This window comes from Cibotium barometz, chromosome 15 (genome assembly GCF_041138505.1).
Source record: "Cibotium barometz isolate CiBa-2024 chromosome 15, ASM4113850v1, whole genome shotgun sequence".
NCBI lineage: Eukaryota > Viridiplantae > Streptophyta > Polypodiopsida > Cyatheales > Cibotiaceae > Cibotium > Cibotium barometz.
The window spans coordinates 10831297-10903385 of record NC_141060.1 but is presented as its reverse complement, the minus strand read 5'-3'; the positions used below and the strand labels follow the sequence as shown (position 1 = coordinate 10903385).

General features: G+C 42.0%; 1 protein-coding gene across 3 annotated transcripts; it reads right to left on the bottom strand.

Moving 5' to 3' along the window:
- Positions 1 to 29643: 29643 nt before the first annotated feature.
- LOC147630967 (BRISC complex subunit Abro1-like protein) lies at positions 29644 to 65297 on the bottom strand. Of its 3 annotated transcripts, none has more exons than XM_086809310.1 (4): positions 65197 to 65297; positions 63692 to 65127; positions 35172 to 35245; positions 29644 to 30238 (listed from the first exon to the last, which is right to left on the bottom strand). In XM_086809310.1, the coding sequence occupies exons 2-3, from the start codon at positions 65075 to 65077 to the stop codon at positions 35198 to 35200; spliced, it is 1434 nt and encodes a 477-aa protein (XP_086665436.1). In that variant the 5' UTR covers positions 65078 to 65127; positions 65197 to 65297; the 3' UTR covers positions 29644 to 30238; positions 35172 to 35197. The 3 variants fall into 3 exon arrangements, with proteins under 3 accessions (XP_086665436.1, XP_086665435.1, XP_086665437.1); XM_086809309.1 differs by having other exon boundaries at positions 29644 to 30204; XM_086809311.1 differs by lacking the exon at positions 35172 to 35245 and having other exon boundaries at positions 30042 to 30204.
- Positions 65298 to 72089: the final 6792 nt, after the last annotated feature.

The following is a 72089-nucleotide window of genomic DNA, read 5'->3' as shown; positions in this document are numbered from 1 at the left end:
TACAACCAGGTATCTATTGATCCCAAGGATCAACACAAAACCGCATTAGCTACAGAATGGGGAGTGTTTCCATATAGAGTCATGCCTTTTGGTTTGACTAACGCTCCTACCACCTTTCAGAGGTTGATGAGCCATGCGTTCAAAGAATACTTGCGATTATTTCTTGAAATATTCATGGATGACTTGTGTGTGCATTCCATAAACAGAGAAGAACACATAGAGCATCTCAAAAAAATCTTTGAGAAATGCAAAGTGTATCGCATATTCCTTAACCCTGATAAATGCAAGTTTATGGTTAGGCAAGGGAAGATTCTAGGCCACATTGTGTCTAGGAATGGTATAACCACGGATGCGGAAAAGATAGCTATTATTGTTGAGCTACCTAGACCTTACAATGCAAAAGGGGTACAAGTTTTCATGGGTCATTGCGGCTACTATCGTAGATTTATCTACATGTACGCTGAAATAGCACGGCCATTATACGCACTCCTTGTTGTATTTGAATGGACAGAGGATTGTGAAGAAGCCTTTGAAAAGCTGAAGAAAGCATTAGTGACGGCACCTATTCTCAGGTCGTCGGATTGGGATAATTTATTCCACGTACATATAGATGGTTTGGCTTTTCCAATTGGCTATATTTTAGCTCAACCAGGCGAGAACAAAATGGACTTTCTAGTCTCATATGCTAGCCGCCGCCAGTTGAATAGTGCTGAAAAGAATTACACCACATGGAAAGAGAAGGCTTAGCTATGATCTATGCTATGAAGAAGTTTCGGCGTTACCTTTTGGCCAACAAATTTACATTCTTCGTAGATCATCAAGCTTTGCTTTACCTTGTGAACAAGCCATGTGCAACCGGAAGGATTATACGCTGGTTTGTTATTCTACTTGAATTTGAATTTGAAGTAGCGGCGGTAAAGAAGGGAAAATGCATCAGCGGGCTGATCATCTTTCCAAGATAACTTCAGGAGAAGCACCCATTGGTATAGATGATGATATTCCTGACGCTACTCTATTCTTGGTTGAGACAGCACCAAGATGGGCAGAACCCATCATTCAAGTTTTAATGACAGGATTTGTTAACTCCATTAGTCCCACCAATGAAAAGATAATGACCTTAGAGCATTGTGCTCCTTATAAGCTTCTTTCTGGATGATTGTATAAATTAGGAAAAGATAGAATACTTCGTCTATGCCCTGACCCTGATCAATATGATGAGAATATCTCATATGTCCACGTGAGCTTAGGAGGCAGACATGTCTCTGGAAAGGATATGGTTAAAAGAGTTTTGTGGGAAGGATATTGGTGGCCAACACTTCATGCTGATACAGAAGAGTACGTACGGAATTGTAAAATTTGTCAACAAAGGAAACCCATTCCTCATGGGACTCTATTTTATATTTCAACAACACCCAATTGGAGTTCGTACATTGTGAAGTATTTGATGCAGGGTCATACAGACGATAAGATGCCTAGGCATAGAAAGAGAGCCATAGAGGTAGAAGCAGCGAGTTTTCAGATTATTGAAGGCCAGCTATACAAAAGGGGCAAAGATGGAAACCTACTACGGACTTGTGTTTGTGAGAGTGACTACCTTAGCGTATTGACTCATGCACATTCAGGAGTTGGGGGTGGACATTTCTGTGGAGAAACAACTGCCAAACTTATACTATGGTCAGGACTATGGTGGCCTATGCTTTTTCATGATGCAACAGAGTATGTCAAACGAGTGCCAAACCTCCTACCAAGTATGAGGACATGCCATTGAGACCAATTATGGGGCTTAGAGCTTTTGCCAAATGGGAAATTAATTTTGTGGGGCCAATTAAACCACCAGCACGCCATGCACATGCTGAGTATATCATTGTAGCCACAGATTATCTTACGAAGAGGGTAGAAGCAAAAGCCACAGTAAAAAACGATGCTAGGACCACTGCAAAGTTTTTATACAAACATGTGTTTACACGCTACGGTTTACCTATTGAGATTGTGAGTGACCAAGGTGTGCATTTTATCAATGAAGTCATTATCTTTCTTTTGGAAGACTTTATGGTCATCCACAAGAGGTCAGCGCCTTATCACCCACAAGCAAATGGTCAAGCTGAGAGCACAAACAAGACTCTTTGCACTGCACTTACAAAGATTGTTGAGGGACATAGAACAGATTGGGAACAGAAACTTCACTCAGTTCTATGGGCTTACCAAATTGCTTACAAAACGTCCATAGGCACGATACCTTTAAATGTAGTTTTTGGATTGGACGCTATCCTTCCGATAGAATTTATTGTACCTACACTTCAAGTTGCAAAACAACTTGAGTGGACGGATCATGAATTCTCTACACGGATCGATGAATTGGAGAGGCTAGATAAAGACAGGCTATTGGCAGTCATTGGCATGTATGCTGAAAAACGATGCCAAAAGCGTTGGCATGATACGCATGTGAAGAAAGGTCGCTTCAGGAGAGGTGATCTTGTGTTGCTTTACACATTGAAGAAACAAAAACACAAGCTAAAAATGCAAGGACTTGGTCCATTTGTAATCAACGAGCTTAGTGCGACGAGTGGTGCAGTAAGGTTGGAAACCTTAGATGGAGAGCCAATGACTAACTTCATCAATGGTAGCCGCTTGAAGCGCTATGAAGAACCTCTAACAGATGATATGCTGATACGCATACATGCTAGTCAGACACGTAAAAAAGCTTAAGCTTTGTTACAACGTCAAGCAAAAGAAGAAGCTAAGGCTAGAGTAGCACTAGCACGAGAGCGCCGCAAGGCAGCTATCATGGCTATCCACTTGAATGATGATGAAGACTTTGTAGATCCCTTTCATATTGATGTAAGGATCCCTACTCAAAGAGCAATCTTTGCAGCATCTGCACTTATAGATTCGGGAGCCGACTGCAATGTTTTGTCTTATGAAGCGTGGACATCATTAGGCCAACCTTTGCTCACCAATGCATCATTGAACTTCCAGAGTTTCTCTGGTGATGAAACCCCAGCCCTAGGCAAGTGCTATATTAATATGTCCATTAAGAATCAATCTATGCACGTGACTTTTTATGTTGCTAACAAGAGCCAAGCAGTGGTGGATGTTGTTCTAGGCAGATCATGGATACTCCCGACAATACACCTTATTGGTAAATTCTACTTACCTTACAGGATCAAGTGCTTTGGCACTCCCATCTTTTCAAAAGGTGGAGACCATCACCACTGTGATAGAGACAACCTCAAAAGATCCAATGATTTGGGTGAATAATGACAATGACAATACACAAGGATGGCATGTGCCAACATCTCTCTTATATGCACAAGGCTACGGAAGGGGGGAAGCACTTAGAATTCAAATCTGGTTACCTAAAGCAGCTTGCAAGCCAAGACCCAATGCTACCAAGGAACATCCAAGGAATACAAAGCTAAAGAGGAGGTTCACCAAAACCAACAGTTCCACCTCCAACAAGACCACTCAACAACGGTGGATCCCAAAGAAGGTTCTGCAAGCCCAAGGCTACTACGAGGGTGCTACTACCTTGTGGCTACCAAAGAAGAATGTAGGGACTACTGCAGCAAAACATAATTATGTTCCTGAATCTACTCGAGAACAAAAGCAGTCAATACCACCTCACTTATAGAAACCAAATCAATACTGGAAACCACGCCTTACCAAGCCTGAAAGAGTCCAGGTGGAAACACAAGCTAACACGGCAATCGGACATCATCAGAAGGTCTCGAACAGGAAGGGATACTCCAAACTGACATGGGAAGAAAAAGGCAAGTGGTACCTTTACTCACTTCTATCTCAGAGGCAACACATCAAAAGGAGGATATTGCAACCGAATCAAGTTCAGAGTCTATTCCTCAAAACACAAGCAATGTCAAAGTTTGTCTTACAAAGCCGACAACTTTCAATCAGGCTCCTACACAAGTAGACTCCCTGACTATCAAGGAAAGAGCGTTCTTCCTACAACTCCAACTATTTGGAATGTCGTCGGTATTCTACTCTTTCCCTAATCAAATTACATTACCAGCCCCATAAGTCTACAGGCATAGGTGTTAGAGTTGGGCACTCTGAAGACCCAAGAAAATTTTGAAAGCCCAATGGGATGGCAAGAACACAGCTGCCATATGGTTGCCAAAGCTCAGAAGTGTTCAAACATCTCCATTCACACCTCCTCCTATTTGTCCCAATGCATTTCCTATGCCTATCGCTAAAATCTCACCTCCGACTAAACTTCAATCTCTTGCACGTACTCTGAAATGGGTACCAAAAAGAGTCCAACAAAAAGGAACCTGTGCCATACGTCAACACCCCACAAACAATTTGCATAATGTTACATCCAAAAACAAACTCATTCTTGAAAGAGCTATCATGCTACAAAAGCTACTTTTTGGCAATTCATCTATCGAATCTATTAGCTCTATTTCCGTCATGCCTGTACATACTAGCATTCTTCGTTCAACTTGTATTAAATAAAAAAATCTGAACACTCCCTTATGTGTTGTGTAGAATAACCAAATGGAGACTTGGCTGGACACATGCAGTCCATATTTGGACCTAGATAGCACTCACCCTGACCATCAAGGGGGCTACAGCATTGCACCTTTTCAGACGCACTCCCGATATTTTTATGCCCCAGTGGGTGAGGATTGCTGTGGAAGACAATTTGTGGAGTTATACTACCAGCAACATCATCCGTTTCCACACTGCCACGACTGTGCTCGTATGGTATTGGGAAATGCTTCCCATATATGTTGGCAGTGTCGCACATACTTCCGTCGCTATGGCACTGGTATGATGCAGCAGATCATGGGGGTCACACCTCAATGACATAATCTCTGGGCAATTATGATGCCGCAACGTGGACCCAACCAACAAAGACTCTCGGAAGAGGAAAGAGCTCAAACATGGCGTGAGGACACCCTTCGTTTGCTAACCCCTCCCATTTTGCAAGTTCTTCTTCCCCATGAATCTACATGTCAGTTTTGGCTCAATGTGAGTGAGTCTTTAGAACGGTTTCAAAACCATAGGTGCCTCTTTAGCCTTCCTACTGTGCCCATACCATATGTTAGTAAAGATGCACTTCTTCCCTTGCCATCTTCTCCATGGGTAGGATTACGTTCTGGGTTATCTTTACATCCTGAAGCTATTGATGTCCACCCACCTGAGAATGCAGACATACATCCACCCCCAGTGCAAGACTAGCACTTGTACTCTCTTAATAAGAACTAGAAGCCAGTGCACTTTTTCCCATTGGGTTTTTCCCCTCGGCCAAATCCGGTGTTTAGGACCAATGTTTCTTATTTTTTGTCTTTTTAATTTTCTTTCTCTTTAGTTTGTTTTGTCAGAATAAAACAGATACAAGCACCAAACTACATCTTCCGCTTCAGTACCGCAACTGACAGTCATACAATGCAAACAATTCTTCACCAACCAGTGCTTTAACAGAAACAGGTGCTCATGCCAATCTCTTATGTTTTCTGTATTTTTCTTGTTACTTGATTGTTTATAAATTTCACTTTACTAAGCATGACAATATGCATCTCCTTTGGTCTAGAGTAGAGATAGCATTTTAGTAGCTTTAGACTTGATAGTGTAAGTTTGACCGTAATTGTTTTTACCCGTTTAGCAATACAAAGTAATTAGTGTTTTGTGCTAAAGGTAGAGTTCCAGACCTAGGACAAAGAGACTAAATTAATCATAGGACCGTCAGTGGATATCTTGCCCTTACTAGGACATTGCTTAGGGACAATCTAATAAACCTTCCATAACAAAAATTGGCATGACAAAAATAAAAGAAAAGTGTATATGTTTGTGGCCTATTGTCTTGTTATTCATGGTAGGCGAGGGAGGTCTATACCTTTCCCAGACCAATGCCTTGTGTGTAGTAAGGAATAGCCATACCGCGGGTGCACAAACATACTCTTGAAGAGAGCCCTGTCCCCAAAAAAAAAGGACAGAAAGGCACCAAGAGAAATGCTTGTCTAATCCAGGATGGTCGCCGTTGTGCTTAAAATATTAAACCAAACACTAAGCAATATCAAGAGTCTGCCACTACATAATTATGTTAGATTTATTAATGTTGAACCGACATCTTTGACTTAGCATAGGCTCAGTATACTACTTGATAGTCCCTCGATTAACTGTTGTCTTTTGCCTTCTAGGAAAAGAACAATACATTTGTCATAAAACATTCTTTACTTTAGTTAGCTGCAGGTAGTAATTTTTAAGGCTTGAACTAACCTATTCAATCTCTATACTGCTTCAATGTTTCCTTCCTCTAGCTAATTGGATGTTTATTACAATGTCTTATTCAGTAAAATTGCTTGTTTCGTTATTGTCTGTCAATTCTTTTGCTTTCAAAAAAAAAAAAAAGAACACACAAACCACCTGTCATTTTGTTTGCAGGTACACACTGGAGATTCTACTCTTCTTGGCATCTACGTGCTCGAGGACATGCGCAAAATAGGAAGGGGGGAATGTTGCGTGACGAGTGGTGATCAATGCAAGGATGCAACACAAAGATGGAAGCAGGAAAACAAGAGACTTGACATTCTTATTTAGGGCTCTTGTAGAGAGTTCCAAGTTGTGGGTGAGTGTGGGGGTGGGCTTGAGAATAATCCCACATGGGAAGTTTTGGGAGTTTTAGGAGTTTTAGTATAAATAGTGGCTCATTTGAGAGCTCACACACATTGGGCTAAACTCATGCTTGAGCTCTCTTGAGACTAGCTCTCCCTCTTGTTCATAGAGGTGCAAGCTCTTCTCTCTCCCCATCTACACTATTGTATGAGCAATGCTCTTCTAATTCAATGCAATGAGATGATGTTTTTCTCTCTTCTCATCTCTATTCTCTAGTGTGCATGCTTCTTTTTTGATGCTTGTGGATTCTCTATTAGGCTTTGTGTGGTAGTGGATTCAAGCTTAAGCTTCTCCATAGCTTGTACCTTATCCATGGGCAAGGCATTGCTTGAGTAGTGAATGAGAATGCATGTTTATTTCAAGTTCCATTAAGCTTCAAGGTTTGTGTGCATGCTAGGGAAGTAAGTGCTTTGAGAATGAAGTGTGCTTTGAGCTTGTGTATGCATTAGCTTAGCCTTCTTCTTGTATTGGATGCATGAATGAGTGGGATGATGAGTGAATGAGCTATGGCAAGATTGAGCTTGTGTGTAAAGTCTATGTCAAGGTAGTGGTGTTCATAGCATTTTCTCCATTCGTGGTGGATAAGCTTCCGTGCACCGGTACGGGTTGAATCCCTAGCTCCGAAAGGGATGCAAATCCCATTAGATTGAGCTACACGTGGATCATGCTACTCTTGCTACAAGTGTAAAGAGTCTTCCGTCTCTCCACTTCGAGTAGGCATTTTCCTCTTCCTACAATCATTCAAACATCAATTCAACTTGTTTTCTTTTTTTTTTAGTAGGATGTTTTTATGAATTAGCATTATGTTAGGTAAAACATTCATTGCAAAACAGTCCTTCCTTAAATGGAAATTCCTAAGATCGACTCTAATACCAATTGTAAGGTTACCCCCTTCTAAAATAGGGGAAACACATAGATAGTCCACTAAGTCTTAATTTGGAGTAAATTTTCTATTTATCCACACCTTGACCATGTAGAGATTCAAGGATACGATTCATAGATAAGACCTAGTCCTATCCCGCAGGGGAAGTGTGATCTTCTAAAAATCAAGTCACCCATAGGGTAATTGATTATAAATTGAGCAACTACTAGACTTGATTTTTAGAGGCAACGCTTTTTTCCTCATCCATGCAAGGCACAGCCACTGGCCTAGTCTTCTAGAGTAGAGTTGCCCAAGAACCTATTTATCTAGCATAGGGCTTTCACTTAATCTGTTGGAAAGCTACCCGACTAATCGGGTCCACCCGTCCGTAAGATGGTGCCGTCAGGGCATTCCATCCTCCCACTTTCCACCCTACTCCACATCAATTTGTTTGCACATTAATCCTACCACACTCTTTGACATAAATAAACATATTCCTTAATTAAGGCCCTTTTCACAAGGTTTGTTAAAATAGCCTTTTTTCACAGTACAATAATGCCAAAGACAAGATTTATAAAAAAGTTTATACATGAATCAATTTCATACAAGCCAAACCGGCTCTCTTATTCTTTTCCTTTATACTGTCGATGATCTAGAATTCGGCCTTCCAGCCCCTACGGGACCATACACCTCATCGTTGGCCTGCTGGCAAGGACTCAAGCTGGCCTGTCACCCTGTCAGGCTCCATCGCTCGATCCTCCTGTCCCTCAAAGGGATGTCTGCACACTAGGGTGGGTTTATTCACCATGCTAGCCTTAAGAGAGGGTGGGGGGGGGGGCAATTTTCCTCTATCCCCCTCTTACTAGGAGGCAAAAGACCACAGCGCACGAACCCTCTCTTACTAGGAGTCCATGCAAATGGGTTGGGTGGGGGGGTGGGGGAGAAGAGTTAAGGACACTGCCTCCTAGTAAGAGGGGGATAGAGGAAAATTGCCTCCTAGTAAGAGGGGGATAGAGGAAAATTGCCTTATTTGAAAAGGGGCAAATGAGGGGGTGTGAGAGGGGTGGCTCTGCAAGGGGCGGCTGTACCACAGCAAGTAGACTGCACAGGGCCAGACGGCGGTACGGACGGTGGCACAACAGAGCATACGCTACGTAGAAATGCGTGTTGCCCATGGAGAACCCCGAAGGTTTATATAACTGTGGGGCACGGGTACGGGTGCAAAACAAAGCAAGGATGAAAGGACGGTGTACCAGCAAAGGCTATAGATCAGTGGCCTGCATGGATCTGTGGGAAAGGTACGGTGTCGGTTATTAACAGGGAAAGGAGTGGTATGCATGTACCTTATTTGGTCTGGGGCAGCATGGGTGTCCACGTAGCGGTACGTGTGGACCACACAGTGGGTGACCGTCCTTTGTTTTTTGTGCGGCCATCGTACGGGCACCCTGGTAAGTGTGTACGGTCCATATTTTGGGGCAAGGTCCCCAAATTTGGAACGCCGACCTTAATTTACGTGTGGGACCGCCCCGGGGGCAAATTTTTTTTATCCGGGAGGTTCTCCTGGTCGTTGGGGTGCAGACCGTTTGTCAATCAGACGCCCGGTCGTCCATTTATTAAGGTTTAAAGGTCGTCGCTTTTTAACTAAAAATGACTCAAATTTGCGTATAAGCTTGATCCGGTGTCCGTTTTGGATGTTGTAAAATCCTATATTAGGGTAAAATTGCATGCAAATTCCAAATTTGGGCTCAAAATTTGAAGATTCTAAGTAGAAATGACTCAAATAATAAAATCATTGATTTTTATACCATAAAAACTCATAAATTTATCTATTACATGGACATTTCTTTATTAGTGAAGATGCGTATGTTACATTATGGGAGAATGTGGCGCATCACACCACGATGGAGAATCCACACCTTGCCGATTTCTTGGAGATTTGAGTGGTCACATTTGTGATAAGTTATTGTTTCCATAAATGGCGAAGGCAAAATACAGTACATACACGGGGTGGGTAGTATGCAATTGAAACAGATGGCAACAAACCCCGACTAGAAGATTTTGGCATACAACCTAATGGGCGCAAGGAGCACCTAACCATACTAGAATACAATTGGGAATACAAAATCTCCACACCAAACAAACGAGTCGACCCACTATAAATGCCTATCAAGCATGGCAACTCATGCCATGCAAGTTTAAAGAAGCAAAGCATAGGGACTCCCATGTATGCTATAACTTTCCAAAGTTCTCCCATTGGATTTTCTAGATATATCAAGTTAGAGGAATCAGATGCTCACATGGATTCGATAATGGCATAGAAATCCAGATCCAGACATAGTGGGGCTATGGTTCGATTTCTAAAATTTATTATGGTTCTAATAGAATGAAAAGAGAGATATAATGGGCATGATGCAAACATCTTTGCTTTGACATGAATAGAGGCCCAAAGGAACGAGAGATGATGCTCTACTATCATCACCTCAGGTGTCTACCAAGATACATGCATGTCACATTCAAGGATATGATAGACACCGGGTTCTGGACTTCCCACTCAGCGTTTAGAAGAACCCTGAAAAAGCTTTAGTCATGCTAAAACTTCTACAAACATGAGTTTGGCAACTAGGTCTTTCAACATAGGTAACAGGTTCTCCGGGCAGACAGAACCTACATCAAGTAGGGGGGTATGTTAATCCCATTTTGGATTAAAAAGTATGCTCCTCCATTTGAGGAAATTTATAAGTTTTATGTATAACGGCACTATAAAGGTTGTACATTATGAGATACTGGCCAACCAAGGCTTTAGTTACTAAGTTTTGGGCACCCAAGTATTAATAAGGGCCAGTTGTATATAAGGCAATCTCTCATAACGGAAAGAAACAATCCCCCTTTGTGCTATGAGAGCTCTTGTCTTATCTTGTGTATGAGAGAGAGAGAGAGAGAGAGGAGAGAGAGAGAGTGTACTCTAGTGCATGTGCCTCTTCTATGCTTGCATGTGGGAGAGTGAGAGGACAATTGCCTTGCGTTGTGGTGTTAGAGACTCCGCGGGCGCAGTGATTGACAGGGTGGAGGTGGAGATTGGAGCTGCTACAAAGCAAGCTTGGAGAGCATGAAGAGACATGAGATCAGAAAATTCATAAGTACCCTCCTACAATGGTTGTTGTGTATTGCTTGTTCCATTGGTGAATGTGTGGAGTTCTCTTGGGAGGTGCAGTAGGCCATAAAAGTGAGCAGTGAATAGTAGAATATCATATACCCAAAGCAAAGAGGACCGCAAGCACTGTGTCCATTGCCAATAAGAGAACCAAGCAAGCAACAAGCAATAAACCTATAGCAACAAGCTTTAGGTTACTTATTATAAGTAGTTGTAGCACTTTGGATTTGATCTATCAGCACGCAAATGTGCCACACGATAGAGAGAGAGAGAGAGAGAGGGATAAAGAGATAGAGAGAGAGGACTCCAACAGCGCATCTTGCACAACCAGCACCATTTGAAGGAGAACTTCCACCGCTTTGATGCTTAAGTGTGACACGTCACCGTAGAACTACAAGAGAGAGGTGGGAGTTGGGCACGGTATATTATCCACGCGGCATGTTCACATGGAGGATAACACAACTGCATGTTTTTTTTGGCATGTTTAGCATGTAGTTCGTATGGTATTACTTATTGCATGCTTACATCGAATCCATGTTTTTATCCAAAGACATCATATGCTCGAAAGCACAAAAAAGAGATTAAAAATTATAAAGAAATGAAAAGATCATCACAAACACCAAGAAGTGAAGAAGATATTTTGCAACCATGTCCTTATACCCATTATTTCTAAAATCCCCACTTGTATTGTCCTAGCAAACAAGGCATTCTAAGATTGTAAGCATAACTCACCTACTAGCATTGTTATCAATACCTATGTAAGACCCAAAGTGGCAGAGGATTGTAAACAATAGCTAGGCCTAACATCTATCATCAATACCTATGTAATACCCAAAGAGGAAGAGGATTGTAAACAATACCTAGGACTTGTTTTTTGCCATCAAGCCATGATGTCGGGTTGAGGGAGGGTGTGAGAAATACACCACCATCCTAGCATGGGAACATGGGCTAGAATAGACTGTAAAGCCATAACATTTAGTAGTAAATGTGTTAGAATAAGTGAAAGAATCTATGGGGATTTACTAAAAGCAAAGCTCAATAAATGGAGCACATTTAGGAGATATTTATGGAAAGATTTTAGAGTAAATCTAGAAGCACATTTGCGAAGTCGATTTAGAGGAAATCTTCATCACCTAAGAAACGAATACATTGTCTTGTATCCAAAGGCTATATAACAAGCCTAGTTTTCTAATGAAAATCATCATTTCATCTTGTCCTTTTATGTGTATTCAAGCTCATTAAGATGTAGTCTATAATTTCTACTCGCTTTCATTGGTGTAGGTTTCTCTTGTTTAAGATTAGCTTTAAACGCTTTCTCTTTGTAAGATTTCCATTTCTACTTTTTTGAATCTCATCTCAGTGTAAGGCTAGCTACTAACCAACAATAGAAACACAACTACTGGTAGATTTGTTGCTTTTTACGATGTTACCAGCCCAATCAGCATCTATGTACCCATGTAGTTGTATCTCCATACCAACCTCATAGAAAAATACAAGTCAACTGTGGATTTTATGTACCTAAGAATTCGTCTAGTTACATCTAAGTGTGGCTTCATAGGGGCTTGCATACACTGACTCACAAGTCCAACAAAGTAGCTCAAGTATGGCCTAGTATGGTCATGTAGATCAAGGTATCCACCGCTATGTACTTGTACATAGTGGGATCCTCCAAAAGCTCACCTGTATCTGTGGAAAGCTTTATGTTCTAGATAGGCTTACAGGTTGCCATACCATACTTGGACACATCATTTCCAAACCATATTGTTTCTATACAACAAAATCCCCTGACATGATCTCACCAACTCTATGCTTAAGAAATATAGCAGCTCACTCAAATCCTTCATTTCAAACTGCTACTTTAAAAGCCTCCTGACAACATGTATATCATCATCACTATCGCTGGTGATAATTAAGTCATCCACATAAATGACTAATAGCATTGTAAGATTCCTCCCCCAACCCCTTTTTGATGTCTAGTATCTTCCCCTGTAATCAATCCCTCTTCAGAAATATAAAGGCCTTGTTCTAACTGTTTTAGCCTAGAGAGAGAAAAATATGCTAGAGAGAGAATATTCAGATTATGAATATTTTTGGATAGAAAATTAACTCATCTTATTAAAATAAGTTCCCCTGAAATAGAAATTCAAAAAAGAATTTTCCAATGTGCAATTGGAATTAATTGGAAATAAGTATAAAGAACCTTAGTCTAAGGGTCTAGAATTTCAGAAATTTTTAGATTATGGTCCAATTAAGGTTCCTATGGGCCAATAGCATCAATCCATGTGTAGGGAGGAGATAAATCCAATTTGTAAAAGAAGATACCCAAAAATGAGTAAATGCTCACATAAGATGAAGAGTTGAAAATGTACAAGGTTTATTAGTAAATAAACACATATGTAAGGAAGGGGAGTTCTTTAAAGGAGGTGCATATTTCACATAAGATGAAGAGTTGAAAATGTACAAGGTTTATTAGTAAAAAAACTATGACACATATGTAAGGAAGAGGAGTTCTTTAAAGGAGGTGCATATTTCACATAAGATGAAGAGTTGAAAATGTACAAGGTTTATTAGTAAATAAACACATATGTAAGGAAGGGGAGTTCTTTAAAGGAGGTGCATATTTCACATAAGATGAAGAGTTGAAAATGTACAAGGTTTATTAGTAAAAAAACTATGACACATATGTAAGGAAGAGGAGTTCTTTAAAGGAGGTGCATATTTCACATAAGATGAAGAGTTGAAAATGTACAAGGTTTATTAGTAAAAAACTATGAGCAATAAAATTTTGACACATATGTAAGGAAGGGGAATTCTTTAAAGGAGGTGCATATTTCACATGCTTGAATGAGTTTTAAACTCAAAAATAATGTGATATTTTTATCTCTCATCTCTCTTGAACCAAACCAAATCAAAATGGAACCAAACCGAATCAAAAAGTAACCAAACTAGGTCCAAATCTAGTCCAAATTCAACCAAACTGACTTGGAAAATTCTAGAATCAGTTTGTTTGGTTAGGAGCTCAAATTTTCCTATAAATAGAAGCCTCCCCTTGTTGAAAAAAAGATAGTGTCTTATACTTTGTCACTCTACTCCACCTAAGCCCAAATATATAGTGTCTTATACTTTGTCACTCTACTCCACCTAAGCCAAAATATATAGTGTCTTATGCTTTGTTACTCTACTCCACCTAAGCCAAATTAGATAGAGTCTTATGCTTTGTTACTCTACTCCACCTAAGCCAAGAACTGTGAATTCTTTAATAATTCACTAGTTTTTGACACTTCTCTCTTTCTTCAATCCCCATTGGTGGCTCCATCAACATACTAAACCAATTGATTGGTTGGGGGCCTCTACCGTGAATAAAGAATCAAGCAAATTATAAGGTAAGTATATTGAATTTTGATCTTTCTATAATTTCTCAATGATTCTCTCTTCTCAACCCCTCTCAAACTTGAGAAGTTTAATTGGTATGGTTTTTTTAAATGCTATTGAAGTTAATTGGTGAATAGTAGTGAAGAGTTACATAATTTAATAAATGCTATAGAAGTTAATTTCCATTTATGTTTAAATTCTAATGGTTTTTATGTAATTTCTCTCCCTCACTCAAGAAATGGTCATACTCATGAACCATTCTCAATCCAAATGAAGCTTTTCATAAAGCCTTTCCTTAATCCAAGATTAAGCTATGCTTGAGGCCAAATTAATGGCTTTTTGCTATACTTTTAGTTTATGCACATTGATGATTCAATCCATTATGGATTGATGACCCAATTAGAGACCATTCTAATTGTTTTCTTAATGATCCAATTAGAGACCATTATGGATTGATGATCCAATTAGAGACCATTATGGATTGATGATCCAATTAGAGACCATTCTAATTATTTCTTTAATAATGAGCTTTATCCCTTAGAAAAAAATTGAGATTTATCAGTCATAGTAGCGGAGCTATGGCAAAATTTTTATAGAAATTACGCATAAAATAAATTCATTCAAAGTATAAAAAGAGGAATTCCTACCATATTCTAGGAACTATCATCCTAGATTAATTAAAAGAATTTTATTATGCATGGAGATGTGGATGTTGTAGATGTAGATGTATGGATGTGAGTGTGAATGTGGAGGTGGATGTATGCATGGGACGTGGATGTATGCATGTAGAAATAGATGTGTAGATGAGGATGTAAATGGAGATGTGGATGGATGCATGTAGATGTAGAGGTATAGATGTAGATGTGAATGGAGATGTGGATGTATACATGTAGATGTAGATGTATAGATGTAGATGTGGATGTGGAGGTGGATGGATGCATGTAGATGTAGATGTATAGATGTAGATGGGAATGGAGATATGGATGTATGCATGTAGATGTAGTTGTGAATGGAGATGTATATGTATACATGTAGATGTAGATGTATAGATGTAGATGTGGATGTGGATGGGGATGTATGCATGTAGATATAGGTGTATTGACGTAGATGTGGATGTAGAGGTGGATGTATGCATGTAAATGTAGATGTATAGATGTGGATGTGAATGTGGAGTGGATGTATGCATGTAGATGTAGATGTATGGAGGTGAATGTGAATGTGGATGTGGATGTATGCATAGGGATGCAGATGTATGCATGTAGATGTGAATGTACGCATATAGTTGTGGATGTATGGATGTGAATATACGATTGTGATGTGAGGGAATCTGAAGTGATGAGATGGAAATGATGTGATGGGATGAGTATACATATAAATGGAATATGGAATAAGTAATGTAGATTGAGGAGGGATAATGTGGAAAAATGAAAGTTAAAATAGAAATTGTATTGTAAACTGTTTGTAAATGTTGTTTGTAAATGCTATCTGTAAATGATTGTTTTATGTCAAGAATGCTGGGGGGAGCATTTTGACCGTCTTGTGATTAAGGTCGTGATGAGAAAGTTGCAACTGCTGACGGGGAGTCAATGAAGGACGTCTCGCGTAGCAAGGTCGGCCGAGGTCTTGACCAGCCTCGGTGCGATTAAAATGGTGAGCTTCCGGTACGGTGGATGAGGGGCCAAGGAAGCGGCCTATGCATGAAGTGCTAGGTTACCTGCGAAGGATCCTAGAGGGTGCTGACCATATGGTGCTCGGGCTCTGGGTCGCCTAGGATACCCACGCGTGCGTCGAGGAAGATATTGGAACAGAGTTGGAGTTGTTTTCTGAAATCGAGCATGGATCTGGTTGATTGACCTTGCTGGTCTTCAATGGATGAGTCCATGGCTCCTTATATGGATCTGTTGGTTGATCTTGCTGATCTTCAACGAGAGTCCATCATGTTAAGTGATTATATTACCAAGTATTATGGGCTAGGAACTATCGAAACGGCTCCTGAGCGTTCTAGTTGCCAATGATGCCATAGATACTCTGATGAAGGAATGATTGGAAATTAAGAATCAATTGGATAAATTGGAAGATGGTGATCAATGATACTATGGTTTTATTAAAGGATTGTTTTAAACTGGTTGAATCTGGTTGAAAAAGGCAATTTCATATTGGGTGTGTGAGTGGTGTGACTAGTTTTATTTTGCATGAACATCCGGCTAGGGGGCCTTGGAACTCTTTTCCTTGGTACCCGGGACAAAACCTAACCAAATTAAAAATTGGATCCCATCACTACAGTGGTTGGGCGGTTGGCTAACCCATGGGATTGGATGGGGTTAGGCTGGACTGATGGATCTGTAAATCGAGACTCAAACTTTTGTTTTTACGATATCCCGGAGGGACAGAAACTGTTCTATGGATAGGAATCAACGGCTGTGCCTCTTGAATGGGAAAAAAAGCGTTGATCCCAATGATCCAAGTGCAAGTTTCTTCCTTGAACTGACTAAGTATCTTATAGATGTAATCGGATCATCTCGATCAGAAATGATCTTGACTACGTTAGAGTAAAAAGTTATCCTGGTGGAATCGCCCGTGCTTTCCGGTAGAGGAAGTTTTTCCGGGTTCGGTTTTGGAACAACCGACGGATTAGTCTCTTATCCGGATATCCGTGGGCGAGGCCCCGAGTGTGGGACCCCTGTCCCGCGCGAGAAGCGCTACTTCCGCTGCCAGTACCCTGAATCCGTTGCTCGGTGGGAACAGGGATCTTACAGTTGGTATCAGAGCATTTGGTTAATAAAGATCAACTAAGAAGACAAATATATCAAAAATTTATCAAGAGACACAAAAAGATTATAATTGTGTGAGATAATTCATACAATTTGATATTCAAACTGAAATTCGTAATTTGGTAATTGAGTCTTCAGATGGAAGTGCCGCAATTATATAGAATCCCTGACGTGCTTGAGGCCTAGACATGATAGTATTTACCTTATAATTCCAAGGGCCGTGACTACCCATATATACCGAGAGTATACTGCAGCTCTTTACTGACAGTATATACGAGTAAATCTAAGACTTGAAATTATAAGTGTTAATGCTATCCAGATGATGATTTTGAATGTGATTGATATGATTTTTAATTCTGTTTGAGAATTGATGAATTGATTTGGATTCTGATTGAAAATGCTGATTGAAAAATGTTGATTTTAAAAATTAGTTGAAATATAATGAAACCACAATGAGGGGGAATGGGACGAGTCCCTGTGATGATATTCATAACTAGAAAGATGATAACGAATTCAGCAAATCACTATGAGATTAGTAGGTTGTGCTGTCAGATTGCTACTGTTAATACTTGACCGGTAGATCGAGTTAAGGGATGTCAAATTGAGAACTTACTTGACTGAAATTTCCGTGGAGGAATGTTCCGAAGGAAACTTTTCGGTCTAATGGACCATTATCATGTTAAAGATATGAATGATATAATCTGAATGAATTGTTATTTAATGATGAGTTCTATATAAGGGATATTTATCCCAGTGTTCTGTTGGGTTGACTAGAATATAAGGAACCCCAGAATAAAATTGGATCTTAAGAAAAAGAGCTATCCTCTACCTTGCGAGATGAGGACATCTCACACTTTTTAAGTGGGGTAGAATGTAAGATTCCTCCCCAACCTTCGAAGCATACAGGGGTAAGAATCTTCCTTTCTGATCTTATAATTATTCCCTCTCTAAAATAAAAGAAAGTTTTTGTTTAAAAAAGGAAGACCCTTTCCCTAGAATACTTCTCAGGAGTCCCACCTGTTTTAAGGCTTTAGAACAATGAGTCCAGAAGTGAGAATCGGTGTTTTGGATACCAAGGTTTTGGTTTTCATTCGAGTACGGCCCAAAAGAAGTTCTTTATCTCTTGGGGAGTATAAGAAGTTATCCCCCAGATATTGTGACCCTTATATCTGAATTCAATGAAAGTAGGTGACTTAGCCTACAAGTTTCTTTTATTCCCTCATCTCAAAATTCTTAATGCCTTCTATAGAAAAATGTGTCAAACTCAAATCATGGAAAGACGGTAAAACTTCAGTTTGGCAAGTTACCGTTGGCTTCTAGGTTACGCTAGCTCCTTCCTTTATATAAGTCGTAATTTTTACTTGCCGCTCACAGTAATCTTACTCCCATCAATCTCCTTTCTTTCTTAATCTCCTTCATGGCTTGGCAACAGGAATTAGTTTTATCCCTGATGATTTCTCACCTTCAAGACGCAAGAGAGTCTGTGAAGAAAGACTTTATAGAACAGTATGAGCGCTCACTTTTTCCTCACCTAGGAACTTCTGTAGCGCAGACCAAATGGCGGACCTATCAAAACATAACTAGGGTAACACCCTGGGGTCAGCAGCACTTTCGTAACAATGTCTGCTTGGCCATGGTTATTGAAGCTTTGGGTTTGGGTCCCCGATACTACTGCGTCATGAGATCAAGGCATCTTGGGTTTTCTGAGCGGGTCTTCTTACTGGCGTGTTTTCTCCCTCATGAGAAGATATGCCTTTATCCCGTTTTTGGCTTGCCTCTCAGAGGTCCTTTTGTTAGATCACCTCATACCACTGAGATAGGTGCGGCAATAACCAGCAGAATCATTCCCATAGATGAGTTACCCTATACTTGTGCAGCTTGTGAGGACTGCTTTTGTGACCATATGATGGACGGGCTTATGGAAGTGTAAAGAATTCTTCTATCTTTACTGTATAAGTTCCGTGAATGAATAAAGTTTAAATCTTGTTCTTATTTTGAATCTTGCTCTCTTTAAGACTTTTCTTGGTGGTTAATCTTGATTAAAATTTTTCTCTAAATCTCATATTCGTGCATCTTGTAAAATTATCCCAGTTTGCGAGATGAGGACATCTCGCATTTTTTAAGTGGGGTAGAATGTAAGATTCCTCCCCCAACCCCTTTTTGATGTCTAGTATCTTCCCCTGTAATCAATCCCTCTTCAGAAATATAAAGGCCTTGTTCTAACTGTTTTAGCCTAGAGAGAGAAAAATATGCTAGAGAGAGAATATTCAGATTATGAATATTTTTGGATAGAAAATTAACTCATCTTATTAAAATAAGTTCCCCTGAAATAGAAATTCAAAAAAGAATTTTCCAATGTGCAATTGGAATTAATTGGAAATAAGTATAAAGAACCTTAGTCTAAGGGTCTAGAATTTCAGAAATTTTTAGATTATGGTCCAATTAAGGTTCCTATGGGCCAATAGCATCAATCCATGTGTAGGGAGGAGATAAATCCAATTTGTAAAAGAAGATACCCAAAAATGAGTAAATGCTCACATAAGATGAAGAGTTGAAAATGTACAAGGTTTATTAGTAAATAAACACATATGTAAGGAAGGGGAGTTCTTTAAAGGAGGTGCATATTTCACATAAGATGAAGAGTTGAAAATGTACAAGGTTTATTAGTAAAAAAACTATGACACATATGTAAGGAAGAGGAGTTCTTTAAAGGAGGTGCATATTTCACATAAGATGAAGAGTTGAAAATGTACAAGGTTTATTAGTAAATAAACACATATGTAAGGAAGGGGAGTTCTTTAAAGGAGGTGCATATTTCACATAAGATGAAGAGTTGAAAATGTACAAGGTTTATTAGTAAAAAAACTATGACACATATGTAAGGAAGAGGAGTTCTTTAAAGGAGGTGCATATTTCACATAAGATGAAGAGTTGAAAATGTACAAGGTTTATTAGTAAAAAACTATGAGCAATAAAATTTTGACACATATGTAAGGAAGGGGAATTCTTTAAAGGAGGTGCATATTTCACATGCTTGAATGAGTTTTAAACTCAAAAATAATGTGATATTTTTATCTCTCATCTCTCTTGAACCAAACCAAATCAAAATGGAACCAAACCGAATCAAAAAGTAACCAAACTAGGTCCAAATCTAGTCCAAATTCAACCAAACTGACTTGGAAAATTCTAGAATCAGTTTGTTTGGTTAGGAGCTCAAATTTTCCTATAAATAGAAGCCTCCCCTTGTTGAAAAAAAGATAGTGTCTTATACTTTGTCACTCTACTCCACCTAAGCCCAAATATATAGTGTCTTATACTTTGTCACTCTACTCCACCTAAGCCAAAATATATAGTGTCTTATGCTTTGTTACTCTACTCCACCTAAGCCAAATTAGATAGAGTCTTATGCTTTGTTACTCTACTCCACCTAAGCCAAATTAGATAGAGTCTTAGGCTTTGTTACTCTACTCCACCTAAGCCAAGAACTGTGAATTCTTTAATAATTCACTAGTTTTTGACACTTCTCTCTTTCTTCAATCCCCATTGGTGGCTCCATCAACATACTAAACCAATTGATTGGTTGGGGGCCTCTACCGTGAATAAAGAATCAAGCAAATTATAAGGTAAGTATATTGAATTTTGATCTTTCTATAATTTCTCAATGATTCTCTCTTCTCAACCCCTCTCAAAGCATGATATGGACTATGGAATGTCTAAATAGATCACCTGTTGCAATTGAACCACATAATGTTAAATCCATAAAAGCAATCCAAACCAAAAATATTGATTTTCCTTTCAACAAGAAAAACAGGTACTATTTATCGAAACGAAGCATGAGAAACACTCCCAAAATAAAGCATAAAACCACTAGTAAATCTCTTATTTGAGACACTACTGCCCCAAGCTACATCTGTATATTGAATGCTTAAGAGAAGCTAGACTATGTGCAGTCTATGGTGAGTATAATAGATGTAAGGCTAGTGTGGTTGTTACTCACCTTCGAACACATGTTTGAAAAAACCTTTTGGACCTCCTACAAAGCATTCCACCACATCACCCACCACTAGCACCTAAAGTACTTCTCTGTGAATTCTATTAGAACTACATTGGCTTCTACTTGCTGACTTCCAATTTCAAGGACAGAACCGTGGTTAGAGAGGTGGTCCTCACACAATAAAATATTAGTGTCATAATAGTGAATGTCCCATCTCAATCATGAATTTATTTCCCTCTTTCACTTTTCATGCTTTGATTTTTCCCCCTTTTTATTTTCCTTTCTTTTCTTCTCTGTGGAATTCAATTTTATCATATTTCGCGCTTCCTTGCTTTGTTTCTCATAAAAATTTGTTGTAAGAATCCTCTCTAATATGTCTATCTTGTGGGAAAATTTTTATCTCATTTGGACATAATCTCTTTGAGATATTGTTGATTTCTCATTGCATTCTTGAAGGTAGTCTCTCTTCTCTATTCTTTTAGGAAAAAAATTAGAGATAGGTTTCTCCTTAGTATGTTCATGCTCTGGTAAACTTTTTTCTCCTTTGAATAGAAGCTCAATGCGATAATGCTAATTTATCATGGTATTCATAAAGTTAGTTCTTCTTCTTTTGTTTTTTTGGGAAAAAATTTACAGGTTGCATCCTCTCTCGTATGTTGTTCTTTTGCTATGGAGACTAATTCCAAATCTTTGGTGTACAGTTTTTGAAGCTTTGGTGTTGGTCTGCAGTTTTTTAAGTTTGGGAAAGGAAAAGGTAATAAGAAATTTTCTCTCTCTTTTTATTCAAAGTTTGCTAATCTTTAAATGGTAAGTTTTTGATTTTTTTTAATTGGTAATCTTGAGAATGTAATATATTGATAATATCTGAAATTTGTCTCTTTGCTATTTGCAGGTTTTGAATCTCGAAGTTTTGTTGGTTTGGAGATTGCTTGGGACTCTAGCAAAAAGGTAATAATCAAGTTCAGTCTCTTGCTAGTTTAGTTTATGAGTGCAAAATTATTACTTTTTTGACATTGTTAATCCAATGGCTTACATTAAGGTATCATTTTATTAATAGTTATCTATTTTATGAATTTGTTTCCTTACTGTAGATGTCTCAAAGAAGGAAGAGTACAAGTAATATACACACTGTGGAGGTTTTTAATCACAGAGAATCAGGAGAGAAAATGGATTCTTGAACAATACAATAAATTCACTTGGGTCATAATGCAACCAAGCACTCAAGGCTCTTTCAAAGTGAAGCTAAGAGAAACGAGTGATTTATCAAAACATTGGAAAGGTAGAATATTAGAGTTTAGAAGACCAATGGATGGTGCAACTATGAGAACATAAGTTCTTATTCAGCACGTATATTTGCACAATCAAATCTGCTTGCATCCAGAGATAACCAAATTGCAAGGCACAAGCCAAATAGTGAGTATAATCTATTTTTTTAAATCAATATAGTTGTTTTTATTTTTTGATTCTGAAGCACATGATGTTTGCCAGCTTTGTATCCTTTCACTTTGGAAGAGTGGTGGTCTGTGGAGTGATTAAGTGGAAAATTCATTGTTCTCCATGCTAAGATTGGTACATTGATGTACGAAAACAAGAAAGCAAGTTGTTTGGCTGCCAAAAAAATCTACTATTATAACTCGTTGCATGTTCTGCCTATGGGACGAGATAATTTTGGCTCTTTGTAGAATATACCACTTCCTTCCTTGTCTAATCTTGAATGGCCACGTCCCAGCTTAGACTAGATTTAAGCTTGCAAGATAAAGCTCTCAAATGATGTGCATGTTGTAATGAAACCATCCACAAGCTCAAAAGATGTCCACTTGAGCTGGTTTTTTCCTTTCGACGATTGCTTTGCCTATTTTTTGCATCTTGTGAAGAACTAAAGAAAACTAAAATCACCTATGCTTGCAAAAGTCCAACTGATGACCGGATGAAACATTTCTTGGATGATCAATGGGATACAAAGAGAACTTGTGGCGATGATACGATTGAGTGCAGAATCACAAAGGCGGATGTCACCTTTAGGTGAGTTGCAATGAATATAACTAGAATGAACGTGACTGCTAAAAATATAGTTTTACTAACTTTTTTTTTTCATGAATAGGTACTTCATTGCTCGACAGACGTTATGTATTTGTTTCAGGTATAGAATATGGAGACTCTTAAGAGGTGATTGGCTAAGCTTAGATCAAGATTTACGGGATCCCACACACTCTACTGCGGTTGATGTGGCTTCTCTTTGGGAGGGCCACGATACAATTTTATTCAACGTGGAGAGTAATTGTCCTCTAGCCTTTCTTAGATAAGAGATATCGTTGATGTTAAATGATCCTCCTACATAATTCTATTTCAAGCTAGATGGTAGAAATGTTAGGAGTAGACATGAAAAGTCTATTGCATGCAAGCACTGTATTGCCCCTCATATTCTTGAGATTGTGGAGCATTCCCCATCTCAAATTAATGATATAAATTCTTGGCCTATTCAAAATTTGTGTTCATTCAAGCAATTTTTAAGTTCTTGAAAAATAAGTAGAAGTGTAAATTAAATCTACGCTTGACGTAAAAGGAAATCTACAATTGATGTAAAGCACTTTGTACATAGGTATTAGTATAAATGTAAGTGTAATTATAAATCTAAGTATTGATGTAAGTGTAATTATAAATATAAGTGTAATTATAAATCTAAATATTGATGTAAGTTTTTAATATGCATATAAGTGAGTATAAGTATAAGTAAGTTCATTTCTTTCATTATACCTTCACTTGCTTTCACTCTCTAGCCTTTCTCGCGTGCGATTTCTCACTTTTTCTCGCATATTTTGATATCATGTTCCTCAAGTAGCCTTTGATGAGTGGATTGGTCACACTCACTACGCTTAATTCCAATTGCACATTGGAAAATTCTTTTTGAATTTCAGTTTTAGGAAAAACCATTTTAGACACTAGGAGGATTTTTATATCCAAAAGTATATCAATTTTGGATTACCTCCCTCTAGACATTTTCTCTCTCTAGGCCAAAACAGGGTAAAACTGGATATTTCTTTTATTTTCAGAGAAGGGAATAATTATAAGATCAGAAGGGGAGGTTCTTACACTTGCACACCTCAAAAGCTGGAGGGAGGAATCTTACAGGTAGAAAAATGACCTGGTTTGCCACAATAATAGCAATCTCTGGAACCTATTCCTGATTGTTGTTTGTTCCAATTGCCACGGCCTCTTTATCTCCCCTTGCCTTGAGACTGGCCTCTTTCACTTGTGTATGATTGCTGCTACTATTGCGAATCATTGAACTGTTATTGAACATGGTTTCCATTCCTGCTCCACCACCTTGGCCTTGACCACGACCTCTACCTCTACTTCTACTTGAATTGGAGTAGAAGACATGTTCTGATGTGTTCTTATTTTGTAGGATGCATTTTCTTATGATGATGCAAAGATAAAGACCGATGGTGCTCAAGCTATGTTAACAATGGGTTGGTGTATATACCGAAAGTCGGGACTTGTGAAGCCCCCTCTCCTGCACACAAGCCTCCTCTGGCTAGAAGCACAGGGAGAAACTATTTGTATAACTATAAAAGTTGACCATCCAGGTTCTCCCTAGTTTCTCCCTGGCTGGAAGCACAGGGAGAAACTATTTGTATAACTATAAAAGTTGACCATCCAGGTCCTTCCTAGCTATTAGAGCACTAGAAGTATCAAAGTCATCATCCTATATTTGATCATTGCCCTTCTTTGAAAACTTGGTCTTGGCCTGGGCATTACTCTTGTTCTTGTAATCCTTGGCCAAATGACTCTTCTTTTCCACAAGAGCAAGAGTGACACCATCCTATCTTTTGCACTATAGCAAGTGCTTAATTTTGTCCACTAGGAGGGACCTTACTTTCTACGTAGAAACAAGGACAGATTTCTCGTCCAAGAGGGAACCCATCTCCATGACAATAGCAAACCTCCGCAAGGAGGCCTTTGTGCCACCGATGATCTCATTACTCCACCACCAATCTCCAAGACTTCTCAACCAGCAAGAACCATGAGGACCAATCAGCCCCCTCTGAAAACTGAGATAGAGGCTAGCCAATAGCAAAACAGTCCACAAAAATCCACCCGACAAACACTAACCGAGAGGGGAAGGAAGCCGGGGAAGAAGATGAACAGTAAGAGCCACTTGTCGGGCTGCACAACAAACAAGAAACATACCTCCGGCTGCAACCCAAGCTGTAAAAATAGCCCAACCCAGCGATCACCAACAAAGCCCCCCTCTAGATTGCACCTTAAACTCTGCGACGAAAACGCAGGGCAGGAGCACCAGAAGAGAAATCGTTGATGAAGAAGGGCGTCACTACCCTACAGAAAACGCTACTAATCCAACAGTGAAGAAGAAAATGCAACCACCTTCAAGCTCTAGAAACAAAGCGCCACGAGGTAGAAAAACGTACATATGGGCAACCAAGCACGTAGGCGTCAGATACCAGCCATGAAGAGAAAAGCACCAAGAAAAAATTGGTGAAAGAGGAGGCCCTCAACTCGCAAAAACACTGCTCTAAACACAGCAACCAGCCACCTCGCCTACTCCAAACTCCACCAGAAAATGTAGATGCAAAAGCCGAGTATTGGCGATTTGCAGAAAACGCAGAGACGGGAGAGAGAGGACAATAGCAAAGCATCAGAGAAATGGAGAATGAGGGTCGGATCAGCAGGGAACCTATGCGATGATACCATGATAAAGTTGCAAAATGCGAGGCCCTAAACTCACAGAAACACTGCTCTAAACCCAGCAACAACCAGCCACCTCGAATGCTCTAAACTCCACCAGAAAACATAGATGCAAAAGCAGAGTATTGGACTGCCACCAGAGGGTGATTTGCAGAAAACACGTATAGAAGAGAGAGGACAGTAGCAAGGCATCAGAGAAATGTGAGAATGAGGGCCAGATCAGCAGGGAACCTGAGCGATGATACCATGATAAAGCGGAAGCAAAACATAGGAGAGAGGCAGAGAGAGAGAGAGAGGGACATCAGAAAATGAACATCTTTATTATGTAGTAAGAGGCTTTACAATGCCAATACTAGCCAGCATATCGGTATAGAGCGAGTGTGCCTGTGAATGGACAAATTCTAACAAGTTTTCTAATCCATTAGAATATTGGAGCATCCTCCTTACCAAACGTATCAAAAGTATCAAAATTCAGTATTTATTCCTCTTGGAAGAATCTTTCCCCTTCCTCTATCCTTTTCCACCCGGTCCCCCCTATTCCCTTAGGTAGCCCTCTAGTTAAAACTAGCCATCTAGAAGGATCGTATTTCTTTGACTTAATTAAAACATGCCTATTTGTTAACAAGAAAGAAATATCCACTTGGAGCACCCTGTGGGACATTCCTAGTCAATGCTGGATAGAGAGGGAGGAGAGAGGAGGGAGAGTTACAGGTTATGTAAAGGCTTAGATGATTTGATTCAAAGCAGAATGGCCAAGTGGGGAGAGATGGAGCAATCAAAAGAAGTTAATGCCCATACCAGTACCCACCCAATCTAATGATGGTCTCCACATCAAACTTCTGCTAGATGGAAGCAACTGATGGACCCCAAGCAATGAGGGCTCAAAACTGTTGACTCTCGACCGAGAGTATTCCTAAGAAGAAGAGTTGCTTCCTGTGGCTGATTCTCTGCATCAAGCCATGTGGACTGAATAAAGAGCCCTTTAATATGGGATATCTAAAGGAGATGCCAGATAGAGATTGAAACCATCCAACGTCTATTCATCTCTCGCCCAACTAACAGAGAGGTTTGGGGCTTTGTATGTTGTTTAGTAGTGCAGCTTCTTCACAATTACAAACCCAACTCGAAAGAAATTCTTTTGGGAGAAATTCATGGGGATGAAATCTGACACATGGAATATTATGAGAGCTAAAGCAATCTGGGCTATTTGGAAAGCACGAAATCATGTTTTTTTTCATTCAAACTTTAATCTTCTAAATGTACTCATTCCTAAGACAAGAAGTCACCATAGATAACTCAACTGCAATCAAGAGTGACTGAATAATGGACTCACACTTGTTGGACATCAGGCTCATGAAGATGTGCAACCCCACTAAATTCCACAAACCTCAACAGACCTATTATATTCATTCTAGAGAGATGGATCTCCTACACCACATCAATGTGGTTACAAGGGCCCAACCGGTCATGCAAAAAACAGAGGCAGAGTTTAGTAGATTTGATGATTTTCCTATTTATGGTGGTCTACCTTTCTGTCAACCCAATTCTCTTTTTATTGAGTATAGTCACTTCTCAGCTTAGTTTGAACTCAGTATCTTTTTGATGACCATATTATGATGTAATGAGTTGTAGCTCAAATACTTTTATTCGGTTGATGTAGTTTTCCTCTTCTTTTTTCTTTTAATAATCATTTAGAAATCACCCAAGTGAAGCACCTTACCTATATCTATCCAACAAAATCCTATGCTTAGTATCAATACAATCTGTAGGGTACGCAAGCTTTTTATAAGTGCAATCCAATCGGTATCCTTATGAAGATATAAATATGCCATTTTGAGTTTTTCCATACTAATCAATTGAAGCAAGTGAAGAATATAGCAAAAGTTTTACAATATATACTTAACTCCCCTTATTCGTTAGTGTATGATACCAGTACTCCTCTTATGATGCATTAGAGTTTGTAGCCTCCAAAGTTTTAAAAAAAAGCATATCGTCAAGACTCTTCCAAGGTGATTGAAGCGCAGTTATGAGTTCTTGTGAGTGAGATCATATTCAAGAAGTGTTGTGGAGAAATGTAAATGCCAAGGACTGCTTAGCATTCTATGGAAGGATTTAAACCACCTTCATGGTACCATCTTGAGAGTCCGGATTATGCCATAATCTTTCTATACTTCAGAGGCCCCATTTTGCACTGTTTGTTACCATGATTAGAGTGCACTATGACTTGGACTTTTCTACATTAGTAACAGACTGCTGCTGCATTAAGTGATAAGGTGCATGCCTCATTTGATTTCTTGTGCTCCAATTTGAATATGGTCTATCTATAAAGTCCCTCAAGGAACATTCTAAAAAACATTAAAAATTGTGAATTTGGGGTGAAAGCATGTGGACGTAGAACTCTATTATTTGCAATGCAAATATGCCCATATCATAGGCCAACGTTGATGCATGGGGAGCAATAGTGCTCATCACCATACATCACCATGCTCAATGGCTTAGGCAATGTACACTTTCAAGATCAACCTGGTGCTTGTGCATCTCAGCCCACAATGCATTCCGATGCTCAGCATGTAGGGCCATTGATGATGGTGCTACCTTGTCGTGTATTACATGCAGCAAGAGCTTGTAAGCTGAGCTACTCGTAGGAGAGTAGACACCATGGCTAGATGTAATTCTGAGAAAACGAGAAGTGTGTGAGCTTACGCCTAGGAAACTTGAAGGCTCAAGCACAATAGCCTCAGTTGCAAGCTAACAGTCGTGTCGTACCAAGACGTCACCTTCGTGCTTGGAAAGGAGCACAGCAGCATTTGCTAATGGCACCCATTACAATGTCACTAAGGTGGAGTTGTATGCACAGAGGAGAATGACACATCCAATTCTTGCACATTTTGTCTTTAGTAAATGAATTACCAAATCACTTGCATGAATTGATATGCATTATAGCTTAAGCTTCATTCATAGGTGTGACATGTGGAACAACTATTTGAAGAGTCCATCAAGCAAGTAAACTTGTTTACATAGCATGTGCGTTGTACACTAAGGAATGTATTGGACGGCTTTACAAAAGGTGGGGAGGTTTTCTTTGTAACCCTCCAATAATACTTTTTGCTCATCTTTAGAAGAGCAAAACATGACTATTTTTATATCTGATCATACTTCTCATTGTTGAACATGTCCATAAACAGGTAGAAGTATGTTACGACATGACGGTCATACATTTAAGGTGCAAGTTACAAGAGCAATTACTCCATTCCATGCCCATTGAAGTTTCATTTTCAACCATCCATCCTATTTTACACCGTTTGAAATGGTGGCAATGTTTTTGCAATGTAAATATGTGCATTACATGAGAAAAGGAACTCATTATGAGTTAAAAGTTGTTATCGCATGCAAAATGTCAATAAGATTCGGCATCGGCCAATGATGATCAAAGGAGTGTCCCAACGGGAGGAGCACAAGGGCTGTTTCGCATGGGTTCCTTGTGTCCTCTCTAAGCCTACACTTGGTTAGAGCATTAGACAAAGCTTTTTGAAATGTCCATCTAGCTTACTATTCTTGCAGTTAAACCTACCTTTCACAAGGTTTGTTGCTTTTCAACCACCAATAATCAGACTCAACTGACTTTCTGAAATACTCTATGGGCATCAAACAAACTGCTTATCATGCGTTCCATAAACGAGATGGAGTTTTTAGAGGAAATCATTCGCAATCACTAACCAACCCTCATGCTAAAGAACATAATTAGCATTGAACCACCCTCACGCAAGAGCATTACTTGAAAAGGGGTTAACACACATGCCCATCTATATAAAGCACAGATGTAATGGTAATGATAAAATTTCTTACGAGCCTGGACCTTGGATTGGATATCATTTGATATGCACTTAATGCTTTGAAGGATGCATCAACATCACCATTATAGTCTTTTAATGCCTTTCTTGGCTTAATACCAATCACTTCAATGAATAGCTCAGATTTTTTTGCGCGATAAAAATTATTTTGTTATAGACAGTGCATCCAGCAGTTGTAGGCTGGCGAGTATCAAATCCAGGTTCTTAGCCTGGGAGACCACACACTTCACCATCAGGCTACATGACAGTGGACGGCAAAGAACCCATGATAATATAAATGGGAACAAATCAACCCCAAAGCAAATTCCATACATAAACAGAACAACTTTTCAACAAAAAGTTGAATTCAGAATGAACAAGACATCTATAGGAAAACCTTACGATCTATCTCGGCAAGTTATAGATGGTTTATTATGTGCCATGCCTCCACCTTTCACTCGCCAAAAAAAGGGGAGGGGAAATGATATGTAAAGACTGCCTTGTAACGTGACAGCACCATGTACAGGAAGTGATTGGCCTCGCTGTGACATCTCAAAAGAGCCACACACCAATGCGTGCTTGGAGTCCCAAGATGGCATGCAGGCTAACTTATATTCAGCAAACATTTTCCTGGAACAGACGATTACAAAACAGAGGCACACAATTTCCACAAGATAGCCTTCATTATGGGGCGCCAGACTAAACAGCCCCTACCTCAACGACATGCAATCCTATAGCTTGCTTCTATGTGGTAGCTACGACTGGACTAGAAGAACAATTAATTTCTACTTCTCTACCTGCCTAGGACACAGTTAAGAAGGCCCTCATTTGAATTGTATCCTTTAGTTCCTTCGTCGAATACCCCTTGTTTACAGTTCCTCCTACATGATCCAAGCCATTGCATTATTAGGCATACTGCAAAACCATACAAAAATCCCATTTGTGGTTATTATTTATAAGCAATTTGAAACACAGGTGAAATGTCCACAAAGAATACCAAGGACAAACATGCTCTAACCTGTGCACTCAAAGATGTCTCATATACAGCACACAAACGAGTCCTAAACTATTGTCTGTATCACGTAAAAGAAAGGAGTAATACAATTGAAGTCCAACGCTGACAAAAATAGATGATTGTGTTGATTTGGCTACCCATGTATATATACGCCAATGCTACTAGTCGGCTAGTTTACGTTGTTGGCCTGCTATCCATGACCTGCCACGTATCATTGATGCCACATCATCACTATCACGTCACTGCCAAGTGGGAGTGCCACATGGCACTTGCGCCTACCCACGGGCATGTACATGCCATCCTCTGTGTACCACACATGAGGTGTGTCACATTTGCCCCCAGTTGCATTGCAGTTGCCCTCAGCTGCAGTGTCCATATAAAATACACTTCCGGACTTACGCAAGCTGCCCACAAACCCATACATGCTGAGTTGAATCTCTAGTACAAAAGATATGGCTCAGTGAAAACGTCATCTGCAGCCATGTGACCTACTACACACTCCTGGCTAGCTCTTCGCCTGCAAAGAAACTCTCTCTACAGTCCAACACTGAGGACAGCAGATGATTATGAAGATTTGGCTACCCATATATATATATGCATGTAAACTGTTCTACAGATCTACCTATACGTTGTGGGGAGGTGTTAAAGATCATGACCTTGGTCTTTCCAAGGTTCACAGTGAGGTCCCAGCCCTCGCAAAAGGCTCGTAATGCATCCAAATGCCTCTGTAGCCCCACTGGTGAATCAGAAACCATCTACATACAAGAGGACCGGTATCAAGACTCTTGCTAAATGTGCTCTTGGTCCTCCCTATCTGTCTATGTAATCCGAGATCTCGTCAATGTATAGACCAAATAAGGGGCAACCCTGCTTCACCCCGATAGTGCTGTGTATGATCTCTGAGTCACCTCCTGGAGCCCGTACTCTGCCTGTGACCGACTCATAGAGTGTAATGATCCCCCAAAGCATCTCTGCTAGCACTCCCGTATCCTACAGTCACCTCATCAGTCTGGCCCGTGGGACGGTATCAAAAGCTTTGCAGAAATCCACAAAACAACAATATATCCAATGTCCATGAGCTCTCCCCTCCTCAATGATCCCCCATAGTGTAAAGATATGATCCAGTGTCGAGTGCCCCCTCCTAAAGCCTGCCTGCCCCGGTGCTCGGAGTCTCTGCTCCTCGGACCATCTACTAAGCTCATGCTCCAAAATCGAACCATAAATCTTGGCCAAGGTGTGACCAATCATGATAGTCCTTTAGTTGTTGGGGTCCATGGGGTCACCTGCTTTCAAGATGGGTACAATAGTATTCGATGATCAGCTGGTGGGGAAGCGCTCACATAGAGCCCTGTTAAACATGTGAACCAGTAAAGGGGCTAGCGTTTCCCTAGCATGAGAGAAATGCTCGGTGAGGAGTCCATCGTGATCTTGTGCTCTCCCAGTCTACATCCTGTCAATAGCATCACTCACCATGCTCAGGTGAAAGAAGGAAGAGTGTGGGGGACGAGGTTCAGGTGGATGGGGGAGAGGTGGCTGCTTGGGGGCATGGTAGAAAGAGGTGGCATAGGTGTGCCAGGTGCTGGGTGAAGTAATCGGAGTCGGCAAGCAATGATCCTAGAAGATCCTCCAAGCCTCCTTACAGTCCCTCCCAAGAAATAGCTGGTATAGCTCCTGCTCAAGCCTGGCTAGTTAGGCTCTCTTCTTCCTCCGTGTGAGACATTGAAAGATCACTCGCGCCTGCAAGTGAGTGGTGGATCCTAGTGCCACCTCCTGATGTAGACGGGCTCGGGTATCACGACATTCCTCGTCGTACCAGCTATTATGTGGGACAATCCCTCCTAGTGATGTAGGGGTGGCTCTAGAGTGCGGGAAGGCGGTTGCACCGGACGTATGGAGGGTGGCTGCGAGTTGTGAGGTAAGCTCATCAAGTGGGATGTGGGGGTCAAGGTTGGAGAGGATGCGGTGGACATGACTTCTTCAATTTGTTTCTTTGTGGCACTGGCAATTTCAGCCCATGAATGCATTTCCTTCTCACCTGCAGCCACTTTTGCCTTACATGATTCCAAAGTGTTTTGCATTTCTGTGATGTCTTTTTCGCGGTCAGCCATACATGTCTTCAAAGTGCCTTCGTACGATGCAACTGTTGTGCCAATCTCTCGGAGCATGTCATCCTTCCATTTCTGCATCTCTTTTTTCATTTCCGTGTGCATCAAGGCTTGGGCTAATTCTATCTCAACCCGTACTTGGGCTTGCATTTCTCCCTTCAATTGGACATATATCTCTTCCTTCAGTGTTTTGTATATCACTTTCCTTTGGGCATGCATATGCTCGGTCCATTCCTTTTCAAGCTCCCGTCGCATGGTGTTCATCTCTGTCCTTATGTGAAGCTGTATCTCCTCATAAAGGGCCTCATCTCGTCAGGCCATCTTCGTAATCCTTCGTGAGCCAAGGGACATGATTCCTTCCCTCAGTCTTCTGCAGTAGGCATTTGGTGCCTTCGTGGGGGTGTGAAAGGTTGTCTCACCATCCTATTCCCCTTCCAGAGGTTGAGACATGTTTTCCCCTACTAGTTGCTACCTTGCTCCAGGGGAAGACAAAGAGAGAGAGAGAGGTTTTCCAATATAATGTACTATGTACATAGGAAAAGGTTACATAGGCCATAGGCCCCTTCCCAAAAGGGCTACTGACTACTCTTTTGCCTATACATGATCCAACTCCAAGATGGAGAGATGAAATGATACAAAAGATGCTACTTCTATTTATATGATGTTTGGATGCTGGTCGGCCAGCTGATTTGTCCTCTAACATGACGAGTGACATAAAATGCCAAACTCTTCACCATAAATTACTGATAAATGCTGCCGACTCACACAATGCTGTTGACTGATATTCTAGTGCTGCCAACCAGAGATATGTGTGTTGAACTGCTGCGGACCTGATGCATGCTGATGAAGATGCCCTAAATGCACTAATATTGCTGCCTAATGAGGGATATGATCAAGGATTAGACATTGCAGTGCCTTGTGCACGTGACATCTTTGTACTCACACTACTGCCCGAAGCCATTGGTGGTGCCGCCATGTTGAAGAGGAAGCTGTGGGAAGCACGAGTTCAACAAGATGATCTTTTGGAATTGGCGAAGTTTTACCAAGATTTATTGCTCCCCATTTGGGGACCGCCTGGTCTTCCTTGGCCCACAAAACTTCACGTGGATGCGTGAGGGACTGTTTTGTGAGGCGAAGCTGTGGACCCAACTAGGGCTTGGAGCAAGGATTGAGAGAGGGCACCAGGGGACTCTTGGCCCAAGGTTGGATAACCTAGGGAAGGCCCCTATGACAATCTACATCAACAACCCACTTGTTTGAAATAATGTTTTCATCTTGCAAATGTATTTGCAAGATTGTGCTAACACATCATTAATAAGGCAAGGGTCCTAATGTGTGTATACATCAAACCCATTCCCACCCTAATGTGTGTACAAACTTTCAAGTCCATCTTTATGGAATTGTGAATGTTGTTATTGTTATTTTGTTAATCTTAATTGTATTAACAGTGATTTGGTTACAAGATCCCTGCTTCCCAGTTTCAGAACGAGTCACCGGTGTACTACTTCCCAAGGGCGGTCAGTCTGTCAAACGTGCAAGTCCCGCACAAGTCCTGTAGTACCCGTGCACACACCAGATGTAACGCTCTTGCATGATGTTATGATGAACAAACAGCCCAAACACTTACTAGACCCGAGGTCGTGGTGCCAGGACAGCTAGTCCAAGGTCGATAGCAAAGTCTACGAAGTCAAGTGTCTGTGAACCCATACATGGTACTAATGACACCACTAGGCCAAGGGGCATGGGCTGTGGACAGCCCATGGGCAGCACACATGGGGCCCAAGGCCATGCCCATCAGGCCATAATTGGCCCACAACCTGCCCCATGAGCGAGTCGGCACAGTAAGCAGTAGAGCAAGGGTTCGTAAGGAACATACAAGTTGGAAAGAAGAGAGGAGAAGAGAAAGACGAAGAAAAAAAAGATTCAAGAGAAAGGAATAGGGAAGAAAGGGAGAGGAGAAGAAAGAAGACGTGTAAAATTTTCATCTAAACATGACCTGAACTTTTTTTCTTTTTTCTTTTTTCTTTTTTTTGGGAGGGAGGGGGGGGGGGGGGGGGGGGGGGGGGGGGGGGTTTTGTGTTGTACTGCCAACGGTTTTCAGGGAAACAACGAAACCAAAATAGCTAGAGCATGCCCTTTTGGAAATGGGAAAGGGTGGAAAAGTGTTTCGAGGCTAGGAACCCCCAAAACAAGTATCATCTTGGAAAACAAGAGCTTGGCAATTTTGCATGCCCCTGTAATGAAGTGTCCCATGTTGACATCCCATTTCACCAACTTCAATAACTACCTACGGCATCAAACCAAAATAGTAGAAATTACATAGCAAAAATTTGGTGTGAATAGATAAAGCTTATCATGAGCACTTTTCAAATATAACAAGCTACAACTATGAAGGCTAAAAGAATGCGCCCACTCTATTTCCATTCCTTTGTTTACCACACCTTCCCTTGTGCAACACAACTGACCACTACACTAGTCAAATTAAATGGAGCCAAATTTGCATAGAGGTACATAAACAAAATCCTTACTTTGCAAACAAATTGAATGCCTAACTCGGTATAACTTCTTTGTGTTTTTTGTTTTCATGCCACCTATGTGTAATACTCTCTATTGCAATCCAAAAAGAGGCCAACTACTGGACTAGTCAAAAACTTTTTACCGCACTTAAAAGCTCATTATAGTTAAGAGTAAAAGCATTGCTTTTAACTGAAACTAGATATTTGCATACCTCACACTTGCATCCAAGAAAAAACATCACTCCAAGCTTGTAGAATTTACCCTCATCTGTGTGTTAACCTTTTCCTGTTAGAAATTAAAACTAATCAATTAGCTATTAACTCTAATGATTGAGACGCTAACACCTGTCCATTGCCTGAAACTAAAGCCAACGATTACACACACACACACACACACACACACAAAGAGAGAAGTAATATTAACATCCGACAAATCCATGAAATATTGGGCCATGGAAAAGACTAAAAAGAACTCAAAAGAAGGCTACCTATTTGTTTACTTCATGTGCATTGTGGATACATGCGACAATAGTAAATACAATACAAGGCAAAGCACATGTGAGTATGAGTACAACTCAAACCAATGTGGGATAATAGTAGCAGCAAGGAGGGGAGACATCCTCCTCATCCATCCAGAATATCTTGACTAGGGGAGTCTATGACTATTGAGAGGCTCGCTGTGTCCTCTGCCCATAGAGGGGCGTCCCTATGTCGCTCCAGCATCTCCCAAATCTGAACTTGCCACATGGAGGACTACTACAGACCAGAGGCCCATGGACATCGGGTGCACTGCAGCTGGTGGTCATTTCCAAGGTGACTCTAGAAGGGCTGCTTGTGTACATCAATGTGCTATTAGGTGTGTCACTGGGCGATTGGGGGCAAGTATTATGCAACTCCACGCGAGATAGCTTGGTATTGAGCCCCGGAACTCCTCTATTAAGCACCTAGGCTAATAGACCCTGCAATTAAGACTTAAGTAAAACATTGAAACACAAACTCTGGCATCTAGTTCATTGCCCAACCATAGAGCCAATCAAGCTCACCCCTGAGCATGAAGATTATTTGCATCCGAGACATGGCTCTACATGCAAAGCCCTAGCATCCCATAACACCAGAACACACCCCTTCGATGTACGCACGGTGTAGTCTCACGGGCCTTGAGTCCATGTCTGAGGAGCTCTCCCTCAAACTAACCCAAATAGTCACTCATATAGGCATATGAGACATAAATAGCCCATGCCTAATAAATACCACTAGCCTCCCCATAAGATGCCTAACCCACAATCTCTGGTTAACCTAACCTAAAGTTAGACGTGTTAAACCTCGTTTACGGATTAGGAACGTAGCATAGTTCCCCCCTTAAGAACCATTGATGTCCTCAGCAAAGAATTTGGGGAAGTGACTCTTCCGACTACGCACTGACTCCCACATAGCCTCGACCTCAGACCGTTCTTCCCACTTAATCAAGTACTCTAAATAAACCATATACCGAGGCCATTTAGTTCGTTGATCCAGAACCAACTCGAGTTCCATGGGACCATACCTAGTTATGTCCTCAAGATTAGAGATTTCTCCATTTGCACAATCTCATCATCTTAATCCAAACGTTCTTTCAAACAACTGAGTTGAAACACAAGGCGAATCTTGATTCCATGAGGTAGAGCTAGTTGTTAAGCTACCTCATTTATCTTCTTTGTGATCTAATAAGGACAACTGTCCCAGGCGGGCATGTGTAATACAGAAAACCAGTGGCCCAAATCACAGCATACGTTCAGCATCCATCACAACATGAGCATGAATCAATACATCATGTACATATACATCCTGAAACCACATAAGATAATCTTGCACATGACATAGCACTAGGGGCTGAAGTTGGGCCAACCCCACCCCCCCCCGGTATCTTTATTATCAACAGAGTGTTCTCTTGTACAAGATGCCGGTGCCCGAGAGTTCCACTCCTCAGCCAGCACCAAAATTATCCAAATCTGTGAAAAACAAAACAATGCAAGCTCTTGGTCACCAACCTGAGCTAGGCAGTCACCAACTGCCCAATAGAGAAAACAAATCCTCCGTCACCAACTAAGGCCAAAGCCGTCACCAACTGCTGTGCAGATAAAGCCAACCCTCGATCACCAACCAGGGCCAAAGCAGTCACCAACTGCTGTCCCGTGAAACGAAGCCCTTGGTCACCAATCTAGGCTTAACAGTCACCAACTCTTCCTTAGTTTAACGGCTGTCCACACGATTGTGCAATTCAGCAGCTCCACAAAACAACACTTAGACCAATCATTTTGCATCCCATGAAGCTATGTTGAAGCCCAGCACAACCTGTATCTGTTCCATGTCAAGGAAACCCATGAAGTATGGCTGAGATTTGCTGTAATTCAGCACAGCCAGCCAAAAGAGAAGCAGTAGAGGAAGTCAACCAGCTTTAGGGAGCAGTTATGCAACTTGACTGGCCCTCTGTGGCTTGTGGGAAACCTGACCAGCAAGAGAAAGAAAGAAAGAAAGAAAGAAAGATTTTATTAACATCTTCCAAAAGACTGAACTCAGCCTATGAGACAAATCGGAGTACCTGTATGGGGTATCCTCTGTCATCCCAACAAAATGAAAAATGAGAGAGAGAGAGAGAGAGAGAGAGAGAGAGAGCTGGCCAGCCCAGCAACCTGTTTTTCAGCCGCCGACCAGCCCTATTGCCCCTGCTCCAAGAGTCCACCAGCCCTGTAGCTCTTGTGCAAGGAGTCGGCCAGCCTCACCACAGTACTTACTGCTGTCCACAGCCCATATGCCCTCTACAAAAGAAGTCAACCTACTCCGTGTGGCTGCCCTTCCTTGCTCCACACCCCAAGCACCTAGTGTTAAGCTTTTAGCTTAATTAAACATGATTAAAATATCTTAATGCTTAAATACTTGAGTAAACATGAGGCAAAGAGCGGAAAGCTGTGTTGTTTGCATTAAGACACAAGGCCTTGTTAAATAGGGCCTGAAGAGGCACATCCTTGATGAAAGGGTGTGACTCTTGAACGAATAGTTATGTCCTTTGGACATAGAGATGTGTCGTTTGATCAATAGATGTGTCCCTTTGAAGAGATGTGTCCTTTGGTGATGACCAAAGTGACAAGTTGTGACCCTTCAACACTGGTGTCCCTTCAATGATTAAGAGTAATTAGGATAACTAAGGGTAATGAAGAGAGATTAAGTCACAATCATGACATTCTCTCCCACTTAAAATAAGACTCGAGCTAAATAAGAGACTTCTGCTAAACATTTCGTCATTAGGCCATTTATGCTTGTGGTGAAGCTTGCACTCAGAAATATTGAAGACGTTTCCTTTATTGTCTTGCTGCCGTGCTTTAAATGCTAAATCCCAAGTTGTAGTATCATTCTTTAATGTCTTCTTCTTTGTCTACTTCCAAATGTTGGCCTTGAAGTTGACTTGGCTATATCGCGATGTAGAAAAATCCGAAGATTCAACCATGAATTCTCTCGATGATACTTGAATAGTATCTGTTGAAGTGTTCCGCTTCATAGTAGTAAAGTACTCATCCAAGTTGCTAGAAGATTGCTTGAAATTCTCTACAGTGTTGAAAATTTTATCCTCTTGCTTGATATCGATTGTGTCATCCCATGTGGGTAAGATTGAAACAAGGGTTATATTTGCTTTTGTAAACTCTATATCTTCAAAGAAGTCCATCGTTGGTGACTCATCATCTTGAGATAAAAAATCCAAGGTCTTTTCAATATAATCTTGTTATTTGTTTCAAGTCATGTTGGAAGAATCCTCGATGTCATCATCAACTGACTCAATAAAGTTTGCCATATCTGTGTCAAGGTTAGGACTAACATGAAGTGCATGAGCTCCTGCATATTTTCCTTTTGAATTATCGGAGCAATCTTCTGAAGCTAAAGATTCCACATTACGTTTTTGAGAAGCATTGGGTCATTTAGGACATTCAAACCATCTATGGTTGCCATTACAAATTGTGCACAATCCTGTGTTTTGTTGTTCACGAGAAGGTGAAGCTATTGCAGGACGAGAAGTACGAGATTGGTCACGTCCAGAGTCTCGTCCACAATCAGATGCACGTGGTTGAAGGAACTGTTGACGCTGAGAATGATTAAAAGATGACCCTTCTTGTCACCGAGGTTGTTGTGAATGTTGCCAAGGGGAGTTGGGTCGGAATTGAATTGAAAGTTGTCCGATGAGGATTGTTGAGAACTTTCACGGGCCATACGTGAACCATTGCCATAATAACTTTGAGAGGCCAATGTTTGAGAATTCGAGTTCAGATCCACTACGCGCTCGGCATAATGAATAGCAGTAGCAAGGTCGACAGGGTTGTGCTTTTGCACATCGGTACAAAGTGTGGGGTTTAAACCTTCAATGAAGGCATGAAGCTCGTCCGCTGGGAACAAAGAATCAATCTCCAGTATCAAATTAGTGAACTGCGAGATATAAGAAGCCAAAGAATTAGTTTGGTCTAAGTGGCGTAAACGAGTTCGGGCTTGAAAACCGCATTGGCAGAAAAGAATTGCTTACGAATGACCTACTCAAATTTTCCCCACGTCATAACCGTTTTTCCAACATGTTGTCGCCGTTGCCACCAAACTAAGGCAGTATCCTTAAGTAAGGATGCAAAAAATGTAATCTTCTTGACATCAGTAAGGACCATCGAGTCAAAATACAGGCGAAGTTTGTAAAGCCTATTGTTCAAGCATACGCTTATTGGGATGTAGAAGATAATCGGAAGGTAAAAGTCATAGCGCGACCTGCTCTCTCTCTCTCTCTCTCCCTCCCCTTCCTTCTTTGCCTGCTACTCTTGCCCTCCCTTCTTTCTTCACAGTTGCGCCTGCCCCAACCCCCCCCCCTCAGTGCCGACCTCCCCCCCCTTCTCTTTTGTTTTCTTTTCCGCCAGGCACCCACCTCCATAACCTTTGTTTCGTTGCCCTCTCCGCCAGCCCTTCCCTCCTCCTCTCCGTGTGCGCGCACCCCCCCCCCCTCCCTTAGCCTGCCCTCTTGCCCTTCGTCGCCTCTTTTTTCTTTTTCTTTTTCTCTTTTCCTTTTTTTTTGTTTTCTTCTTTTCTTTTTTCATTTCCTTTTCTTTTTCTTCTTTTTTTTTCTTTTTCCTATTCTTTTCGTTTTCTTTTCCTTTTCCTTTTCTTTTTTCTTTTTTTTCTTTTTGTTTTTTTCTTTTTTCTTTTTTTCTTTTCTTTTTCTTTTTTCTTTTTTTCTTTTTCTTTTTCCTTTTTTTTGCTTTATTTCTTTTCTTTTTCTTTTCTTCTTTCTTTCTTTCTTTCCTTCTTCTTTGGAAGCTCTCTCACACACACGCAGGAAGCAAATCAATTAAGAGAGAGAAAGAAATTGACGTCTACTAGAGGCCAAATTGGCCTATGAGACAAAACAAATGTAAAAAATGTATCCGTGTCCTCTGTCCAGCTGTCAATCTGTTGTTATTAAGTGCTGAATTAGAACATAAGCCTTTGCTGTGGGCCTCACAAGGTGCGATCTTCCTTTGTGTGTGGGTTCTTCCTGGAAATTGGAAAGCACTGGAAGAGTTATCTTGGCTATTTTCTCCACTATGGCTGGAGTGAGTCTATGATACATATGCAATGTAGAGTTGAGAATGCATATGATAGTTGTGTAGTGAAGATATGACTTTATCCATAGCCAGGCATGATGAACTTAGCACTACATATTAGCACACTGAAGACTGAATGAGAAACTAAGCCCTATGCAAGCCTATTTATACTAGCTAGAGGTTGGTCAAGTTGGCTAGTCATTTAATAAAGTTTATATTTATAAATGACAATAAATGCTAAATAAATACTATAAAATATGGAAAAAATACCAGATAAATCCTAGTAAATTCCCTAAGGCTTCTGGGATGTTCTAAATGATGCACAGGCATATGCATGCATATTATGCAGGATGCAGAGTGCAGAGTGCTTTCTGATGCAAACCCTAAGGCTTCTACTGACTCTACATGCATGAATGATTCTCTCCAAGTGGGTTAAGGGACTTGACTAACTGACTGACTGACCCGCTAAGGCTGAGGAATGACCTACGTAGCTCGTGCCTGACTTATCCTGGACTGAGGATGTACAATGGGGTCACGGCATACGACAATTATCATCCTACTGGGTTCTAATACTGTACAACTGTTGCACTTCTGATGATGAGCCATCTTGTCACCATGCACTGAGTGCAGAGTGCATGTGACATGGACACAAGTGGTCTCTCCATCGATCTCCATCCATCATATGTGCGTCCTGATCGACTGTGACGATCAAGGCTAGGCTCCCAAATCTATACTCCATATAGCATAGCCGATGTGACCAGCGTGTCAAAAAGCCACAACTTAGTGCGTGGCTCCTGAAACTGTACCTGTGAGCACATCCTCTCTAGACCTCCTAGTGTTGCATATCCTAGTCAATCTGGCCTCTGCTAACCTCCTCATGGAAAATGTGCGCCCAGTGAACACCACTCCAAGATATGTATATGAGTCAATCTCTTGCCCATATGTGAAAATAGGAACCCATTGAGCTGTAGTGTTAAACACCATAACCTTGGTCTTACCAAGGTTAACTGAGAGCCCACTGTCAGGGCTCCAATTTATAGATTTGGGCCTCCCATGAGCTAAAATGGCAATAGAAGGCTACAATGACAAGTGGAGAGCCGCACAATAGCTGGAGTGACAAGTGTGAGGCCACTTGTCTCACTTTGATTCACTTTCTGACAAGTGTGAGGCCACTTGTCTCACTTTGATCCACTTTCTTGCCACATGTCCCAATCTAAGAAATGGGTTCTCCCATAATCTTTACCTCTAAAAATATCCCAACTAGTAGACATTCTGTCATAGGCACTTTGCTAGCTCTTGGTGTCTGTTCAATTCCAAATGTAATGACGCGAACAGAATTTCCATCGGAGTCAGGCCAAAAATAGCAACTCTCCTAAATTTTAGGTGTGGTCCTTTGTATTCTAAGATAATCTCCCATTCCCAAAGCTTGTACTTTCCACATATTTAGACATCCTGGAGTCCACCAGACTCCTTTCATACTGGAAAATGTTCAAGGCTGGTGTCATCCTCCCCAGCTTCTTAAAAGTTGTCCGCAACTTTAAGCTTCAAGCCATATATTTAAGATATAATCATGTCCCATCGAGTGGGTGAGACGAGACAGTCTCAAAAATCTAATATAACTGAAGAATCCATGTCCCAAAGAAATGGGTGAGACTAAATAAGTCTCCATAATAGCAATATTAAAATCATGTCCCAAAATAAATGGGCAAGAATTCCATGAAAGATATGCTAGACACAAGCACAAGAGCCAATTGTGTCTCAATCACCAATATCAATGAGATAATCATATGGCAATGAAAATCACCAACCAGGTGCTAAGACACTTAAATAAGTGCCATGCACAAGAAACTAGTGCCTCGCACAGAAACATGTGCTATGCACACAAACTGGTGCCATTCAAGAGCACAAACCATGGTGACAGAAAGGCTGGTTCTCCATAGTTCTGGCAGGGCAAGACAAAACAGTCCCATAAGTCCAGATATCATAATCATGTCCTAAGTAAATGGGCGAGACAAATCAGTCCCATAAGTCCAGATATCATAATCCATGTCCCAAGTAAATAAGCGAGACAAAATAAGTCTCCTGCCAACAAGACATCGGTCCACATGACCCTTGGCATAGACATAAGTCTTGTGCCAACCACGCGTCATGTCCACTTTACAACTTGCACTCCGTGTTGGTACTCTGACCACACACCTTGGGTGAGAGGTGGGCTCAAGTAACAAGATAAAACAATCACTCGCAGGCATAGATAGCCTGGTGTTCCATAAGCATTTCTGCTACATATAGTTTATAGGCATTTCGGCCACCAATAGTTTGTAGGCATTTCGGCCACCAACTCACACTACCCTCTCAAGTGCCCATGTTCCCTTCCATCTACTCTCTATTGTTCCACCCACACATGGTGGAAACAATCTTCAAGAGAGCACGTAGGACAAGAGAACACTACACAGGGTATGTTGTGCTTGTCACTACCCTTTGAAGTGCCCATGTTCCCTTCCATATGCTTTCTATTGTTCCACCCACACATGGTAGAAACAATCTTCAAGAGAGCACGTAGGACAAGAGAACACTACACAAGGTATGTGAACCATGAGTTCCATACGTCCAATGCATCCCAAATAAAGGGAGCCATAAAGAATAATCCATCCCAGAAAAAGGGAGTCATAAACATAATCCATAAACCTGAGGATGGATCCAAACCCCTAGAAAAGAAGTTCAGAAATCCATCGACCTGTATACCATAATCCTTGTATACCATAACTCTTACCACATACTCCGTGCTAACCACACACCTTGGAGTAGAGGTGGACTTTTATCCATAAAAGCATCATATCCATGAGATATCCAAATATTTCTTCTCTATAAACTGGGACAAATTCGTCCATAGAAATTTCTTGTGAAGCCCAATATCTATATAAATCTCGTCGAAGAAAGAAATCTCCATAGATATAATCCATCCCAATAAAGGGAGCCATAAACAATGTTTCCCTGAAACCATCTCAAGGTAAACAACACCTTTCTCCTTGCATGGCTATACAAGCGTTAGTGAACATCAAAAACACTTCATAGTAAATAGCAAAAGCACCAACTTTGCAAACTCAAAGTATACTTAGCTTTTCTTTGTCAGGTTGGTCATGAAGCCAAAAGAAATATCTCCTTACCATATCCTTAAGATATCCCGAGATATATCTCCATATAGCTTGCATGTAAGCTTGATAATATAATCCACAATATCCATATGGAAAGAGTGCTAAACGTGTGCACATAAAGCCAACTCAGCCAACTCCACACTCCCAAGATAAAATTTTGTGAATTCATAAATCCTTAGATCAACAAGCTATCTACTGCTCATGCTTTTGCTTCATAAGCTATGAAGCGACTGGCCATGCTTAACAGCAATGATGGTAAGTGTGGTCCCCACTTGAGATCTTTTCTCTTCCTTATTGATAGAAGAAAGCCTCTGCTTCCAAGAAAACCTATGCTCTGATACCAATGTAAACTCGCAGTGGGTGCCCGGGGGACTAGGGCCTTTGACACACTTGTTGATACCATCAATGCGTATTACAACATTTAAACATGGCCACAGCCTTAACACATATCCATCATCACTTCGCATGAAACATAAAAGCTGGACAAAACAGCCACAAATGCTGAAAATGGAGCTTGCACATGTGACACCGCATAGAGGCCGGAATGGGCCGACCCCCCCCTTGGAGTATTTTATTACCCAAGGAGAATAATATCATGTACAAGGTTTGAGGGCCTTACTCTCCCCACAGGAGATGCCGGATTATCCATATACAAATGCCATAACACAGCCCAACACGAGGCAACCAAGCCGGAACATGGACTGTAGAAATGCCAAGCCAATAATAACAATCCCCAACAACCGGTATTCTTCATGGGCAGCCTTCAAGAGAGAGAGAAAGAGAGTAGCCATCATTAGGGCAGCCTGTAATGGTGGGAGAGGCTAGTGTGCATCAAGAGAACCTCCCTTAATGAAGAGAGAGGGCTCCAATTTATAGATTTGGGCCTCCCATGAGATAAAATGGCAAGAGAAGGCTACAATGACAAGTGGAGAGCCACACAATAGCTGGAGTGACAAGTGTGAGGCCACTTGTCTCACTTTGATCCACTTTCTTGCCACATGTCCCAATCTAAGAAATGGGTTCTCCCATAATCTTTACCTCTAAAAATATCCCAACTAGTAGACATTCTGTCATATGCACTTTGCTAACTCTCGGTGTCTGCTCGATTCTAGATATAATGACGCGAACAAAATTTCCATCGGAGTCGGGCCAAAAATAGCAACTCTCCTAAATTTTAGGAGTGTGGTCCTTTGTATTCTAAGATAATCTCCCATTCCCAAAGCTTGTACTTTCCAAATATTTAGACATCCTGGAGTCCACCAGACCCCTTTCATACTGGAAAATGTCCAAGCTGGTGACAACCACTCTAATCTGATGATAGCCACTCTTAAGATCAATGCGACTGAAACAAGAAGCTCCCTCAAGCTTGTCAAGAATAGCATTGATTCTAGGAATCAAAAACCTGTTCTTGATGGTTATCTTGTTAAGGGCCCTGTAATCAACACGGCTGAAACAAGAAGCTTCCTCAAGCTTGTCAAGAATAGCATTGATTCTAGGAATCGAAAACTTGTTCTTGATGGTTATCTTGTTAAGGGGCATGTAATGAACACACATTCTGTACGACCCATCCTTTTTCTGCACAAGTAAAGCTGGAGAACAATAAGGCGAAGAACTTGGTCTAATCAACCCTTTCTCAAGAAGATCATTCACTTGAGTCATAATTTTCTCCAGTTGGGCAGCACTCACCATGTAAGGAGGTCGGTTAGGAGGGGAGCTACCAGAGATTCTGTTAATACAATGATCCTCTAGCCTCTCTGGGGGTAGCTGTCCAGGAAGGGAGCCAGCAAAACAATCAGCATAATCAATTAAGAAATCAATCTTATCTTGATCTATGGGAGTTACAGAACCATGTTCAACATTATCACGTACAAAGACCAAGTAAGAAAAAGCTGGTTTCTTTATTGCCTTGGAAATAGAAATATGGCTTACATTGATCTCTCTCACTACCCCACAAGGAAACTGAGAGTGAATAACTTGCTTCTTAAGGACCCTCTCTTTGTGGATTATACAAAAGAAGCAATTAGAAAACTTAAAAGGAGAAGGGGGGTTGATGGCGCCGAAGGCAGTTTGCCAATGAAATACAGGGGATTATCAGAGCTGTGGATAAATTAAGGGCGAGGGAAAAGAAGGAAATGGGCTACTTTGTTAGAGGAACTTCTTGTTAAGAGACAAACCAAAGGTTTGAATGTTGAGGATACTGCCTTGTATTTCAAGTGCCAAGCTAGTATTAAGGAGGAGGAGGATAGATGGTCCAGAGAACAGGATAATTGGGCTAAATGAAAATTCTTTAATAACAAAAGGAAACCAAACAGTAGCTTATTCAAACTTCCAAAAAGGAAGAGTGATAGTGAGGTTGTGGGTAGCATTCTGGATGAAGATGGGACTCCCTTGATTAATATGAATACTCTTGCTAAGAAATGGGTTAAATTCCTGGGATCTATTCTTAGCATGAAGGAAGATTGCTCCTGAGGAGGTTTCAAGCTGAAGATAGGTTGCTGGGCATACTGAGCCAAAATGTGGATCCAGACAAAGCAAGGTGGTTAGAAAGGTATATTGATGTGGAGGAATGTTGGTGTGCCTTGTTAAAACTGGGGAGAGATAAAGCCCCAGGCGGGGGTGGTCTATCCACAGAGTTTTTTATAACCTTTTGGCCTTCCTCGAAGGATTTTGTGGGTGAAATTTGTAGGAAGCTTTCAATACAAGGCAAATGGATAAGGATTTCAAAGAAGGGTTGGTGAAACTTATTCCAAAGCAAACAGCCTGTAACAGATTTGGTCGCTGGGGCCCATCACATTGCTAACAGTAATTTACAAAATGCTGGCCAAAGTAATTGCTCTTAGAATTACTCCAGTGTTGCAAGATGTGGTGTCCAAAAAATAACATGGCTTTATCAAAGGTAGGTCAATATATGATAATATTTTTGCTGCATTATTGGGAAGAGATGCGGCTATCAAAAACTCAACAAAAATGCATCATGTTACAACTGGATTTAGAGAGAGCATATGACAGGATCCATTGGTCCTTTGGACCAAAATAGCAACTTGCATTTATACTCTTACTTGGGGAGGCTACTCTAATGTACTGTTGAATGGAAGAGTGGTAGGTGGGTTTGAGATCAATAGATCAGTGAGACGAGACTGTCCTCTAGCCCCCCTTTTGTTCGCTATTGCTTCTCATCCTCTAGTGATATCCCTAGAAATGGCCTGCAGAGATGGGAACATCACTAGGCTAAAGCTTAAGCATAGTGAACAACTGGTTATTCAATGTTTTGGTGATGATTCCCTACTTTTTCTAAGAGCTGAGAACAATCCAGTTGCGGCTTTCCAGTGGATCTCGAGGGGCACTCCAGTCCGATACCTCGGCTGCCAAGTTGGCATTGATATCTCTCCCGCGCAGCAGCTCACTCCGCTTCTTCTGAGAATTCGAAAGAAGCTTCTATACTGAAGCTCGGCGAGGCTATCCCTAGCCGGCAGAGTGATGGTGGCAAACCTGGTACTGCTACCTCGTGTTGGGCCTTTTCTCGGGCTTGTATTGGCCAGGTACAGCGTTTGATCTGGAACTTCTTGTGGGCCGGAAGTGATGGGAGGCAAGGTGGCATGGAGAGTGATCATTCGGCCACATAGCAGAGGGGGGCTAGGTCTCATTGATGCAACTATACAGAGCCGTGCCCTGTTCAGCAAGTTGATTATCAGAGGACTCCAACCCGGTGGTGAGCCTTGGAAGGATTTCCTCTTGGCCCAAATTTCAGCCCGCACTCCAAGGCTTGGAGGCCCGTGGCCACACAGTACTAGATGGATCTTCACAGAGATGCGAGCCCGTGGTTTTAGTCCTACCTTTGAACTGCAAGATCTTGAGGACTGGATTTAATTGAGCGGAATTGACTAACGTGTTGGTTTACTGAATGACTTTTGGAACGAACATGAACTAAGGCTGGTTACCTTGTAACGCTCTGATACCAATGTGATATGCGAGGGATCGATCATAGTAAAACAACCTTAGGCTTAACTAAACTGCACGTAATTATACTTAAGAGATAGACAAAGGTGTCAATGCAATGCAATGCAGCTATATTAAATGAATGGTTACAATGAAGATCTATGCTTGTCCTAGATCAATGCAATGCAATGCAGCTATATGAAATGAATGGTTACAATGAAGATCAATGCCTGTCCTAGATGAATATCTATCTCGGGAAGACAGAGATTTGCTGAATGCTAATGCTGATTGAATGTTCCCTTCTCCAATGCTGAGGTCGACCCTTGAGATGCTGGCTTTTCTCTATGTAGGAGGCGGGAGATGAATTGTATGGTGTCTTCTGACTGACTGACTGCTGAATGTGCTGATGATCTGCTGAATGATGATGATGAATTGCTGACTCCCCTTGCTCCCTAGACGGAAACACTGAGAAGATGCAAGATGTGACTAAAAGAATGATGCGATTCTATATATACTAAGGTATGCTACTGGTCGGCTAGATGTCTACGACTCATAAATGCTGTCGGCTGCCTGATACAAACCTGTCGGCTGGTTCACCTGTACACGACCTGATGTGTTGAATGCCCTAAATGCCTTTAATACTTGATATCTCCACGTTCTGGGTATGTTCCTGCTCTCCCAGAGTTCCATCCCTAGTGGAGGGTTTTGCATGGGAAAACAGCCCTAGATCTGGGCATCGCCGCCATTGTAGACATGTTGAAGGGGATGATGAACAAGAGCGACGGGATGCTCGGCACAGCTAGAAGGCCAAAGAGTTCAAGTTGGGGGACAAGGACATCGAATTCGAGAGCTATAATGGAAAGCTGGACACCACTAAGGCACTTGCATTCATAAGGCAATTTGAAATAGCCTTTTGCACTAAGGACTTCATAGAGAAGTTTGTGCTTAGGCATGTGGGAATGCATCTTAAAGAGGCCGCAAGTGATTGGTGGATGGCAAAGCTCTTGGACAGAACAACTGCTCGTACGTGGAGTACTTTCAAGGAGCAATTCTATGATTAGTTTCTTCCTCCCCACTATGAAAAAGATGTACGGAAGGAATGGGATTGGCTGACACAGGATGAAGGTGAGTCCGTTTCCTCATATGTCTCAAAGTTTTGGCGGAATCTTCTCAAGGTCACACCTTTCATGATGATTAGTGAAGATGAGAAGAAAAGAAAATTTGAGTCAGGGCTGCAACGACTCATCCTGAAGAGCCTAGCAGTGTATCCTCACAGCACTTTATAAGAGCTGATATATTCAGCCACTATTTTGGAGGAACTGTATGGGAAGGGAGCATCAAAAAGCCAAGAATTTAGCTCACACTACAAGGAAAAATTCAGAGCTAGAAATGGACAGCCACCTAAGTTTATGCCCAATGAGTCCCAGGATCCAAAAGGGGACTTTGAAAAGAAGCTGAGGGGTAAGAAGGATGATCCTAAGCTGTCTAGACAACATATATATATATATTTTTTCCGAGAAAAAGATCCTTCAATTAGTTAAAAAGAAAACAATCACAAAGGGCTAAATACAACCACGAAGGGCTAAATACAAACTTGCCTCATATAAGGTCGGGAACATAGTTGCCACACGTTTTTTGAAACGCGTTTTTGAAACGTGTTTGAAACGTTTCAAAAACGTTTCAAACAAATTTCCAAAAGTTTTTTAAAAGTTTTTTTCAAATTTTTTTTCAGGTGTTTTTTCCAGGTTTTTTTTAGGGGGGTGTCCATAAATTTATGTTTGGTACAGTTTAATGCTAAAATCTACATTCAACTTTCATATACATGAATCATGATACATCATGAATGATGAATCCATGATTCAAATTTCATACTGAATCCTGATTCTTAATACATCATACATGATTACAATTTACATCATACTAAAGAGGTCGGCAATCCACCCAATTTTGGCCACATCCTCTATCAAGAGGTCCAAGCTGTGTGATGCACATGGAGTCCACACTATCTTTGGAAACTCATCCTCTAACATCCTGCCCATAGATACACAATTTGACCCATTATCTGTAACTACCTGCACTATGTTCTCTGGGCCAATCTCTAGCACTGCCTCACGCAAATGTCTCCATATGAATGCTCCAGTAACAACTGTACCTGGAACCGAGGCATCAATGGCACGCAAAAACATTGTGCCCTTACAACAGGACACCAAAATGTTATATACATTTCTCTTTCTCATGTCTGTCCAGCCATCACAAAGCAATGTGCATCCATATTTCTGCCAGGTTGCCTTCAAAGGCTCCATCTCAAGCTCCACTGCCTTCTTCTCCTTCCTTAAGTGGGTTTTGCGAAGGGACTCATAAGATGGACCCTCCCACTCATACCCAATGCGGCTGATAGCTTTAATGGCCTTCTTCCAACGAGGAGTACGCACGACGTGAAATGACAAAGCGCATTGTATAAACAACTTTGTCAATTCACGTGTGGCCTCCTTGACAGCTTGCTTTTGTATGCCTGCTTTAATGCCTGCCCTCTTTAGAGAAGGCACGGTGGGCAATGAAGATCTGTGGGCTACAGGAATGGAGCTAGACCCACCTGCTTGACTCTGCAAATCATCCTCTGTCCTAGCTCTTTTGGACACATCACCTACAGAATCTGTATCCTGTACATCATCATCAATAGGCTGAATTCCCTTTGCTGCTTCATGTTCTCTCTTCCATTGCTGAAGAGACGCTACAACCTCTCTTGGTACTTGACTGCAAGGGCCAATGCCTTCCCCTCTTACTCCTGTAAAATGGGCCTTTACCCTAATAATAGACCCACCTGACACTTTGGCACAAAAATTGCATTTCCACCTTTCTGTGCCTGAACCCCCATATCTGCTCACAGGAGTTACGTGGTTCCACATGGCATCCTTAGCCCGAGGCATGATGAATGAATGAAGAAATTTGGGCAACCTGGCAAGAAATGCCCAAATTTCAAATCTGAAATTTGGTCCAAAATCAGAAAAAATCAGCATTTAGGGTTATTAAAAACCTGAGAAGCAGGGTGCGTAGGGGCCGGAGGAGTAGGCTTGGTGCGTAGGCAAGGTGTGCATGCACCAATGTAGGCAACCTGGCAAAAAATGCCCAAATTTCAAATCTGAAATTTGGTCCAAAATCAGAAAAAATCAGGATTTAGGGTTAGTACAAACCTGTTACCTACGGTGCGTAGGGGCCGGGGGAGAAGGACTGGTGCGTAGGTAGGGGTGCAAGCAAACCTGGAAGACTTCAAAGGCTGGAAACGTCTCTTTCAAGCGTCACTTTCAAAACTGAAATGCCAGGAGATACTGCATCGTACGTTTTCTATCATAAAAAAAAACTGGCCCAGCAAAAAAACGCGTTTCAAACGTTTGAAACGTTTGCACGTTTCAAACGAGTAGCCTAAAGTTTGAAACGCGTTTTTTTGCAACTATGGTCGGGAAACAAGTGATCATAAGGGGGAGAGATGCTTCTCCTCCAGTTGGCCGCTCTATGAGGAGAAGGCTATCTCATATAGGGGGAGGGGGGGGGGGGGGGGGGGGAAACAACCACACAGGTGGTCTGTAGTGCCAAATGGGGTCACCGCCTCTATCTGTGAGGAAAGGGCCAGGCCTCCAAAGTCTCAAGAAGGCTTCCCGCCGCTTCTGCATGCGGTCAGAACCTCCCTGCAGCTTTCCCCATTGACCACGGAGGGTGTGCATGATGTCGAGCCATATGCTCCTGCTGGTCTTAGCCAGCGGGGTGTGGGTACCCTCGATCGCCTCACTACATCTAGCACGCCAGATGTGCCAGGCTGCTATGTTGCTGCAAATCTCCTAGCGCTGGCATGAGCCTGGACGCCAAACAGCTGTAGGTGGGGCTGTGACTGGTACTACTACAATACGATGGTGGGAGACCTGAAGGGCATGGCCTCCCCCATCCTCCTCGTAAGTCCTGACCACTCTAGCCTCTGTGGCCCAAGCGACAGTACCCACCCCAAGTGATAATCCGGGTCGATGCCCTGTCCATAGCAAAGATGCGGAGAATCCGTTGTCGAATCTGCTCAGTCTTCGGGCAATCCAAAAGGCAATGTCGCTGAGACTCCAGGGGGTGGCCGCACCTCGAGCAAGCTGCTGGCCGCACCTCGGGCTGCCAGCCAAGTACCCACTGCCAGACTCTTGTGTGCCGTCAACCAGAGGAAGGGAGTGATCTTCCTTGGCGGAAAGCTGTCCCACAGCCTCTTCCAAAAATCTGAAAAAAGCGTTGTGATAGGCCTTTAGATTGCCAGTGTGCTATTGTTGCTGGTGTGCCATCTATCTCCGACATCTGGATCCTACGGCCGAGGCTCACTGTATATGCAAAGAAAGGGGCATCCAGAGTCTCCACCTGGTCTGTGGGATCATGCCACGTCCACTCTCCAGGGTCCCACTACAACTACGTGAGAGGTCGGCACTCCCAAATCCATAACCGCCAAATTCTCTCCCTAGCCACCTTGGCCGGTGCTGGGTCTATGTGCCATGCACGTGCCCGAAAACCAATCACCCTCACCCTCTGCAAGGTGCAGCCTCTGAAATCCTCCAAGGGGTGCTCTGATCTCTCTTATCTGCCATGTAATCCAATAGAAAAAGTAAGCAGACAACTGTCGTCATCTGCTCCATAGACCGCCACAAGAATATCGTGTCTGGTGAACACGCCTAGTCATATCGGGGGGGTCAAGTCTGGAATAGGTCAGCCACTCCGGAGGAATAGCCAAGTCAATGTCGATGTTGAGCCTGTCTCTACCCCGGATCCCTGTCAAGCCTCTCTCCTGTTCCTCGTGAGGTAACTACCTGTGTGCAACCCAATCTCCAAGAGACCTGGCTAGTTCCATGCTCAAGGCGCCCTAGGATATGTGCGGTCGAGCCCCTATCATGTGCCCACTGGGTAAATGGATCAGGGGATTCCAGATCAAGGGCTGCCGAAGCTGCTACTTTGAGGCCACTGGAACAATCTGTTGAGGGCTGGCGTGAGATGATCCCAAGTTACGACCCTGTGTTTTTCACTCTGGACAACAAGCAGGTGGGCACGGGATGGACAAGTGTGAACAGGCATCAGTTGAATGTGAAAAGGAAACTCATGAGTGTGGCCAGCCCAAGTGTGAAAGGGGACAAAAGGGAATTTTATTGTTTATAAGGTTTTTAAACCTTTGATGCTTAAAAATATTTTTATTTTTATTTTGAAAAGCATGCATTTTTAAACCTTAGCTTTTGGCGTTTTTGAAAAAAAGCGCATTGTTTCTTTATATAAGGAAGGTGGCCGAGATTCGTAACAGGTCGCTATGTGGAGGTCATCGTATGGATCCTCAGGGGATGGCGCTGCTGTACTCATGGCTACAGGTGGCAGGTGGTGCTACTGCGCAGGAGCCAGGTAACTGCTGCTGCCGCCAGGAGTGCTACTGACTACCAGGCACTCCTACGCTAGCTGCTGCTGCTACCGCCAGCCACTGCCGCTGCTGTTGGCTGTTACTGTCGTGCTGATGCTGATGCTGCTGACGTGATGATGCTGTTGTTGCCGCTGCTGTTGGCCGATGGGTGCTGCTGCTGCCGCCGCCGTCGGGTGCTACTGCCAGAAGTTGCTACTGTTGGGCGTTGACAAGGTGCTGATGCAGATGGCCTACAGCAGGGCGCTGCTGCACATGGGAGACAGTTGGGCAACTAGATGAGTGCCAGATGGGAGACCCTCTACGCCACATGGCTGCATGTGTGGAAGCAGTCAGCGTGGGTCTCTCTCTCTCTCTCTCTCTCTCTCTCTCTCTCTCTCTCTCTCTCTCTCTCTCTCAGAAGAAGAAGAAGAAGAAGGTGAGCTGAAGGAGGCACCGAGGGACTAACAGCCAAGGGGTCTCTCTCTCTCTCTCTCTCTTCACAAGCAAGCTTTGTTTACAAGATTTGGATACAAAGGATCGAGCTAAGATGCACAGGATGATGTTCTTGGAAAAGATGTGTTGTTGCTCTTCGACTTGGACTTATGTGTATTCAGGGATTGCTTAACACTTCCTCTATCTTTCTCTCTCTAGGTTTTGGCAACCGTGATCCGATGGTTTATCTGTCATGGAAACAGGACATTGGTCTTTCGAGAAGAAACAGGACTTTGGTATTGAGGAAACAGGCCTATGGTTTATGGATACAAGTCTATGGTTTATCAGATACAGGTCTTTGGTTTTGTGTGGAAAGCATGTCTTTGGATTCACGTGAATAGGTTCTAGTTTTCTCGCGGTTACATGCAGGCTGTGACTATAGGAAGGACATATGGTTTGGTAAAGCCCTACTGCTGTTTCGGAAAGGATTGTGGGATCCATGATTGAGATGGAGAAGACCTTTTCAAGCAGGGAGGTGTCGTACGGGTGTGCCTTCTCTATGGAATGCTTTGTTGTAATAGCGAGAGTTCTTATTTGGAAAGTCCTGGGTGAAAAGCTAAAAGGGATCCTATTGGTAGAGGATTCGACAAATTGTACTATGTACTCATTTTTTTTTATCAAGTAAAGAAATACCGCAAGGGGCGCCACTGCGTTTTGGGGCCAATCGGTGTCTTTGTACTATTTGCAGGAGCATTCTAGCTCCCCTGTTTGTTTTCCTTTTCCAGGTTCTCATGGGTGATGAAGTGTTTTGTGTGCGAGTGTTTGTTCCACCGCCCATCAAATTTTTGAAGGCCGGTTTCACTTAGGGTTTTCCCCTTAGGCATGCATCAGTAACCCATCCATTTGCATTCTTGCATAGCATATAGGGTTGCACATGGCTTGCATCAACATAGTAGTCATCTAGCAGTCAGTCTAGCATCTTGCATCTGCAAGGCATACATGATTTACCCATGAGTTTTCTGGGGAAGAATGACATCCATCATCAGCATGGTAGTCATCTAGCAGTCAGTCTAGCATCTTGCATCTGCAAAGCATACATGATTTACCCATGAGTTTTCTAAGGAAGAATGACATCCATCATCAAAGGCGTAAATGGAGTTTTGGACTTCAACTGGCAGCAAGGAGTTCTCTTCCACATAAGAAAACGGAAGTTCGCCTTCGGAGGTTCAGAGGTTCAAGAATGACGGAGATGGTGTGTGAAAGGATTCCACAGCCAAGTCAGTGGTGACTCGGGTATTTCCAAGCAAATTTATCCGCATTTGCAATGTAGTTCCCATAGTGGAGAAGTCTTTGGCTCAAAAGATTCAACTCCTGCAATCGACCTCAATCCCAGCAGAAGAAGTCAAAGTGGGACAATGGATCAGTAGAGGAGTCGAAAGGTTGCCAGGTGTACCACCCAGCAACAGTTTAGCAGAGGGGAATGTCACATGCACACCCTATTGGTGTACAAGTCACATGGCATTCATAGCATCCATAAGCATTATGCAGGGCATTCATGAGCATTAACCATAGCATTCAAGCATTTATCACAGCATGAACAACAGTGTATGGGGCTTCTATAGCACCTACAGCATTACGTAAAGTATTAAAGGCATTTAGGACATTCAACACATCGGGTCGTGGACTGTGGAACCAGCCGATAGGTTTGTATCAGGCAGGCGACAGCATTTAAATGGACTTTTTCTAGCATTTATGAGTCGTAGACATCTGGCCGACCAGTAGCATAACTCAGTATATATAGAATCACATCATTCCTTTAGTCATATCTTGCATCTTCTCAGCCTTTCCTTCCTGGAAACAAGTGATCATAAGGGGCAGAGATGCTTCTCCTCCGGCTGGCTGTTCCATGAGGAGAAGGCTATCTCATACATAGAGGGGGGGGGGGGGGGGGGGGGGGGGGGGGGGGGGGGGGGGGGGGGGGGGGGGGACAACCACACAGGTGGTCTGTAGTGCCAAATGGGGTCACCGCCTCTATCTGCGAGGAAAGGGCCAGGCCTCCAAAGTCTCAAGAAGGCTTCCCGCCGCTTCCGCATGCGGTCAAAACCTTCCTGCAACTTCCCCCACTAATCACGGAGGGTGTGAATGATGTCGAGCCATATGCTCCTGATAGTCTCAGCCAACAAAATGTGGGTACTCTCAATGGCCTCGCTACATCTAGTACGCCAAATGTGCCAGGCTGCTATGCTTCTGCAAATCTCCCAGCACTGGCATGAGCCTGGACGCCAAACAGCTGCAGGTGGGGTTGTGATTGGTACTACTGCAATACGATGGTGGGAGACCTGAAGGGCATGGCCTCCCCCATCCTCCTCGTAAGTCCTGACCAGTCTAGCCTCATTGGCCCAAGCGACAATACCCCAACTGATAATCCGGGTCGATGCCCTGTCCATAGCAAAGATGCGAAGAATCCGCTGCCAAATCTGCTAAGCCTTCAGGCAATCCCAAAGGAAATGTCGCTGAGACTCCAAGGGGTGGCTGCACCTCGGGCAAGCTGCTGGCCGCCCTCCGATTGCCAGCCAAGTACCCACTGCCAGACTACTGTGTGCCGTCAACCAGAGGAAGAGAGTGATCTTCCTCGGCCGAAAGCTATCCCAAAGCCTGTTCCAGAAATCTACAAGGAAGCGCTGTGATAGGCCCTAAGACTGCCAGTGTGCTACTGTTGCCGGTGTGCCATCTATCTCCGACATCTAGATCCTGCAATTGAGCCTCGCTGTATATGCAAAGAAAGGGGCATCCAGAGTCTCCACCCGGTCTGTGGGATCATGCCACGTCCACTCTCCAGGGTCCCATTGCAACCGCGTGAGAGGTCGGCACTCCCAAATCCATAACTGCCAAAATCTCTCCCTGGCCACCTTGGCCGCCAGTGCTGGGTCTATGTGCCATGCAAGTGCCCAAAAACCAATCACCCTCACCCTCTGCAAGGTGCAGCCTCTGAAATCCTCCAAGGGGTGCTCTGATCTCTCTAATCTGCCATGTAATCCAATAGAAAAAGTGAGCAGACGACTATCCTCATCTACTCCATAGACCGCCACGAGAATATCGTGTCTGGTGAACACGCCTAGCCATATCGGGGGGATTGGGTCTTGAATAGGAGTCGGCCACTCCGGAGGAATAGCGGAGTCAATGTCGATGTTGAGCCTATCTCTACCCCGGATCCCTGTCAGGCTTGTCTCCTGCTCATCCTGAGAGGTAACTACCTGTGTGCAACCCAATCTCCAAGAGACCTACTTGGTCCCATGCTCAAGGCGCCCCAGGATATGTGCGGTCAGGCCCCTAGCATGTGGCCACTGGGTAAACAGATCAGGGGGTTCCAGATCAAAGGCTCCCGAAGATGCTCCTACGAGGCCACTGGAACAAGGATATGTGCGGTCAGGCCCCTAGCATGTGGCCACTGGGTAAACAGATCAGGGGGTTCCAGATCAAAGGCTCCCGAAGATGCTCCTACGAGGCCACTGGAACAATCTGTTGAGGGCTGGCCTGAGATGATCCCAAGCACGAAGTAGACTGGCTGCGAATCTGTCCTGGCAAGACTAAAACCACGGGCTCACATCTCTGTGAAGATCCATCTAGTACTCTGTGGCCATGGGCCTCCAAGGCTCGGAGTGCGGGCTGAAATTTGGGCCAAGAGGAAATCCTTCCAGGCTCACCACCGGGTTGGAGTCCTCTAACAATCAACTTGCCCAATAGGGCACTATAACACGCGGAAGCTCTGGGAGTCTTCTTTTAGCCCTAAACACCACTGAGAACATGTGGATGCAAAAACGCAAACAGAAGGGAGGGTAGAGAGAGAGAGAGAGAGAGAGAGAGAGAGAGATGCTGGAAATTCAGTATGTTTCATATGGTACAAAAAGGTACCTAATTCTACAGCCCTAGGCTGCCTTGCATAAAAGGTGGAATACACCAAAATCTGCCCTAAACTAGGACCCAACTCATAAGGAGTTGAATGGTCATAACAATGAGCACTTTGTGCTTTTTATAGGCCCTTTGGAGCATTGGAGTGCTGGCCGGTCGGCCAGCCAACTGGCTTATCTTATCATAAATGCAGCGCCGACTGGTCATAATCCCATGTAATGATGCGCTTTCAGCCGCCTTGTCCTCTGGTACAGCCGACATCATAATTCATTGTCCTCTTTAACATGGGCAGTTCTGAGGATGCCATCTCTCCGCAATTGGCTACCAAGATGAGCTGTACCTTGGTTCCTTATCATTTAGATGTGGACGGGTTTACCCCTGGTCTACGTACACACATCACTCATAAAGCTCAGCAATTTGAGTTTCAAGTTCCACAGGCCACATTCCAACGGGATTTCATTGTCTCCCCTCTTTTAGGGTGTGACATGATCCTCGGGATCCAATGGTTTCGACAGTATGCACCCATTCCCAATTGGAGACATGACACTTTCACCATCGTTGAAGGCTTTCCTGAGCCTCTCATGATCCGCGGGGATCGGAGCATTTCAGACATTCCACTCATTTCCCACATTCAGGCCCAAAGAGCCATCAGAAAAGGTGCAGAGTGTGCGTTGTTATATGTCTGCTCTCAATCTAGTGCAGTTCAAGTAGCACCCACAGAGGAGCAGCGGATGGCTGGTCTTTTGTCTCAATATAGCAACATCATGCTACGAGATGACCTCCCACCCAGTAGACCTAAGGACCATCGCATAGAGTTGGTTCCTGGTTCAGAACCTCCCAGCAAGTTCCCCTACCACCTTTCTAAGGCATTGGACAGCGAACTGGAGTAGCAGTTAGCCCAACTCCTCCCATCCGGATTTATCCGACCATCTTCCTCACCTTTTGTCGCTCCCATTCTGTTTGTCCAAAAGAAAGATAAGTCCACACACTTATGTGTGGATTACAGGGCGCTCAATATGTTAACAGTGACGAATAGGTTCCCCATGCCCAAAATAGAGTACATCCTAGAACGACTCAATGGTGCAAGGATTTTTTCTAAAATAGATCTTAAGAGTGGCTACCATCAGGTTCGGATCTTCGAGGCCGACATTCCAAAAATGGCCTCTAGGATTGAGCGTGGCCACTACGAATTTGTGGTGATGCGCTTTGGTCTCACCAATGCACCAGCAACATTCAACAAAATGATGTCTCAGGTTTTTCGGGATCTCATTGGCAAATGCGTCTTCATCTTCTTAGATGACATTCTTATCTTCTCAAGGATTGCAGAGCAGCATGAGCGAGATGTGACACAGGTTTTGCAACTCTTGCAGGACAATGAGTTGTTTATCAATGCCAAGAAGAGTGAGTTTGGAGTCCAGGAGATCCATTACCTAGGTTACATCATCAGTTCTTCAGGTATTAGCCTCGACCCTGAAAAGGTACAAGCCATTCTCAGTTGGGATGTTTCCACTACAGCCCAGGAAATCTGCTCATTTGTGGGTCTTTGTCAGGCCTACAGCGCCCACATGTACAAGTTTTCTGACCTTGCAACACCTCTTACTGACTTGCTCAAGGGCGTGAAGACTCATCGTCAGAAAGTGTCCGTCAAGGCAAGGCTCTACAAGCATTCCAAGCAACGAAGAAAGTTGCCTCTAAGTCCCCAATTTTGAAGTTGGCATCATGGGATGATCCTTTCGAGGTGATTACCGATGCCAACAACCTTGCCATTGGAGATGTTTTACAGCAAGATGATAGGCCAGTGGCTTATTATAGCTGCAAGTTGAATAACGCCTAGAAGAATTATTCGGTGTATGACAAAGAGCTCTTGGGGGTGATGACCTCTCTTAAACATTGGAAGCACTTCCTTTATGGGAGGGACTTCACAGTTAAGACAGATCACCAGGCACTTAAATGGTTGCAAACCATGCCTTGTGCCCAATGGAGTGATAGGCAATCTAGATGGAGTCGATTGTTTCAACAATTTAGGAGAATGATTGAATACATCCCGAGCAAGAATAACACCGTTGCCGATGCTCTTAGTGACAAGGGCACTACTCAAACATTGAAGGAGTCCACTGTGCTTGAAATTCAAGGCAAAGACTTAGACAATATGAAGGCACAGTATCCGGATTCAGAAGAATTCGAGACTCAATATCATTTGGCCCTCAGTTTAGAACCAGGCCATTACAGTATACAGGATGGTTAGTTGTTTTTCAAGAACCGTCTCTGTGTACTCAAAGAAAAGCGTCGAGTCCTTCTCCACAATGCCCATGATTCTCTTGTTCGGGATCATAAGGGTATCAACAATACCTTGGAGAAGTTAGAGAGGTCATTCTATTGGCTTAAGATGCGACAGGATGTTGTCTACCAACATGTCCAATCATACCAAATATGTCAAAAATGAAAGTTCCTCATACCAAACAAGCCAAGTTGCTTCAGCCTTTGCCTATTCCTAAGGGACCCTTTCACAACATCAGTATGGACTTCGTAGGCCTTCTTCTCGCCTCAACTAGATCTAAAAACACACAGTGTATGACAATTGTTGATAGATTCAGTAAGTTTTGCATGCTCATTCCATGTAAGCAGACAGCCACCACAGCCGAGGACATAGCTCGCTTGTTCATTCGGTTTTGGTATCCCATTAGTGGTTTGTGACAGACTATCACATCAGATAGAGATCCAAAATTTACGTCCCATTTTTGGAGAGCATTGTTTGACAATTTTGGGACTAAGATATAGTTGTCCAGTGCATTCCATCCTCAAACAAATGGCCAAACAAAAATTTACAATCAATTGGCCTTTGACGTTCTCAAATCATACTACCATAACCAACAGTTGAAATGGGAACAATATCTTTCTTTGGTTCAGGCAATCCTAAATGATACTCACTCATTAAGTCTTGGTCTGGTGCCGTATGAGGCAACATTCGGTCGCCGGTTCTCCTCTCTTTTGACGAGACACATGTCACCATCTCTTGAGGCCAATAAAACCACTGAGACATTCTCGAAAATCATGAAGTCAGTTAAGAAGCGCCTTGCCAGGCTCAAGAACCATATACCCGACAAGCCAACGAATCCAAGCAAGATGTCAACTTTAAGGAAGGGAATTGGGTATATCTCTACATCATGAAACGACGACTAACGCAAGTGGGCAAGCGTTGTCCCAAACTATCTCGGCCCATTTCCAGTCATTCAAAAGTTAAGTGATGTCTCTTTAAAGTTAAAGTTGCTGGAAAGTTGGACTATGCACAATGTCTTTCATGTTTCTTGGTTGAAGGATATGTCCGAAGAGCAACAACCAGATATCATAGACGAAGTTGAAGTCATAGAGCCAGAGAAAATTCTCCTCCACAGATGGAAGCATGGATCCGGTCGAAGAATACGACAATTCTACACGAAGTTTAAAGACCGCAGAACCCATGAAGCAGTTTGGTTGGATGAAGAGTTCTTTCAGGAGTACCCCCAGTTGTTGGCGGACTACTTGGAAGCCGTGAACCTACCGCCAAGTTAAGCAGGAGGGAATGTCACCTGCACCTTGCACTGGGATACACAGTGACACACTGGCATGATCATCAGTGCAGCATTTGTACAGAAGTAGAACCTTTTTTAGAATTATTTGTCGTACATCATGACCCCATTGTGAGTCCAAGGACAGTCAAGCGTGAGCTACGTAGGTCAATCTTTGAGCTTTAGTGGTCAATCAGTTGTCAGTCCTCTTAACCCACTTGGAGAAAGCATCTTTCAAGAGCATGTAGGTGTCAACCTTAGCATTAGATGCATATAAAGCATTGTAAGTGCATTCACATAGAAGAAGGCCAGCCCCAAGGCAGCCCATACTTGGGCTAGGCCTTGCAAAGGCATCAAAAAGCTTTTACATTCAGTCAGCCAGCCACAAAGGCTTGGGGTCCAATCGGCCATTACCCGACCAGCCCCACAATAGCTGACTAGGCAATTGCTACCAATCGTGGGCTTTTACACAGCAACCAACAAGCATTTCAGCACCTAACCAAGTCTAGAGCAGCTGACTGGTCCTTTCATGCAGTCATGGGATTCATGCATCAGCCGACAGCCTCCTATGGGCAGCCGACTGCTGTTTGAGGAGGTATAAAAGCAATGCCTCGTTCCCACCATATTCATTCAATTATTTTGCAAAGAACATTCAAGTATTCAGTAGTGAACAAAAGCAATTCAGCATTCCAACTCAACTCCAGGCAACAAGGAAGCTCCTCTTCACATTCAGCCAGCATATGTGTAGTCCTACAACTATTTGGACTTGTATCAGTGGCCAAGGAGAGTCTTCAGCAAAGCCTCGGGTTAGCTGGATACTCAACCGGCATACGGTCTTCCTTGTCCTTGCATTGGGCATTCATATCATTTGTACTCAGCATTGTCAGCATTTCTCCAAAGAATAATATAAGCAAATACTCCTGCTTGCAACGGAGGCCCTTTAGTGGGTATTCGGACCCAATACTGTGTCGCCTTCTACATTCTCATTCTTTTCTCTCTCTACTCTCTAAAGTTGATGCTAAGGATTCTCACCACATAAAGGTATAAAGAAGGTCCTGTTGTGCGTTATCACAATCAACCTCAGTGCATGTAACACCAATGTTTTTTTCCAGAATATAAAATTTGTTGGCAGGCGATTCCCGAACCATATACAGAGTGCCCAAGCAGACCATACAGCTGGCCGTACATTGATGGCATGGCTGCAACGCCAGCTGCTGACATGGCACATGATGATGTCATGCTGACGTGGCATTGACTGGTCAAGGACAAACACCTCCTCAGAAGGGCGGCCACCTCCTATGTACATGTATATAAAGGCCCTATGCCTCCCTTGTAAAGTCCTGCATTCAGATTTCAGCTTAGAGCCATTCTTATAGCTTCACTGAACACCATTCTCTCCTTCATGATTCTCAGCTCTTGTACACATTCAGCTTTTGTCATTAATACAAAAACTGTTTATAGTGTGATTGTGTTGTGCTGAACTACTCTGAATAGACAACGAAATCTCCCCACATCTCATAGTACACCGGGCATCAGAGAACGTAATGCTCCTCTGTCTCGACCTCCATAGCGCAGAGTACACAGATCCTATCCAGACCTGTTATCATGTGCAAGACATGCACTGGCTAAACTCAGTGCTAATCCTGAGGAGAGCAACCAGATAAAGACAGATCAGAACTAGGTTTTTGGAGCATGTGATGCTGATTTGGTAGGGAATATTTGATGGAGTTTCCCTGGGTTGCTGTCGGCCAGTTATGAATGAGGAAGATCCCTGTCGGCTGCAGCACAAGAAGGGAATTTTGTCCGGGACCTGGCCAACCAGTAGTCGGCCAGTCCATCAAGTGATTTCCAGCCTATAAAAGGCAAGGATTGCTCATCGTTTTAGTCATTCAGCCCTTGCTTGGGGGCTAGGTCTAGACATAGGCTTAGAGTAGGTGTTATACCTTTTTATGGAAGGCAGGCAAGGGCTGCAAGACTGTTGTACCTTTTCGTACATATATGAATATATTGAATACTCAGCTATCTCTCTCTTCTGCTTGCGTTTTTGCATCAGCATGTTCCCAGATGGTGTTCAGGGCTGAAAGAAGATTCCCAGAGCTTCCACATGTAACACCTGTTAATACCCCTCTGCTCTCCTTGTCTCCACTCTAAGGCAATGAGATGAGAATCGCGATCCTTAATCCTTATAGTCCTGGTACTCTGGTACTGGTAGCATAACTAGATGGGTAAGAAGCATGCTTTCATCAACAAGATCGCAACCACAGGTATTGATAATCCGCCACATTGTTAAGAAGGTGCTTTTGGGGTGAAAGAGTCCTATAAAAATGGTGCTAGCCCTTCATTGGAAAATGATCCCCTCTGCAATGTCTCATAAGAGGTCACAATTTTGGGAAAGTACATAGATGATCTAATCATCACAAGTGACCACGAGGAGAAGCTCTTGCATAGCAATTCATATCCTCAGCAAGTTCTTCAGCTAGGAGGTTCTGGGTTTAAAACCCCACATGGTGCTTCCTCAGCAACATTGCCTACGGATGGATAAAAAGCACCTACGGATGGTGAAAAAAAATGGTAACTACAAAAGGATCGTGGGCCTAAGGCAATCGGGGGAAAAAAGGACCAATGGGACCATGGGTACATGGAAGTGTGAGCAACATCTTTGTTGCTGACAAACATTGTTAGTAAGCCTCTGATAAAGCTCCCAAACTCACACGTAAACACAACCACCTTGAAAACAACAAGTAATAAAAAGCAATTGAGGCTAGGAAGAAAATTTACCTGCTGGATCAGTGCAGATGAGGAATCGCACACCTGCTTTGCCAAAATCTCAAGCTTTAAGAGCATCTTTGAATACAAGTCTTCTAGTTCCGGCACCTGTCGCATTCCATCGGGCTCCACAAGACTTGCTAATCTCTCCACCTTATAGCCTTCTGAATATAAATCCAATTGGGCTTGCTCCTTGGGCAAGGCAGCACGTGTCCTCCTGCTACCCTCATGCAACTCTCTCCGCTTTGTTCTCAACACTGTGGAGCTGCTACTCAACTCACCGTCACCCTCTGCAGTGCTTAAAAGTAAAGGAAATGCTACCACTGGAGAAAAGGAATCATACTGCACGCGAAAGGCAGGCCCAATGTTGACAATCTTCACTGTCCTGGGTTCAAACGCCTGGGAACCAAAATGGTACTGGTACGCTCGGTAGTCATGAGTGTGAACTGCCTGGTCAGCACCAGAATTTGTCAATAACATGAAAATACATGGAGAAGAAGGCGGAACCCCGCGACACTTTGAGGCAGCAGACAATGTATTTAGAAGGGATGGTCCCTGTACAGCAATGGCCTGGCTATTTTTGCTCTTGATGTTGGACTTGGGGGAACTTTGCACATCAACTAGAGAAGAATTGCCTGACATACTGAATGGACCACTGTGTGACCCATCTGAGAGCAACTTCGGTCTCAATTTGATGCCCATGTCCGAAGTTGGTGAATCGAGGTCGATGGGAGATTCCATGCCACCTGATGGAGAAACCATGTGCGATGGACTCCCTGGCATGTGAGATGGGCTCTCCATCGCGTGAGATGGGCTCTTCATCAAGTGCACTGGGCTTTCCAGCATGTGAACTGGGCTGGAAGTGCCGCTCTTCAATAGTGGTGTTTTTCCACCAACCACACTACCATCTGTTGGGTATGGAGAATCTGTTTTTCTGCCCCGGAGACTGCTAGGGTTTGCAGAAAGCTCGTGATTGTAAGAAAAGGCAGCGTCAAGTAGCCTGAAATACCTGGTGACTGCAGTCTCTCTGAGGGATGGTCTCATAGGCGTGTTGCGTCGCCCTGAAAACCAGCCGATCAGGGGATCCCCACCTCTGCTTTCTCTGTCTCCTACAAGCCTTGAAAGCTTGGAAGGATCAATGCGGCCACTACCATCATAGAAGCTGAACAAAGACCCACTGCAGTAAAAACCTGTGATGATGGCAGTGAGCTCTTCCTGCAGACCAGATTGCTCATCATCGTCTTCAAGCTTGGGAGAGATGGTTTTGTCCAGGTGCCCAAAAAGGACTCCATCGCAGTCTCCATGGGTGGCCCCGAAGTCCTGCAGAATGTGGGCAAGGATGGGACCTGAAACAGCAACTTTGTGCACTGCTTGATCCATGTATGGAGCCATCGCCATAGCCTAAAAGCGCAAGAGCAGCTCCGGCTAATTCAGGGAAGTGCCTTTTCCTGCATAGATGCTTACCCTTACAACCTCGACATTCAGACTTTCTGCCAACAAAAGACTAAAACACTTACCCTTGGAACATGCTCGCGAGAGAATTGCATATAGGATACAGAGAAGATCTGAACGAAGATGAGGGTTGGGTTCACACACCCATGCAATTGGGCGCCGTTTTTACGAAAATAAGGGTGAGTTCACACTTCCATTGAATTGAGCACGAGGTACGGCTCCATACACACGCTTGCTAGGCACATTTTGCAATCAAAAACGAGTCTCAAAAGCACCACAAACCTACCACAGGGAAAGATCTAAATAGTTTACAAGTTGTGGAGAGAGTCTGCTTTTTCTGACAGTATTGCTTTTTCTTACAATGGCCTTCAAAAGATCCAATGGGTTTTTGAGACCAAAAGTGGTACAGTACTCAGCCATGGAAAAGACTAACAAAATTGGAAAAAAACCTCATTCAAAAATAGTTGTATCATCATCATCATCAGTAAGCGCATGGTGTGCAAATACAGAATACATCCGGTAAAAGAAAAGGAGGGCTCATATGGGTGTGATATCATCATTCTCATCCATCCATAATATCTAGCATAGGTGAGTCTATGACTACCAAAAGCACTATTGTAAGCAAACTCTACTAATGAAAGATAATCTTCCCAATCATACTATCTCATAGAGACATATGCTATGTCTTTCATGGTCTAATTCACACGTTGTGTCCTACCCATTAGACTCGGGATGGTCGGATGAGCTCATACTCAACTTAGTGTCTAATTTCCTGAACACCTCATGCTAAAAATGTCCAGTGAACTTTGGATCTTGATCGCTGACAATATCAACTGGCAAGCCATAAAGATTAAACAACTTCTTAATAAACAAATGAGCAAGCTGCACAACTAGGATTTCTCTTTTGTTCCTAGCCAATTTGGTGACTCAATCAACAATCACCCAAATGGCATTATTCCCCCTCAAAGTCCATGGTAATCCAACAACAAAATCTATATAAATACTATGCCATTTCTTTTTTATTGAGAGGCATGTAAGCTTCGGTGTTGTGTGTATGTAGAAATGCACATTAAAGGTGCATGATATTTTGTGGTGTGTGACTTGTTGACCAAAAGAGTGGAAAAGAGTGTGCCACATGGATGCACACATGTAAAGTGGGATAAGGCTAGAAGGCCTATATCATTGTATGGTTCATTGTGATATGCAATAGAGCTATTGTTGAGTGTGTCTACCTCGTCTCTCTTTTCATGGTATCAGAGCTTGGTTCTCTATTAGGGTTCTGTGAGTGAGTGAAGAAGAGGGAAAATTCTGGTTTTTGGAGCTTTTCGTTGAAGATGTGGAGAGAAGAGAAGCTGGTAGAGGCTAACAAGGGCCCGGTCTCTGACAGACGAGAGCATTAATGGAGCATAATTGTTAAAACCCTAAGATCTCTCTAGATAATTGTTATGCATAAACATGCATAAATCAGGCATAAACTCAACCACCCAACCACCCCCGAGCCCAAGGAATGCACACATGAATTATAAATGAAATACATCATACCTCTACCTTGATGTCCCATACCATCAAGAGGTATAACTCCAATCCAATAGCATGTAGCTATAGTGTGAAATGGTAGATGAGTAGATATGGACCTCTACACAAGAGACCATAGCATAAGCCTCCAAGCCCCCAAGCCTCCCTTGAGTGTGCCCCATGCCCCTATTATATAGGGAGGCCCTCAAGTGACTCTTGACTTTCCATTTCCCATGTGTGACCCTTGGATGCCTGACCCTAACCTTAACCCTTAAGGTTAGTCCTAACCCATGCTCCATTAGAGCTTGTTCCCATGCTTCCATGCTCACAAGCCTAATGTGGGTTAACCTCCTAGTATATGCACACATAATGTGCATATAACATAGCACGCATAATGTACATATAACATACTTCCCCTCTCTCAAAACATTGCACTCTTGCAAATGAAAAGAAGGAGAACTGCGCTGAACAATCTCAACCGACTCCCAAGTCGAATTTTCTATTTCCCTATCTTTCCACCTAAATTTAACCTCAAGGATTAGTCAACTACAAAGTTTCCTTTTCCTGAATTCAAGTACCGTATCAGGTTCATGTGGAACATAGGATAAATTTTCGACTTCAACAAGTTCTTGAGGAGTAACTGTGTTATCCTCACCTCCCTTATCCCTTTCAATCTATTGATATGAAAGACTGGATAAACTCTAACATGTGGAGGTAGTTTTAAGTTCAAACGCAACCGTGCCAATCCGATGTATAACTCGAAAATGAACCACAATATCTAGGAGATAAATTCAAGCATTTTTCTATTGACAAAGTCTGAGAATCTTTAGGAACATTAAAATAAACCAACGCTCCTGTTTCAAAAGACCAAGATGAGCGTCCCCTATTAGTATAAAATCGTACTTTATCCTGAGCACTCTTGATAGATTCCCGAGCTTCGATCAGCATTTCCTGCATATCACACAAGAAATCCCTCGATGCATCAAGCTCGATGTCCTTAAGACCGACATCAATAGGTGCCCTGGGTTAATACCCATACATAAGCATGAACGGACTAAAACCAATAGCTTTATGTTTAAAACTGTTATAGGCAAATTCCATCATTGGAAGATATTTTCCCAATTTGATGCTTTTCCAGAGACATATGCACGAAGCATATACTCTACAATCTGATTCATATATTCTGTTTGCCCATCAGACTGCGGATGATCAGAGCAATTTACATTCAAAGCAACTTCCTCGTTGTAAACCATTCAGAATAAAGTAGGAAAACATGGCATTATAACAGCAGAAACCAGGGATTCATCGGCGCCCCGACATACCCACATCTGCATATGAAATAATCGATGTCCCGAGTTACCCATATCAACATAGAGAGTCGTCAGCGTCTCGATGAGTAACATATATCCATCCGTAAACAATCAGGTTGACTCACCTAAAGTACGGAACTAGAGAAAGAAATGCCAACAAAGGAAGAATCCAAATTTCCTTATCCGAACACAACAAGATAAACTCGTTTGAACTCTAAAGAAAGATATTTCAACAAGTGAAAATGCCGATGAGATTACCCTCATCAAAACATGCAGGCTATAGATAAAAGAAGTTTATCCACACTATAACTTCTAGTGAATTTAGAAAATGAGATTATCTTTGAATGTTGAAGACAACATGCTAAGTGATGTAAGCAAAGCAGCAATCTTGAGCCCAAATTATCCCATAAGATAATATATGTGAGGGATCACTAGCGTTCCATACCACCATGATACCACCCATACATACCTTAACAATTTGAAACTCCCTAGTATGCCGTCTAGGAAATATGAATAAAATCCTGTATAAAAGGAATAAGATGGCCTTATCCAGACTTCACATACTAAACCTGTCTCTATATACTTGAGACTACATCAAGGAATAACTCCTTCTAAGTACATCATTAGAAAAGAAATTGAATTATTGGTGCCTTTCTAATGATAACTACCCAAAACACAATAAAGTTAGGGTAGAAAAATAACTCACCTAGATATATAAGCAACTAGGTATCCGAGTTGGAATATGTACAAGAGTACAAGAAATATACTCCAAAATTACGTGTAAAAAACGAAGGCAAATGCTACCTTCAAAGCACATGTAATTATTCACAAGATCAAAAGATCCTTATAAAACCATGGATAAAAGCATAGAAGCTCCTCAAATCCATAAAGACCATAGTTGATCATAAAAATCAATGCATACCATCTAATGGACATTAATCATGCCAAGAGAAGCATTAAAATTGGTGGCCAACTCATCAATCCGAAGTATATGAACATTGTGTCGTTCAAGCAAAAATCCAAAGTAAGCAAGTGAAACACGTGTGTAGCACTCAATAAAAAACCCCTAGACACAAGTGATCTAGGCAGAACCTGATGCGTTCATATAAAACTTAGAAAACATCCAATAAAAATCCACCAAAACAAACCGATCAACTAACCCATGATAGAATTTGTCTTAGGCTTAAGAAATTAAGCACAATCCACACTTAAATAAGTGCAAAATAAATTATCATGGAAAAGTGTCAAAGGTGAAACAAACTTTGAATGCAAATTGTAGCCATCAAAAGAAATTAAGGAACATGTCCAAAAAGAATGACTAAAAAATGGTAAAAAATCGTGAATACATCGTTTAGAACTAATCCAAACATAAATATCCATTAATACGAGGTATAATCGTATTAATAATATGCGAATAACTGGCATCTATCTAATGTCAGCACGAGAAAACATACTTCAATATTAAATAACCCTTGAAAATATTTAATTCTCGATAAAAGAAATTATCATGATTTTTTTCTAATTTTCCCTAATTTTCTAGGACCTCAAAATATAATAATTTTGAATTCCACCAAACATATCTTATGGCATTCCAAACCTATATTTTCCCAGAATATTTTTAGCAATTTAATTTGCCAAAATACCATTGATATTTTAAAAATATCAAATTTTTAGGATTTCTAAAAATAATTTCTAGAATATTCCTAATTTCTCTTGAGAATCCCATCGTTCACGAAATTTTCAATTCTGCCTGACAATTCTCAAATCCAATGAAATTTTTTAATTTTAATGGATTTTTTAATTTTCTGGATCAAAAAATATATTTTAAAAGAATTTGAATGGTCACGGGCGCCCGAATGGACACACCACATGCTAAACACCAACCCCACATTTTCTCGAAATTTAAAATAACTTTTGTCTAACTTTTCACTAATTTTCAGGAATTTTTTGAAATTTATAAATTACCCCGAATGGATTTAGAATACGAACAGTAAAAAATTTCATAATTCCAACGGTTTTCCCGGAACGCGAAAAGCCAAAAGTTTCTTGGGAAAATGAAAAGACAAAAAAAATCAGAATGTGAAAGGTCAAAAGTTTCCGGAATACGGAAGGTCAAAAGTTTTTCCGGAATTCGGAAAGCCAAAAGGTTTCGGGAAAACGGAAAGCCAAAAGTTTTCCGGAAGATGAAAAGCCAAAAAGTTTCAAGAAAAAAATTCCAAAAAATTTTCATTTTTTCTCAAATCCCATAATTTCTCACTATTTTTCAGGCTTATTTCAAGCTTTTTTTTGAAATATTATCAAAAGCTTTTTTTTAAATAATAAAAAACCTCATTTTTAAAAAAATAAAAAAAATAAAAAAGCTTTTATTAGCTTATAACCTTTTGATTTTTTAGGGGGGGCGTTTTTTTTCGCCGGTGGTGTGGCTGCTGCACAGTCCCACCCTCCCGCCTGCGCGTAGAAAAGATGGGAGAGGAAAAAAACAATTTCCTCTCCATCTCCACTCCTTCACTCCTCTCTTAATCAATTCCATTTCTCTCTCTCCTCCCCTCTCTGTTAACAGAGGGGTTAACTTTAATCATTTGATTAAAGTTTTTAATTATTACTTAATCATAATTAATATTAATTATGATTAATGTTTTAAAAAAATCTTTTTTAAGAGAATTTCTCACGGAAAAAAGAAGGAAAAATCAGATTTGAGAGGCGGAGAGGACCCCACGCACACGGGAGAGCATTTCATGCATCAACATGCTGTCCCCTACTGCATTTCAGTAGAAAATTGACAGAAATTTGATCGCATACCCGCGAAAAAACCCGCAAAAATGTATAAAAAATACATTTTAAATAAAAAAATGCTCAAAAAATTTCTTAAAAATTAGGAAAAAATTCCTAAAAATTCTAGAAATTTAGGGAATCCATTCTACCAAAAATATCCACAGTAAAATATGTGGTAACTTTTTAAAAAATTCCATTAATACTTATTTTAAACCATAAAAAATAGCATTAAACTCACGAAATTCCCCCGCAACGTCGATTCGTCCATTGAATTGTAGTAACACGCATTCCAATCACCATATCAACGATTCACATGAAATTCATCAACACAAATCAATAAAATAATATTTTTATTAGTAAATATTAAAATTTACTAAAAAAAATCAACAACAATTAATTAGAGATTGCTCTGATACCACTGTTCAAACCCTAAGATCTCTCTAGATAATTGTTATGCATAAACATGCATAAATCAGGCATAAACTCAGCCACCCAACCACCCCCGAGCCCAAGGGATGCACACATGAATTATAAATGAAATACATCATACCTCTACCTTGATGTCCCATACCATTAAGAGGTATAACTCCAATCCAATAGCATGTAGCTATAGTGTGAAATGGTAGATGAGTAGATATGGACCTCTACACAAGAGACCATAGCATAAGCCTCCAAGCCCCCAAGCCTCCCTTGAGTGTGCTCCATGACCCTATTATACTGGAGGACCCTCAAGTGACTCTTGACTTTCCATTTCCCATGTGTGACCCTTGGATACCTGACCCTAACCTTAACCCTTAAGGTTAGTCCTAACCCATGCTCCACTAGAGCTTGTTCCCATGCTCCCATGCTCAGAAGCCTAATGTGGGTTAGCCTCCTAGTGCACACATAATGTGCATATAACATAGCACACAATGTACATATAAAACCCTAAGATCTCTCTAGATAATTGTTATGCATAAATCAGGCATAAACATAGCCTCCTAGTATATGCACACATAATGTGCATATAACATAGCACACAATGTACATATAAAACCCTAAGATCTCTCTAGATAATTGTTATGCATAAACATGCATAAATCAGGCATAAACTCAACCACCCAACCACCCCCGAGCTCAAGGGATGCACACATGAATTATAAATGAAATACATCATACCTCTACCTTGATGTCCCATACCATCAAGAGGTATAACTCCAATCCAATAGCATCATGTAGCTATAGTGTGAAATGGTAGATGAGTAGATATGGACCTCTACACAAGAGACCATAGCATAAGCCTCCAAGCCCCCAAGCCTCCCTTGAGTGTGTCCCATACCCCTATTATATAGGAGGGCCCTCAAGTGACTCTTGACTTTCCA

Excerpts from the sequence above, each read along its gene's own strand:
- LOC147630967 (XM_086809310.1), bottom strand. The coding sequence starts at position 65,077 with ATGGCGATGGCTCCATACATGGATCAAGCAGTGCACAAAGTTGCTGTT. Across the intron at positions 35,246-63,691 it reads CATCTGCACTGATCCAGCAG|GAAAAGGTTAACACACAGAT; the intron begins GTAAATTTTCTT and ends AATTTCTAACAG.